General features: G+C 42.6%; 1 protein-coding gene across 2 annotated transcripts; it reads left to right on the forward strand.

The window, feature by feature from the left end:
* Positions 1–15,041: 15,041 nt before the first annotated feature.
* On the forward strand, positions 15,042–25,124 carry LOC147456863 (putative serine/threonine-protein kinase PBL11). Of its 2 annotated transcripts, XM_086511977.1 has the most exons (7): positions 15,042–15,407; positions 15,657–15,979; positions 16,213–16,348; positions 16,440–16,582; positions 16,682–16,805; positions 24,149–24,297; positions 24,386–25,124. In XM_086511977.1, exons 1-7 carry the CDS (start codon positions 15,329–15,331, stop codon positions 24,482–24,484), a joined length of 1,053 nt encoding a protein of 350 aa, XP_086368103.1. In that variant the 5' UTR covers positions 15,042–15,328; the 3' UTR covers positions 24,485–25,124. The 2 variants fall into 2 exon arrangements, with proteins under 2 accessions (XP_086368103.1, XP_086368102.1); XM_086511976.1 differs by having other exon boundaries at positions 15,044–15,407; positions 24,149–25,124.
* The last annotated feature ends 46,965 nt before the right edge of the window (positions 25,125–72,089 follow it).

Raw genomic sequence — 72,089 nt, forward strand, 5'->3', positions numbered from 1 at the left:
AGGAGTTATGGAGAAGCATTCCTGTTGTAGATGTCTCACTTGCAAAGGGGGGGAGAGAAGCCATTGTGAGGGGAATCCTTATGTGGACTATGCACAACTATCATGGGCTTGGAGTCCCTTCTCCTCTCTCTCTATCCCCCTCTCCCTTTAGTTTTCTCTCTCTCTCTCTCTAATGATATGATATGTATGCAGGGTTGTCCACATCCGGTCACAATGCATGTCCTACTTGCGGGCCATCATTGGTGACAGAGAGGCCTGATGCCTTGCGCAAGGTACCCCAAGGTCATAGCAAGCACAAGGCTCCAACAAATGGGAAGACACCTCTAAAGATCACGATGGCAAATTGGGCAACCATTTGGGAAGAGTACTACAACAACAATCCGGCTCCATGTCCTCCACCAAAAGGTACGTCAAGATATTCCATATTTTTAAGGCTTCCATATTAAAAGGACTTAAAAATACAACATCTCTTGGATCCCATGCACATATTCAAGAATGTAACCCAAACACTGTGGGACCACAGTATTGACAAAATGGACTCATTGGGTGCAAGTGAGGGAGGATTTGAGGATCTTGAAACGTCTCCCCGCCTCTGCTACTCCACGTTGTGCCTCCAATGGAAAGATTGTGCTTCCTTAAGCACCATAGATGCTAGACAAAGAATAATTAGACAAAGTGAAGGGTACAATTGCTTCTATTCGCACACCAACATGATACATGAGGTCGCTAAAGGGAGCTTTCACAAAAGAGAAGAAGGGTGGAAGTGTTCAATTGTATGGGTTGAAGTCCCATGATGATTGGCACAAGATGCTTCAGGTAATGTCCCTCTCCCTATTCTATCTATAGTTTGTGTGTATAAATTTCTCTCACTTCCCCTTCCCCTAATTTACATTGTAGTTTATTCTGCCGTTGGGACAAGAAAGTCACGGATGCTATTTTCAAACTTGGAGAGTTAGTAAGGTACACTGCAAGAGTGCACTCAACTAAACTTTTTTTATGTACACAATAATCTCAACTAGCACTTAGTGTATCCTTGTGTGTTTTCTTGCAAATTTGTGAGCTCCAAGGAAATTGAAATAGACGACATGATAATGGCCTCTACATGGTGGACTCTAGTGTGCATCACATGGGAAGTTTGACAATTTAGTTTTATCACGCAATTGTGAGGAGGTGAGTGATTACCTTGTTTATTCTTATTTGCTTGTAACATTAATTAAACCAATTCTACTCACTTTGAGCTGCTCTTCTATAGGTCATCTATATCCCAACAATCCACCAACCAAAACTTTGGTTCGTAATTCTTGTAACACCTAGGGGGGGAGAACCATTTTTTCATCTAATGAAGTGGAGACCATCTTCGACCCTCTTCCACCTCCTACTTTGGATGAGGTGGAGACAAAGGAGAGGGAGGTCGATGAATCAAGTCTAGCGGCGAAGTCGTAGCGATGGTGATGAGATGGAGGATGATGAATTCGAAGAGGATGAAGCCAACACATCTACAAATGACAATTCTGTTTCTCTTTATTGATTTAGGAGCCATGGGCTTAGAATTGGATGATGCTTCTTGTAGGGATCTTTTGGAAGATGATTCATAAACATTTTGCATACTTTAAGTTATGAAGATTTTTGGTCGTGTAATCCATTCATCTCTCTCTCCCCCCTCTTTCTCTCTGTAATTTTGTGAACATGCTCAATTATGTTAATCAAGTGACAGTGATTAGATTAGTTCTAACCAAGTAGTGTAATCCTAAATAGCTAACTATTGTTTCATAAAAAATTCAAAATAATATTCTTCAAATTTTTTTGAGAGGAGGGAAACATCAAAATTTGGGGGGGGGGGGGGGGGGGGGAGAGGATGTTTAAGCCAAAATTTGAAAGTTTAGGCGCTAAATCTTGCCACAAGAATAAACACGATAATAGTAGCGGCAATAACTGAGGTAAATACCGCGATAATAGTCGCAAAAATAATCGTGGTAATAATTTAAATACAACCCCCCCACCCCCACCCCCCTTCCCCCCTCCTCTCTCATCCCCCTCTAGCTGCATTTGGACCTTTCTCTACAAAACACGGTAAAAGACCACGGTAAACAATTAGAGATGATCATAGTGTCCCCTTTGCTTGCACAGAGAGAGAGAGAGAGAGAGAGAGAGAGTACTCCTTTGCCGAGGTTGAGTAAGAGAGAGAGTTTGCCATCAAGATTCCTCTCTTCCTCCTCGTATGTGAGAGAGAGAGAGAGAGAGAGAGAGAGAGAGAGAGAGAGAGAGAGAGAGAGAGAGAGAGAGAGAGAGAGAGAGAGAGAGGGCTTCTCTCCTTTTCCTACATTGTCTTATTCTCCTTGCCACACTTGCTTCCCACCTCCTTATCACATGCTATATCCCCTTTTCTTTGAATCCCAATACCCTATTTTTCCTCTTGCCCATCAGTCATGGCGCCATGATTGTGTGATAAGGCACGATGATGTGGCAATTATCAAGTCACGGTTGGCCGATTTCTATGCGAATGGAGCCGAATAGGGGCACCCTGGCCTATTGGAGAAGTTTTGCTTCTTGCTCGCCGTCATCAATGCATTGTAGCGGCAACTGTGAGTGCCTCTTCTCTTCTCCCTTGTGCTGCTTGCTGCCAACCTCCTACCTTCCACATTAAATCCCTAAGTTCTCCCCATTTTGAGCAGCCATTTTCCATCTCAAGTAAACACAATTGGCTTACATATCAACCAAGGTAATGCTAAAGCACAACATTTTTCTCCAATAGCCCCCCCCTACTGGTATTCTCATTCAATCAAAGCACTACCAAGCACGGCATCTTTCGACAATCACAATGTGATTTCTTTCACCCATAACAATGCCTTGTGAGGTCACTCACCTTGAAGATGCAAGCATAGATGAAAGAATTTCGAAGAAAAGCCTTCCATTCGCTTTCGGTTAAAACAAAGCTTCCTTACCACATCTATTTTGGGCATATCCCCACAACCAATGCGCTCCAAGAGATGAAATTCTGGACAAGATACTCCTCTGGCACTTATTGTCCTCTAAAGTACACCATGTTTGGCATGAATATTGACTAAGGCATTGCCAAAGCACTATATTTGGCTCGGTTATCGACCAAACCAGTGCCGAGCTCAACTTTATACCTACCAAAGCCTTGCCAAGCACAACACTTGGCATACATGTCAACTAAAGTATTGTCAGGCATCACATTTGGCTTGCATGTCAATTGAAGCATTGCCAATCATTGCCGAGTACCGCATCTTCTTCAATGCCACGAAGCTAGTCAATGATTAGCACACATATTGATCAAAGCTTTGCCATCCGCAACACCGACATGCAAATCAACCAAAGCATTTTCTCCTATAGCCTATGAACAAGTCGATAGCAAATGCCATTAGATTTCCTTGGGGCGGTGATAAAGTCAAAATCCCCATCTCATGTTCGTGTTTCCCCTTGTGAATGCAGAACATCACGACAACGTTGGTCTATGGGCATCCTGCAATTCCATCATGTGGAAGCCAAACCCAATAAACCCAAGAATTTTAAAACTAATAATTCATTTTTTGGGGTGGTGTGACTTGTGCAGAAAGCAAAATGCATGGGATGTTAGCTGTGGCTAGAAGCTACTTCCCTTGCTAACAATATGCAGCCCTAGTAAACCTGTGATGCATGAAACCATGTCATCTATGCCTCTCCTCATGCAAGTTCCCTTTATGACTGGTGTAGTCACATGCCCTCCAAAGAAATGTCATTCACCCCCTACTCAACCTGCATTGCTCGTCTAAACAACAAAATAAACAGTGTGGGCTTTGTGTGTCGCTCGCATTGCAATGACCATGTGCATGACAACAGATAGCGCTTCACCCACTAATGAGAGTGGGCTCCATGCATACCAGGGGGGGAGTTGGTGGCCCAAAACGAGGGCCGCACACTAGGACCACAACCAAATTTGTCTTTGAGCTGTGCATGCACATGGCTACCAAAAGGCTGCAAGTTATGTGAACCATACATGCAATCTCCACCAAAAAAACCCTGCCACTTACTCTTTTTTGAAGGAGTAAGAGCGAAAGTGCGACGCGAGAGAGAGTGCGAGAAGAAGAGCACGATGATATGGTGAACTCGCTCTACTGTAATGTGTAGAGCATAGTGAGTTCTTATTAGGTTTTTACAAAAGAATATGTGTACATACCTAGCGGCCCGCCCACTTACCTGGGCGACCACATTGGGCTTTATACCCCAACAACCTCCCACTTAAAGTCCAATGTGGTACTTTAAGTGTGAGAGAAGCTACTATACAAGCTAATATACAAGAGATGTAGAGAAGGGATGTACTACCCTACACCTAACTGCTTGCGAAAATGCGCAAAGCTCTCTGAGGGAAGTCCTTTTGTAAGTAGATCAGCAGGATTTTCTGTGGTGTGAACTTTGACAAGCTGAATTTGCTTATCCTCGAGCATTTCCCTGATGAAATGATACTTCACATCCACATGCGTTGTCTTTGAGTGATAAACTGGATTGCGAGCCAATTGTATAGCACTGTGACTATCACAATATAACACAGGCATCTCTTCTTTGATTCCCAAATCTGTTGCTAGTCGATTAAGCCAAATTGATTCTTTGCATGCCTCTGATGCTGCAACATATTCAACCTCTGTAGTAGACTGAGTAACACAATCTTGTAATCTAGAACGCCATGATACTGCTCCACCAGCCAATGTAAAGACATACCCTGACGTAGACCTTCGGTTGCATTAGGGAAAATTTGGACTCACAAAGGGGCCTTATAAGGAGTTTGACTTCCTCTCTCATGTCCAAAACGGGCGTGCGGTAAAATTTTTGCAAATCAACTCTAAACTTGGCGGAGATTTGGCTGTTAGAATGTACTCTTCAAGCCCTTTCTATTGATATATAGCATCCCACGAGATTCCTCATATTTTGAAAGATTCTATTTTTGATTCTCTAGATTCTAGACGGAGTTGTCACATCACAAGAGAATAAAAAATTAGAATCTTTCAAAATATGAGGAATCTCATGGCGTACTATATATCAATAGAAAGAGTTTGAAGAGTAGATTCTAACTGTCAAATCTCCGCCAAGTTTAGAGTTGATTTGTAAAAATTTTATTGCACTCCCGTTTTGGACATGAGAGAGGAAGTCAAACTCCTTATAAGGCCCCTTTGTGAGTCCAAATTTTCCCTAATGTCTAAGTCACCTGCATAATCTGAGTCTGTAAAACCCTTTACACTTAGCTCCTGACTCCCATAGCATATACGCATACTCTTTGTAGCTTTCACGTATCTCAATATTCCTTTCACTGCCTCCCAATGTTTCTTGCCTGGGTTTGACATGTATCGACTGTAGGGATTTCTAGGGTGGATACACACTAGAACCATTCAGTGCATGAAGACTAGTAAGAGAGAGAAAAATACACGTATGAGTAAATAGAGCTACATAGCTTAGATTATGAGAAAAATGGAAATTGGTTACAAGCATGAGAGGAGGTCCTCTTATGTAGGTTTGAGGTGGAGTTCTAGAGAGTTCTAGGTAGTGTTCTCGCACGGCTAAGTAGAGAGTGAGAGAAACATGTGTTTACCCTTCAATCTCCCTCTTAAACACATGCTTGAACTTCCTAAGGTTCACTTGCAAGAAGAAATGCAGTTCATGGTGGTTCTCAATGGATACAACACCTATGACCAACATTGATACAAAAGACTGGATACAAGATCAAGGTTCAAATGTGATGATGGTTCTCAATGGATACAACATCTATGATCTACATTGATACAACATGATGGTTCACAAAAGATTAAGACTTCAATACAAGGATCCAACATAGGAGTTGGGAAACTACAAAATGTTATCATATTCAAAGACTTTCAATGCGCCATGTTTGGAACTCCCTCTAGCATGTTTTTTATTAGAAGTAGAAGCAATAGAGATGGTTGGAGAAGAGGATGCGGAAGTAGAAGTAGATACGGGAGCAATAAAGTTGACTTGTTCACCTTCATCACAATAGTCGCCATCACTTTCATCATCATCACCACTATTTGTGTAGTGGAGATTGTTGAGAATGCTTTTACATCTTTGGTTGACGTTGGAGGTATTGTTAGTGTTGGGGACTCGAGTGTTGGTGTTGCAAAATTGAGGTGCATGCCCCGTTTTGCCACACTTGGTGCACTTCTTGACTTTGTAGCAATTGGGGGACAAATGGTTTGTCTTGCCACAATGCTTGCATGGAGAGGTGTGCTTGGTAGATGATACATAAAGTGCATTATTAGCAATTACCTCTTGATTTGTGTGCTTCTTTTCTTCTTCTTGAAGTGAATGTACTATGCTTTCAAGAGAAGGAATGGGCTCCTTTAGCACCGTTACAATATTATCATAATGCAATGGGAGTGATTTAAGTAATACGGCTATCTTATCTTCTTCTTCTATGTTGCATTGGATATATGAAAGTTGAGTGCAAATGCTCTTAAGCCTATTTACTAGGCTTAATAGGATCTCATCATTTTGCATAGTAAGCCCATATAATTGCATTTTTAGAGATATTTTTGAATGCTTTGATTTAGCACCAAAGGTTCTCTCTAAAATCTCCCATGCATCTCTAGAAGAGGTAGCTTGATCTAGATGGTGTATGATATCATCCGCTACACTAGTGAGGAGAATGCCCAATGCCTTTTCATCTTTAATTTGCAATTCCCTTTGTTGTGCACGAGTGAGTTGAGTTTCATCTTCCCCCTCTTTGGTGATTACATTCCATAAGCCCTTTCTCATTAGATAACCTTTCACCTTGACTTGCCATGTATGAAAACCTACACCATGAAACATGCATATGCCGTCTTTGCCCATGATGTGTGTGGCAATGAACTTGTAATGCAAGGGAGGTCCTATCAAGAGACTCTCTTGATGGTGTCTAACCCTTTACAACGAAGAAAATGGCAATGCGACAATGGAGAATGATAGCAAAGTTACCCGTCTTGAATGCCTTGTGTAGTGAGCTTGGTTTTTTTGAGTTGAAGCTCCCTCTTGATTTGAAGCTTCCTTGCCTTCTCGAGTGCTGAAAAATCTTTGCAAATCAGTCCTTCAATGGTGTATTTGCTCCTCAAATAGCTCCTTCCTTGATGTAGACTAGTTGCTAGTAGTAGAGAGCTTGCCGGAGGTGTTAAAAAACACCTTTCTTGATGAGCTATGGCCTCAAAACTCCAAGGTTGGCTTGCTGAAATTCCAGATCTGAAAATGAAAGTGACCTTGAGAATGGCTCGAGAAGGCTCAATGGAACAAGGCAAATAGCTAGTAATACTAGCTAGTCCGTTGCCAATGGCTTCCTAGTGCATATGAGGGCTTGGGAGGCAATGAATGACCTCAAGATTTAATGGAAAGCTTGCTGGTCCGCAACAGTACAGAAATTCCAGATTTGAGATTTCTTCAATGATGTAGCTCACGGATGCAAGAGATGGGGTAGCTAGCTAGTAGAGTGTGTAGAGAGGGTTGAGAGACAATGGAGAGGATGAAGTGCAGCAATGGAGAGCTTCTAGAACAGCCCACGAGCTGTTTTGAGGCTTATTCTCAGCCAAGGAAGAAGAGGTAAAGTGGGTGAAGAGAGAGAAAGAAAGGAGGCCACCTACTTACTTGACTAGTGGAGTCACTAAAGGTAGAGAGAGAGAGAGAGAGAAAGGAGGCCACCTACTCTTAGATCTAATGATGAGGATTTAGATTGGCCTTGATCCTATGGCTCTGATACCAGTTGTAGGGATTTCTAGGGTGGATACACAGTAGAACCATTCATTGCATGAAGACTAGTAAGAGAGAGAAAAATACACGTATGAGTAAATAGAGCTACATAGCTTAGATTATGAGAAAAATGGAAATTGGTTACAAGCATGAGAGGAGGTCCTCTTATGTAGGTTTGAGGTGGAGTTCTAGAGAGTTCTAGGTAGTGTTGTCGCACGGCTAAGTAGAGAGTGAGAGCAACATGTGTTTACCCTTCATCGACTTACTACTCCCACTGCAAATGCAATGTCTGGGCGAGTAGCAATCATTGCATACATCAAACTACCCACTGTAGACGCATATGGAATCTTATCCATTTCAGCATGTTCTTCCTCAGACACAGGACAATCTTGTTTGCTAAGTTTCACATATGGTGGCAATGGAACACTCAATGCCTTTCCTTTCTCCATATTGAAACGTTGCAAAACCTTGTCAATATACTCTGTTTGAGATTACCAAATCAACTTCTTTGATCTGTCTCTCTCAATGCGCATACCAAGTATATGACTTGCCTCACCCATGTCTTTCATGTCAAACGCTTTTGCCATCTTTGACTTCAAAGCTGAAATTTCTTCCAAGTGCTTGCTAGCAATCAACATGTCATCCACATACAAAATAAGGATCAGCCAACTGCCATCCTTAGCCTTCTTTGTATATAGACAGTGATCGAAATCACTACGTTTGTAGCCTTGAGAAAGCATAAACTTGTGGAACTTATGGTACCATGCCCTCGGTGATTGTTTTGAGCCATAAAGACTCTTTAACAACTGGCATACCAAATCTTCCTTGCCTTTCTCAACAAACCCTTCTGGCTACTGCATGTAAATTTACACGTCTAGATCACCATGCAAGAACGTTGTCTTGACATCCATTTGGTGCAACACCAAATCTAATATGGCAACCAATGCAAGAAGGCATCTCAATGTAGTCATCTTGACCACAGGAGAGAAGACTTCATCAAAGTCAATGCCTTGTTCTTGCTTAAAGCCCTTGGCAACAAGCCTTGCTTTGTACTTTGGCTGACTATCATGAGCGGTGATCTTATACCTATAAACCCATTTACAAGGTAGAGCCTTTTTGCCCTGTGGTAATTTAACTAGCTTCCATGTCTGGTTTCTATGTAGAGCTGTCATCTCTGACTGCATGGCCAATTGCCAATTCCCGGAGTCCTTCATTTGCACTGCTTCGTTATAACATGAAGGCTCATTGCAATCAGTCAACATGACATAGTTCATAGATGGAACAAACCGATCAGGAGGTCGCGTGATACGTGTAGATCTACGCAAAATAGGTGGCTCAGGCTCAGCCACAACCTGTGGTTCCAATCTATCCTGTCCTTGCTCCTCTTGAGCCCTGACATTTTGTCTTGCACGTGCAGGTCCATCTTCTTGGAAGACAACTCTTCTAATCTCCTCAACCCTCTCTGGTTTAGAGTGATATTTGGATTCATTAAAGTGAACATCATTGCTGCGGATAACCTTTCTGGATTTGGGATCCCATAGTCTGTACCCCATCTCACCAGAATTACCATAGCCTAGAAAGATGCACTTTCTACTCTTTGGCTCAAGTTTGTTCCTAAATTTCTTTGGAACGTGAGTATATGCCTCACAGCCAAAGACTCTGAGATGCTTGTATGAGGGCATTTTGCCTGACCATACCATCTATGGTACTGAATTCTTGTGCAAAACCTTGCTAGGAGATCTATTTATAAGATGAACAACTGTGGATACAGCTTTAGCCCAAAACCCATTTGGCAGCTGTGCATTAGACAACATACTTCTGACCTTCTCTTGTATGGTCCTATTCATCCTCTTAGCAACACCATTATGAGGAGGATTGTAAGGAGCAGTAAGTTCACGTTTTATACCTTTTGACTCACAAAAGTCCTGAAAGGCCTTTGAAACATACTCTCCACCATTGTCAGTGCGTAAGCATTTAAGCTTCTTGCCACTCTGATTCTCCACAAGTGTCACAAACGTTTTGAAAACAGTAAACGCTTCATCCTTGTGCTTGAGAAAGTAAACCCATACTTTCCTCGAGTAATCATCTATAAATGTCATAAAGTAAGAAGCTCCCCCTAGAGATAGGTTAGGCATAGGTCCACACAAATCACTATGAACAAGTTCCAATTGTGTATCTCTTCTATACTGCTTCTATGCTTATGTGGCTGCTGTGTTTGCTTACCATACAGACAATGTTCACAGAATTCAAAATCATTAAATGAAAAGCCAGGCGAATAACCAGAACGAGACAAGATTTCCATTCCCTTCTTGGACATATGTCCTAACCGGCTATGCCACAAAGAAATGTTCGGCTGCTCGGTTACATTGATTACATTTTTAGAGACATTGGATACGTAAATCATGTAAAGTCCTCCAGACTTTACTCCATGTGCTACTGTCACAGAACCCTTGGATATCTTCCACATGTTCTGTCCAAAAGTGGTGATGTAGCCAGCATCATCAAGTAAACCTGTGCTGATCAAACTCTTTGTAATTGCGGGAACATGTCTCACATTCTTCAGTGTGAAAGAAGAGCCATTCTGAAACTTCAATTGAACATCTCCAACACCTAAGATCTCACATGTCTGCCCATTGCCTAGCCGAACATGATCTTTAGTGGTCACATAAGAGGTAAACCACTCCTTGTTTGGAGACACATGAAGTGATGCCCCTGAGTCTATAATCCAGTCACTCAGTGCATTTCCATCAGATGCTGTAAGAAGAGCCGAGCCCATTGTATTCTTCAAGAAGTAGATGTCTCCTGACACTAGACTGTCATCCTCTGCAACAGTGTTTGTCACATTTATTTCTTGAATCTTCATTGAGGACTTGTTCTTCTCACCATGGTCTTCAGCTTTCTATTTGCCTTTTTATGCTTTCCATTCTCTGCAGTCTCTTTTCATGTGACCCTTCTTGCCACAATGGTAGCATTCTATGTCACTCTTGCCTTTAGCACTGCGGGACTTGCTACGAGACCGATTCCTCTTTCCACCTTTGTACTTTTCTTTGGTCCTTCCCCTGACAACTAAGGCTGTTCCTTTGCCTTTGTCCATTGTCTTTCTATTGGTTTCTTCAGTAAGCAGACTGCCTTCTACACCTGCTATGGTCAAACCATCTGGAGGTGCAGAATTACTCAAAGGTGTGCGAAAAGTGTCCCAACTTTCCGGCAATGTGATCAACAGGAACATAGCTCTAACAAGTTCATCAAACTTGACACCTTGAGCTGACAACTGAATGTAGATGGTGTTGAATTCATTCAGATGATTGGACATAGGTGTCCCTTCTTTCATCTTCAAGTCAACAAGCTTCTTAAGCGAGTATACCTGTGAAGCTGCACTCTGCTTCTCATAAAGATCACTCAGCTTTGTCCATGCTTCATAAGGCGACATCTCGTCTGCTACATTGAAGTAAACGCTTTCTGCCAAAGTCAACATAATGGTAGAAAGTGGCAATTCATCCATTTCGCTCCATTCATCTTCGTCCATATCTTGTGGTTTTATCCCCTTGAGCTTTATAGGTTTTATTTGCTTCTTTTGTACCAACACATGCCAAATCTGCTTCTTCCACAATGGGAAATAGGTTCCATCCAGCTTCTTGATATTGTAAAGAGCATTGTCCTGTGATCCAGCCATAGCTACGCTTCATAGTAGTTTACTTTCCTGGGAAAAATTCGGCAGAGTTTCCCCTGTAAACTGACCTCTGAACCAATATCAACCTGTCAAATGAACCAAGAAAGCTTCAGATTCTGCAGAAATTTCGGCAGAGTCTCCTTTGTAAGATGGCTCTGGTGTACTAAAAAACAGACCAAAAAACAGCTCAAAAACACTGTCTCTCTAACATTGTAAGATGCGGGTAAACATGTCCTGCACCTATACTGTCTCTCACTGTCCTATCCTCACTGTCCTGTCCTCACTGTCCTGTAACCATAGACTGCAACAATGCCTCAATGGCAGTAAAGCAAAGATGCAATCCCAACTGTCTAACTCACAGTCAATACATCCTAGCTGCCTATCTAAGGGTGCTCGAGGGATCGCTCCAAGACCTGTATCACCGAAAGGATCTCAACATTCGAGAATCCCCCAGCTCAATAAAACCTCACTCGACCCTCAACAAAGGCTGCAGTAAATCTGACAATACATAGACTTCCCACAAAGTCATACATCCACAAATTTCCCACTATATGCTGTAACCGCTGCGGCGGTTGTTTGCTGCGTGACTCACAGCCAGCAAACCCTCAACAGACATACATCATCTCTTACAATACATCTCATGTGGAAGTACCTGCAATGTCAGGATGAAATCTGGAATATCAAGCTACCTGATGAACTAGTGGATGTCGCCTACAGTCTGTGTGTAGATGCGTCCGTATCGTATGTGACACGCCTCCAAGAACTGTGAGCCGTCCTTCGTTGCGTAGACAGCCACAAATGAGCACTTTGGAAGTGCAGATATCCTCAGCACCTGCAGTCGTAGGCCGAAACCCCAAATTTGCAGAATCGGATCTGCACTCGCCGAGACCACGTAATTGAAAATGGCCTGCGCGGGACTTTGTCGAAGCCGAACGGTGGCCGAGATGACCTCAGAATGAAATTCTGAGAACACCAAGCCCTTCAGGCCTTCCTACAGGATTTGGGGCCGTGTCTTTGCCTGTCGAATTTCACTCCAATCTGAGCAGGTGACTCTGGCTACCTACAAATGCTGCCCCAAGCCTCGATCTGAGCTCTGATACCAATTGAAGGAGTACGAGCGGAAGTGCGACGCGAGAGAGAGTGCGAGAAGAAGAGCACGACGATATGGTGAACTCGCTCTACTGTAATGTGTAGAGCATAGTGAGTTTTTATTAGGTTTTTACAAAAGAATATGTGTACATACCTGGCGGCCCGCCCACTTACCTGGGCGACCACATTGGGCTTTATACCCCAACATTTTTCTCTCACACTCTTAGGGCAGCCACTTGCCCTTGTCGTCATGCAATAAACTCTTCACCAATTAAACTATGCCTTCCCAATACACTCAAACCCCAACTGCCATGCAGCTACCCCATAGTATTGTTCATCATGTTGTGCCATGAGAAGGCACCAATTTTTGTTAAAAACACCATTATTTTTGGCTAGTTCACCAATCTCGATCTGTCCTCCATACTTTCAACTTCTCCCATCCTTGCATGCACTAGGCACAACCATAGTTTCAACTTTGACTCGCAGCCATATCTTTTTAAAGACCAACAAGACACACACACTATTTTCATTTTTAGCATTAAGGAGTCTACACTAGAACGCACTCAGACACAAAGTTTTTTTTCTCTCACTTTTTGTGGTTCATGAATATACACTGAGGAAGTTCTTCCCTATCTCCCTTTCCCTGCTCATGCAACTCTACTCGCTGCTCTCTCTCACACTATTCATGCAAATTACTCCCTTCACTCATCACCTATGACAAAAACAGCTTATTAAACCTTTAGACTTGCATCAATCGAATAGCTTTTTCCTGAGCATCATTCTTTTTTGTGCCTTTCCCTATCTACAAGTAATTACATAAGGATTATCAAGCAGAGCATACAAAAAGATACATAGACGATGGGATCATCTTGATTACTCTTGTAGCTCTACCAAGAGGCCTTGCCAATGTCACATTGAAAGAAGAGGATAACACATATAGAATGGTGATGGTAGACTTGATCACTGAAACAGTAGTCGACACAATGGCCAAAATCACACAGAAGATGATGATGGAGTTTCAAGTAGTCATGATTGATTCAAGAGAAGGTATGAAGAGGAAATCATGATGGATATAGAAGGGATTATGGCCATAAAGATGGTGATCAAAGGACGCAGAAAAGCATGAAGATCGCATGGATAGACATGATGGATATGCTCAAAGTGATGACATTGATAAACACAACGACACACTCTCTCTCTTTTACTACTCTTAGATACACTCCCTTTTTGCTATTACACATGCTAATGCATAAATTGATTTGAGGCTATATTTAAAAAATATGAAATATGTGTGGTATTCATTATATAGTGACCATAGTAAGGACAACTCAAACACCATTCACATTGCCCAAGATTGACACCCTTCCACCTCACAAACATGCAATATCCAAGCAATTTTGAGTACCAAATAATGGTTTTGAACTTTTGACCCCATCAAGATGTAGCAAATTATGTAACAAAGAGATTGTTGGATGTTTGATGACTGCATCATCGTAGCCTTCTTATATATTTGATGGGCTTCTACCTACGTGAACGACAGAAGGCTAGAAAAGGCTTGCCCCTTGTTGAGTTTGACTACACCTAAGGTTTTTGATAGGAATCGGACCAAGCTTGGGAAGCATTGAAAAGTTTCAGTGTTGTAGTTTGACATGCCGATTAGGTTACAACATTTATCAAGGATAGGCAACCATGTAGGTTCTCCTTCCTTAGAGCCAAGTCGCACCCTGTGCTAGTGGAAGAGAGAATCTACCATATTCGAAGGCTTGTTGCATTTACGGAGCTCTACAATCATCCCACCAATCCCTTCAAAAATGAAGGGAATATGCTATTATTAAGAAGAAGAAGAACATAGCATTTGTTTCCCTAGACTTGGTCCAATGGAATTGCAAGAGGAGGGGGGAGGGGCACTCGACTATAAGTGATACAGGGAGATGGAGGGATCAATGGCTAAAAGTAGCCCCATGTGGAATCCGTGATTGAGCTCCAAAAAAGGAGGCCACAACCACGAGTTTCGACCCGCTACTCTGCCCTTTTGAAGGAACACATCTTAACCATCTCCACCGCGCCACTTCTTGCAAGTACTGTGACTTTAGAAGATTAAATGTCCTAGCCCCTGATTCTACACCCAGATCACTCACTTCCTCCCCAATCATTGATCCCTCAAGTCATCACCGTGTCACTTAGGGCAGAGTCGCACTAGCTATAGGAGGGGTAAAGAGGAGAACTCTGTCATTTGGTGGGCGAAAAGCAACCATCTCATGGAACAAAGGTGGAGAGAAATACACTCTTGCGCTTTTGTCCAAAATTATAACTTAATCTCTTAAAAAACAAAGGGGTTATCGCAAGATTAACAGCACTTCTAGGATCCTACAACCAAAATCAAATTTTCTAAAAATGGGTTTCTTCCTCCCTCCACTCCCCCTACTCCTCTGAGTGCGACTGCGCCTTGAGCAAATTGGGTGTGAAATGTTTTTATACATTTTTGTTTGGTGGACGAGTGGGGAAACACTATTAGAAGTTGGACTTTAGACTTGGACTTTCAAGACTTGAGGACCTGGCCTCCCCACCGGCTTTTGCTCATACGACTGTGCCCCCTTCTCTTATCTAATTTTCTTTCTCATCAGTGCAGACCAATTTCGTCTCTGCTTCGAATATCTGCGCAAATCGAGCTTTGTGGGCGATCTGGCGAACTTCATTGCAATAGAGCTCGAGCAATTTGTAAGCAGCAAACAGCGCCGAGACCGACCCCTCGGTTTGATTTTCCCTTACTCCGATCAACCTCCTACTTTACGATCTGCATAGCGGCCATTTTGTAGCACCTTTGTATTCTGAAAGCAGCGCATTGATCCCATGGGCAATGCCTGCTGTTGCTGTACAGATTCGGCTGCAAGTGACCCTGTTCACACTGGCACAACTAATTCCTATGCAGGTGCGGAAATTATGAGCTTGCGCGCACGCATGCACGCGCGCGCGCACACACACACACACACACACACACACACACACACACACACGTACACACAGTCTTTAACATGTCGAGGCATTTAGGTCAGGGTGCAGCAGCGCATGCTTTGTGAGCTGTCACATATAACTCTGTTGCACCTTGCTCTTATGCATGACACAAGTGATAATAGAAAGATTTGATTACGCAATCCAATTTTTGGAGCTGTGTGTCCAGGCACATCATCAAAGTTTACCAGTTTTTCTCAAGACAAATCAAGCCTCGAAATCTCCAATGGGTCCACCCCGTCAGGAACTACCCACAGGCCTCACTCTATAAGCACCAGCATAGCGTCGTTAAAGGCATTCTCTTACAATGATTTGAAAGCGGCCACACGAAATTTTCGACCGGAAAGTTTTCTAGGGGAGGGGGGATTTGGAATCGTGTATAAAGGCTACGTTGATGAGCACACACTAGTTCCTTCAAGGCCAGGACAAGGAATGGCCATAGCGATCAAGAAGCTTAAATTGGAGGGAGTGCAAGGTCATAGAGAATGGTTGGTAAGTTTTTGTCTCACTTTTTGTATGCTAGCTTATAGACATTGATTTATGAGAGATTATTTGTCTCTGAATGGATAAGGATGTTGTGGTTCCAAGGTTTTGTTTTCTCTAATGTCATGTGTTAGGCACAAACATGTATTTGAGAGAACTCTTAAAAGGTTCATGCAAGAATAGTCCTCTTGAGGAATTTATGACTGGTTTTGATTTTAGCATATCTTATGTCATCATTATAGGCAGAGGTGCACTATCTTGGTGCACTTCACCATCCAAATCTAGTGAAGCTAATTGGATTCTGTGCCGAGGACTGCAATCGCTTGCTTGTCTATGAGTACATGCCCCGTGGAAGTTTAGAAAACCATCTCTTCCGCAGTAAGTCATCAAATTATTTAGTTTTGAAGTGCCAAGATGTGGACAGTGCAATGGTAATATATTTTCTTTGTTTTGCCTGGATGATCATTAGAGGGAAGGCACATTGCAACTATGCCATGGGAGACACGGATGAGGATTGCTGTTGGCGCCGCCAAAGGTCTCGCTTTCCTACATGTAGCTGAACGACAAGTGATTTATCGAGATTTCAAGGCCTCCAACATTCTATTGGACAATGTGAGTGTCTGCTGAAAGTGTGGGCTTGAAAAATGGATATGGGAAAAAGTTGCTGTGCTATTTATGTCATGAATTAATATGGTTCTGTTGTTTTTTTAGCAATATAATGCAAAGCTGTCAGACTTCGGGCTTGCAAAAGATGGACCTATGGGGGATGACACACATGTCTCCACACGTATTATGGGGACATATGGCTATGCTGCTCCAGAGTATCTTGCAACGGGTGGGTTGAAGAATGATTGTAATATCATGCCTCTCTCTCTCTCTCTCTCTCTCTCTCTCTCTCTCTCTCTAAAAACAGAAGTACTCCTGGTATTGTAAACCCCTTGAAGATGTTTCAGGGAGGAAGCAGCAAGCCTCTCACATAGCAGATGTACAAGATTTAGAGGTATAACGGAGCCTGACGGCCATGAACAGGCCTACCACTCGATACAGTCGTGAGACTCAATGGCCAATGTTTGGATATATTTAACAAGCCGGGGGAAAAACCTCTCCTGTGTGTGAGAGAGAGAGAGAGAGGGGGGGGGGGGGGGGGGGGGGGGGAGGGGGCGCTTAAAGTTGCTAGATTTGGTGCTTCTTGAATCTTTACCTTGTGAAAAGTAGCAACATGAACGAGCTAAATTTTGACATCATCTGTCACAAGGATGTTGGGTGCAACGGAATTGAAATGGTGAAGATTTAGACTTTACACTTTCACAAATCTTTACTTCTTTCCTTGCTTGAATGTGTGCTACCTAGCATGGTTCCTTTTAGAGAGAGAATAAGAGAGGTAGATATGTGTAGAGGGTGAGAGAGAGAGAGAGAAAAGGAGAATGACACCCGATTGGGTCCCAATCAACCCTCTCAAGGGGCCCCAACACAGTTGTCGATGTGGTATTTGCTTTTGATTGCGCAAATTGAATGTACACATGCAATACCTCAAAACAAACTCCACTGACTCGAATGGGGAATGTCGTTGCGGTAACTCTTCAAGATGAAGCACCTCCGGGGCTGATTCGATGCACCTTTGGATCCATCTTGATGAGGGGTTGCCGATGGCCACCAAAGGGTAGATTTGGGGCTGATTTGCGCTCTCGATGTGAGAGGAATCAAGGGCTGAGAGCTGGCTGCAAAAACGTAGATTTGGCACGTAAAATGCATCAGATCTGTTGTAATCACTTTCGGTGAGGAATCGGATGGAAACAAAGAGAAAACGGCAAACTTTACACTTGTCAACACTTTTAGTACTTCAAAACAACTTGAAAAGAGAAAAAGAGAGACGACACAGCGGGGCGGAGTTCCAAGCCAAGACGCGTTGGCCCCAAAGACTTACGTCCCTTTCGGTATTTCTTTATTATTGATTTGCAGAGGTACAACTCCTAGTGGGTCGAGATCTTCGAGCTCTGTATCTAGATGCCTGAAAGAATGGCCCTAAGGGCACTTATAAAGAGTACATGGGTTACTAAAAGCAGAGCCCCAAAAAGATACCGTCCAAAAAGCACTTAATATCAAAAAGTATCTGTATCCTAAAAGCTCACGTAAATCTGCCCTGGCTGGCACCAGTGCAAAAAGTGGATATCCGTATAGCATGCCATGTCACCCTGTTCAGCTGAAACCGGTCCGTGGGGTGCAAGATTTTAGCTTTCACCCAAATCTTTACTTGATAAACTTTACTTGAACTTTACGACACGAACTTCATGTATAAACCTGTGATTGAAATTCAACACTTCAAAACAAAACACGGCATGGTAGCTAGAGCGCTACCAAGCAGACAACGACACCCTGTTGGCCCCAAAGATTGGCGCCCCTTTCGGTATTTCTTTATTCTTATTTCACTTGCAAAAAACCTGGAAACTTCTACAAGTTGTCCCACTTTTATCGGGTTGAAATTCCCCTAGTCTAATCCGGTTTCGGCAGCATAACTAGAGTAGAAGTCACCACGGACAAAATCCCAAAGTAAACAGTGACTTTCCACGCACTTTAGAGCACTTTACAAAACCTGATGAGAAATTACAGCACGTTGAAATCTCTATCGTTGGCCTCCAAAATGCACCAAAACACTTGTTCGGTGATTCCCTAGCTTTCTTGAAGCTCTTGGATCTGTAGGCATCAGAATTGGCCAAAACCCTAAACTTGCAAAAAATTACAGCAAGCTGTAATTCTCTGTTTTGCGCCAATTCGTGTGCCGATCACTCCTGTGGGTAGCCCTCAAGCTCTTGCACCTGTAGGGTCACTTGCTCTTTGAATTAGACTAGATTCCTCGCGGGAAATCTCTCTAATTTGTCTTGTACAAGCACCCACAACTTTCCAGAGGCTCCCCTAGCAATAACTTGTAGTTTAGGTGCGAAACCCTAAACCTATAGAAAAACACAGCAGGCAGTAATTTTCTGTTTCGCATCATTTTGAGCGAAGCAAACACGTTTATGTGTGTCTTAGAAGCTCCCGCACACAATGGGATAGTTCTCTTGTAAATCGGACGAGTTTTCACGCAAGAAAACTCTCCGTTTTCGCATTCCTTCGCGATGGAACTATGCATACCTGAAGGGGATTAGCAATTTGCTAATCCTGTTTTTGTACAGAAGGCTGTTGCCTTGGCAAACGCGCATAAAACCCTAGAACTGTATGATGAGCGCGGAGCGGTGTATGCAAGTGTTAGAGCACGTGAGGAAGTGCAGGGTGTGTACCTTGGAGAGGGGCGAGTGCAAACAGAGAGGAGGGCGCTAGCAGAACGAAGAGGGAGAGAGAGAGAGCGCTACTCGATAGATGGGGGAATAAGTGAGTGAGTTGAAATTAACTCACATTCCCTTTATTAAAATATATAGGACCAATTTAAAAGTTAGTGGCCAAGTTCAATGTGAACTTGGCCAAAGGTTAATAACCTTTAAAACTATACACAAAGGGGGCCATTTGGGCCTTTAACTCAACACTGTATATGGTAATCTGAGAAGCCCAACTAGTGGGGCATTACCATATGTGCAAAGGGGAGAGAGAGATGCATGAGAGCAAATCATCGTGCTACATAGAGCAAGGGAGAAGGCAAGCTTTTCATTAAAGCTGTGATCACTTGCACCCACTACTCACACACATTGTGTAGCACACTTATGAAGTCGAAGAATCAACCGACACTAAAAAATGGGCGCCCCCTCTTGGATGAGGCTTCTGGAAAGTGTGTTGGCTTGCATGCAGCTCCCTTACTACCAAGTGTCCATTTGACTCTCTTTGGTTTAATTTCCTAGTATCCACCAACTTATAAAGTCTTGCCGAGGGGCCTAAATGACATTGAACTAAGCCTAGCCAACCTTTTATTGCTCGGATTTTAGTGCCGGCTTGCCCGACCATCTCGTGGTGACTTGCCCTTCTTGACGGCGGGTGAAACTCTCGGCCAACGGTCGTTTCACACTGGCCATGCAATGTCCAGGCATTTGTGATTTTAACAAAGGGTCCCAAAAATTAAATAAAAATCAAGGGAAAGAAACCAACAAATATATATAGTGGTTGTCACAATCTCGTGACATCAGCACAAAACGCGGAATATTGTACAGTCTGCCACGTCAGTAGCGCAATGCAAAGTTCGGAAGGTTGTACAGCCTGCCACATGTCAGTTGCGTCAGGCTTTATTTTATCTCCATGGGATCCTTTAATTTTTTTGGACCCTTGGCATACTTTATAAGTTGTTACTCTTTAATTTCTTCATGTGTGACTTTCCTTTTTAATAGCTTTAATATCTACTTGTGTGACTTCCCTTTTTAATAACTTTAGGCCTCTTGGCAGGAACCAGAAGTTGGCTTCTCTTCTTTCATCTAGGTTTTAGGCCCCTCCAGCGGAATTTGTAAAACACAGTCAAGTAAGTTCTAAACCCTAAGGTGACTCAGATTCCCTAGTGATGCAATGCCAAATATAGAGAACTGTTCACGCACAGAGAATTCTGGCTATGACCAAGAGATTGACAAGGACCACCTTTTTAGGGAGAGTGAATCTGAGGCAAGCCAAACAAACACATTGAACCGATGCGTCTATGACCTTGACATAGAAACCTAATCCTAAAACCAATCACATATCGCCTTTTCAAATCAAAGCAATCGTCCTTGAATGCAGGTTACAAATACTCATACTTCTAACATTCATGCAGCTTGAAATCTAACAATTGATGATTCATTTATGCATTCTTTTGTCATGATGGCTGTGCACACATAAAAGCTAGCTGTAGACAGCTCTGGTGCGTTTGAAAATGTGTCTTATGATTTGTATCTTAGCCAATGCATGTATCCAAGATCTTAGCCAATGCCTATAAAAGGTCATTGGGTGGTGCGTGTACACACCCAAGATCATAATCTTAATCATAATCATAATCATAATTCGTACAAAGAATTCTCAATTCATCATCAATCTTTATTCGTAGTTTCTTTCCTCCAAATCATGATTTTTAGTTTGCCGTCGCTCCTTGAGTAACTTGATTACTGAAATTCAATACCGACTCTTTGTTCTTGTGCTTTAATTGGATGGTTCGTTTTCTTGCGTCAAAACCAGCATGAGAACCAAGGCATGAGAACATCACATCCTCCCAAATCCATAATGTAGAAGTCAACTGGATCTGTAAATGTCTGAACTTGTAGTCAAAGTGATGCAACCAACAGTGTTGATAATGTGTAGGTTCCATTAGCCATTTGTGTACCTTTGGCGTATTCTTCAATACCTAATTTTGTAGCTAATTCAGGGGAGATAAAGTTTTGCCTAGAGCCTAGGTCGAAAAGGATAAGGGCATCTTGATCTTTGACTCTTCCTATTGCTTTACATGGTTCATTGGATGTATCGACGTTAGTCCCAAGCAAAATGACCGTGAAGGCCACATTTATAACACCTTGCTTCTAAGTTTTGTTCAGTACTGTGCCATCATTTTAAGAGTCGTACGTCGAGTAGATGTGTCGGTCACTGTGCTAGTTTGCGGTTGTGGGGAATCTTGGATGGAGGATCGAGGATTTGGGTTTCTCTTGTGGGCAGGAGTGGTTATGTCAGTGAACACCATTTCTTTCTTCATAATGTGATATCCTACTCTTGCAATTTGTACACAAATAGCAAGAGCTTTCAAAATTTTTAATTTTACACGTTGAAATTTTTTGCAGAAGCCCTAATTTTTTGCTGAAAACTCTAATTTTCCAAAATTTTCAGAATTGAAATTTGTTTGCGTGAATGCTAGAGCTTGTCGAGAGGATCAACTTTGTCTTCTGTTGGATATCCAATTTTTCAACCGTTGAAGAGATTTTTAGAGGCCTTTGCAACAAAGAAAAGCGTCAAAAAACATGTTTTTAGAAGCTGTATCTTCTTTTCCTTGTTCTCTTGTCATGTCTTCTTCATCCCACTCCATAGCTTTTATGTGTAGGTTGACGTAGGATCAGTTTCTCTTGAAAAAGTGAAAAAAATTTAATGACTCCTGTAGAATCCCTCTATTCTCCATCCATGTCGACAGGATCATTCTCCGGTTTGCAGAGGGCAAGTGTTCTTGGTTCTTTATGGCTTATGCTCCCTAAGACAGAGCTTGCGTGATGGACCAGGGTTGGGAGTGCCCAGTAAGCCCGAGGCAGGGACACAAACATTCTTTTATAGAAAATTTCAGAAAAATTTGGAAGCGCCAATATGATATGTTTGCTCTTTGAAAGGACTGGTATGCTTTCAGAAAAGCACATGATTGGAGCTCTTATACCACTGTAATCACTTTCGGCGAGGAATCGGCCGGAAACACAAAAGAAAATTGCAAACTACACACTTGTCAACACTTTTAGTACTTCAAAGTTCAAAACAACTTGAAAAAAGAGATGACACGGCGCGGGAGAGTTCCGAGCCAAGACAGGTTGGCCCCAAATACTTGCCCCCCATTCGGTATTTCCTTATTATCGATCTGCAAAAGTACAACTCTCATCAGGTCGAGATTTTCGAGCTCTACGTCTAGATGCTTGAAAGAATGGCCCTGGGGGGCACTTATATGGGTTGCTAAAAGTAGAGCCCCAAAAAGCTACTGTCCAAAAAGCACTTAATATCAAAAAGTATCTGCCCTTGTTGCTAGCAACACAAAAAGCGGATATCCGTACAGCACAGTTACACGGAACGGGAACGGGGCCTTCGGAAGGGGGCCCGGGGGGGGGGGGGGGGGGGGTAGCTAAACAGGAACAGGAGGCCAGAACGGTAAACCGAAAATAATTCATGGGGGGGCGTGTTCTTGACTCCTGAGAGCTTGAGGCTTGAGGGAGAGGGTTTGGATTATATAGGAGAGGATGGGAAGGATACCCCCCTTTCCCTCCCTTAAAAAAAAAAAGAACCAGATTTTTTAGAACTGCCGTTCCGGATCCGCGTTCCACCGGTTCTGGGGTCCGTTTCACCTGGCTTCCGTTTTTGCATAGGGACGGAATGACGTTCCGTTTACGTCTCCGTTTCGAGGGAGCTCGACACTCGGAAGGCGTTCCAAGAACGAGAGGGCCCCGTTCCGTTAGTTCCTTGTGACACTGCTACAACATGCCACGTCACACTGTTTAGCACAAAATGTGGAATGTTGTAGTCTGCCACATCAGCAGCGCAGCGCAAAGTTCGGAAATCCGTGCAGCCTGCCACATGTCAATTGTGCCAATGGAGGTGGATTGGCCTAATGGAGGTGGATTAAACAATCCCCTATCCTATGCTTTTGGATACAATAGACAAAAATCCTGTTTCAGTATCATTTGACCTTCATATTGTGTCTCTGAGAGTTTATGTACGGGCGTATGTGTACCTGAACTACACTCGCGCATGCACCCAGACACGCATGCACGGGTGCCTGAGTATGCACACACAACCGTCGAAGTCCAGGGGAGGGGGGCTGCACATCTGAACTGTACACTTACTGGCGATTAAACTCCATAATTTTTTGCCTGAGCCGCTGGATAATCGACACATCAGCAGGCGTAACGTATTTTTTGAAAGCCAATGATTGGCATGCACATCAGCCCCCGTAATCTCCAATGTCAATTTCACTGCGCGTAATTTCCCAGCACGTCGCTTTCAGTGCGCGGAATGTGTTCGCACGTCACTGTCTGGCCTCCCTCGCCCTGGACCTTTGACGGCCGGGAATGGTCCCCTGCTGACCATTCCCTACACCATAACAAACGCAAAGGAAAGTATCAAAGATCAGAAAAGGAAAGAACAAACATAAACAGAAAATAGAAGGGAAAGAAGAAAAAGAAAAAGGGAAAGGGTGTGTTACCGTACATCATCAATGATCAGCTGCTGAAGGCGCCATCCAGCTGATACCGCTCTCTCTCTCTCTCTCTCTCTCTCTCTCTCTCTCTCCCTCCATTGAAATTGGACTTAAAAATTATTCTCTCTTATGTTTCACTCTATAGGAACCTACCATAAATTTATCATTCTTCTATACGGGTTATGCATCATGCTGGTTAGGAAGATTTTATGTCGGGAAATGTAGACTTGCACTTATGGCTGTGTGAACGCAGATGTTGGGATGGATATGGCTGCGAGTGTTCAAGTGGGTGCTGAAGTGCAAGCCTTTTGGCACTAGGCATGCATTGCAGGCCACTACATTCTAACACGTGCATGTGTGTGTAGGTCACCTGTCCGCAAGAAGCGATGTATACAGCTTTGGAGTTGTGTTACTAGAGATCCTCACCGGTCTCAAGACAGTGGATAACAATCGGCCATCAGGGGAGGAGAAGCTAGTAGATTGGGCTAAGCCATGTCTGGATAACAAAAGGCAGGTACTGCGTATAGTGGATGAGAGACTGCAGGGCCAATTCTCAAGCAAAGCAGTGTTTAAAGTTGCGCAATTGGCTCTTCGATGTCTAGATGAAGTCGCAAAATCGAGGCCCTCCATGGAAGAGATCGTGGATTCCCTTGAACAGTTGCCGAGTGCTAGGGAGGGGACGGTGTAAAATCCATGGGTGATCCTTGGTTCACATGTATCACACTAGCTCATTAGCCACACTTGGTTCAAACGTGTGGATCATGAAAGCAGGCAAGAAGCATGTTGTGTACTGGTTGCTAATGGGAGGATGAGTTGTGATTGGCGAGTATGAGGCCTTGTTCAGAGAGTAATTTTGAAGCATTATGCACTGACACGCTTGGAGTGGAGATGGAAGCACCGATAAAAGCTCTTAGATCATGCTGCCAAGCATAAATATATCGGCAGTTATTTTGAAGCTATTGGATGCTTTGACACAGGCATGCTCATCTTCTGTTGGACCTGTAAATTGCTTTTGGAAGCTTCGACAATTTGTGCAGTATCCATACATCCCTTGAAAGCAACAAGCTTGGCTGGCTCTCAAAGCCTCTGTAGAGCGTGCTGCTTGGGATCATTTTTCCAGAAGGAGTGGTCATATCTGTATGAGGCCTGAAAATGTTGTTTTTGTGTAAAAAGTAAATGATCTTCACATATTGTGGAGAGTTTGTTTAGGAGCTTTGAATGCTTAAGACTCTTGAGTAGCTATCCTCCAACCGGTTGATCACACTGGATGGATATTCATATGTATATAATGTCATGCAGGATTGCTACATGTATTTGCTCAAAGCTTGATGTTTTGCATAATATCAGCACATGAAGTGTGCTATGTCTATCCTTGCTTGGATGCACGTTCATCTGTTCCTGTAGGTATATACACCAGCCCGGAGTTAATCAAGGGTCGGTGAGAGATAATCATGCTCTTCATCTGGTTATACCTCTACAGGATGCAGCACAAGACATGCTAAATCAGACATACAGCCTTCCTGTATGGCAGATATAGAACCATGTTCAACTTACCCATTGCTTTTTTTTTTTCCCCTAGTTTTAATGGTTTGAATAACTATGCCTGTCTCATTGTCGCACACACAGTTAGCTGGCATAGCACTAGCAATGCCATTGTCTTATGGAGCCATTTCAAGGTATTTTGCCATAAACCTTGTTTAAGCTTGCGGAGGATTATCCTGCGGGTTGGGAGACATTCGTTTGGATAGAGCATCAAGAGAACTACCGGTCACGTGCACCAGTCACATGCACAAAGTTTGCGGGCATAACACTGGCAATGTAGCAGTCTTATGGAGTCATTTGAAGGTCTTTTGCAAAAAAGCTTGTTTAAGCTTGTGGAGGGTTGTCCTATGGATTAGGTGTATGGTCACGAATGTGTTTCACCACTTGATAGAATGCCTCACTCACTGGAGCTCATGGTGGCCATGCTTTCAGCACATCAGGAGTATTGGTTGTTAGATGGTACCCTTCTCTAATCCTCTTTGCTTCTCTCGGCATAGAAGTGTGGAGTCGAGTCTTGCTTTGAGGTTTTGCATTCATTTACAGTCTAAAGCAAATACCACACCGGGAGAGGTGTGGGGTGCCCTTGAGAGGGTTTGTTAGGACCCCATGGGTGTGCCTCCCTCTCTCTCTCTCTCTCTCTCTCACACACACACACACACACACACACACACAGGACAAGGGTCCTAGGTAGGGCTTGGGCAAGGGGCTATGAGCTCATGTGACATGCATAATTTAGGCCTCCCTTCGAGGTGGAAGCCCTTCTTCCCATGGCTCCGCTCTCTCCCCTTTCTCCCCAACCAGCCTCAGTACTTGCATGCATGCTTCTTGTTAGACCGACTTCTCCCCTCCTTACCATAACTTGCGAGAGAGAGAGAAAAAGCTCCGAGTGCTGATACCAACGTAAGGACAGTGGGGGTAATGGCCTACTAATTTCCACCCAACCTACGTTTATAAAGCCTTCTATACAAGCCCGGCCTTTCGTTGCAGCTGTGGCTGAGCGGCCAAGCATGAGCAGCATTTTTCGTTTCTGCATATGGGCGCCAGAAGGCCCACCTAAGCTTGCACGCTCTCTTCACCATCGCCAAGGGTAAGCTTCGTTTCAAGCATAGTGTTAAGTGGGCGCCCTATTTTGGGCACCTTCCCCTGTTAAGTGATTCGCCCCATACAAGGGTTCGTAGCTTTGTGGACAGTACCATGCAGCATGCGAGGGGTATGCAAGGGGTCCCATGGTTTCAAGGGCTTCAACCTCTCAACATATGAGCCATACCATATTGAGCAAGAGGAAAACAAGGCTATGAGCATAGGACTGATCGCAAACAAGTTTCGACAAACAACGTGAAATTTTGAAGTAAAAAGGAGCGCATTTATTTTGCCGATTTATTTAAGGGTCGGATCCAACATGATGAGCATGGCTGGGTGTGGCTGGCTACTAAGAGCCATCGAGCGTAATCTAAGCCATGCCAAAGAGTTGTCGCCAACTAAGGGACCAACTACATTAGGTAACCTGCAGAGGCTAAGTATCTTGACACAAGGGTGTCTATTTGCACAACATGCATGTTTGTTGGTTCATTTGCACAATGTGCCCTATGACAAAAAGTTTATTTTATGCAAGCCATGCTAAAGAGCATGTTCTCTTCAAAGGATGCTCATAAAGGCATGTTTGATAGGTGAACAACAAGGATCCTTTAGGCAAGGCGTGTGCATTAAGTGGCTATAGATTTCATTAAAATTTTGCCCATGTAAAAGCCATGCAAGACGTGCATCTTGGATGGGTGTGACTCCACATAAGGAGATTTCTTTCTCGCTTCCATTACAACGTAGGACACTCTTAAGAACATCATCGAACACATATTGGTCAATAAATTGTTAGATGATCGAGCATTCACAACGATGCATAAGTATGCTGGTTTTTATGTTATGACTCTTTTGCACGAGGGTGCTCATGGAAATCTGCATACAAATGCGTGACAGATTTTTGGTGGCATTTATGTCGCCCGATATCAATTTTCTATGTTGTGGATAGTTTCTTCAGGGAATTTATTTTGCCTTTATGGATGAACATTGATTCAATTATGGTCGTGTCTCATCATTCTTATATTCGGTAAGCAGGATTATGAACTGGAGCAAATCGATAAGGTGGCATCTATTTTGCTCATTCCTTATCATTCTATAGCTAAACATTCTGCTGCTATACTCTGTGAGATACATGCAAATACATACCAAATATTTTGACATACATGGTGATTTATGTTAAGGACAAGGATCCTAGAATAAGGTTTCAAGTTGTTATGATGACAATGCTATGGACAAGGGTCCTACGATTAACTCCAAGTTTTAGATGAACGAAGGTTCTTGATTTATGCAAAGACAAGCATAGCTACAAAGGTAGCAACCAAGTGAACGTATAACAATTTTATGTTTTCCAAAATCATAAAAGCAAGTTAGGATTACAAAGATTCCATGACTACAAGGGCATATATCTTTTCTATGGCATTTGTCATCCATCACAAGGGTGAATAATATGGTTCAAGAACTCATGGAGTTTGGTTTAGCCATGCGTATACTAAATCTCTTTTTCACAAAGCAGACCAACATGGATGGTTGAGGTATTGAGATCAATTTGAGACAAATTTTTCATGTGGAGTGTATGAGTTCTCATGGACTATGACACTGGTGCCTTTTTTTCACATGATGGGTCCTACATTGCTGCTCACGCTACGAGCATTATGATTATATGTTTACATCTTCTCAATCAACATGGCTATTTGTGGAAACTATGCTTTTATGATATTTAAAAAATTCTTGGACAACTAGAAGGACATACCTCAAGAAAGTTAGACTTAGGAGAACATTAGTGTGGTTAAGAAACAAATTTTCACTTTTTTTTTGAGGACAAAAACTTTTCTCTAAGGGATAGTGTGAGGACAAGGGTCCTAAGCAGGGTCTGCGCAAGGGGATATGAGTCCACATGACATGCATAATTCAAGGGGTTGTATAGAAGGCTATATAATGAGCGCAATTTGGGTGGAGATCAGCAAGCCATTACCCCTCTATCCTTACACACTCTCTCTATAACATAGCTCCATCTTGTTAGAGTTCAGTTTCTTGTCCGGTGGTAGCTCCGGTATCTCCCATGAGCAGATTAAGGAGTGAGGGTTGTTTTGTGGCTGTGCTCGGCCGTACTTGAGGTAGATGTACCTGTACTTGGCGATGCACTTCACTATGTTTCTCACTTGGTAGGCTTTCATGAGGTGGGACCCACGTTCCTAGAATTTTCTTGGGTCAAAATCTCGAGTCTTCAGCAGTTCTGCTACTAAATATGTGTCCCATGTCACTTTCAATGAGTTTACATATTTATTAGCATTTTTAGCCATTTATTGGAATCGTGGGGTTTTCTGGTTGGGAAGAGCAAACTTCTAGTTTGCCTATATAGGTAGCCCTCCCCCCTCCCCCCTTGTACTTTTGGCATGTTGTTCAGTGCAGAGATCCAAATTTTGGGGCATTCTCTCTCTCTCTCTCTCTCTCTCTAGCGTTTTGTGAGTTTGCGGCTATATTCTCTCTCTAGCGTTTTCTATCACCATCATCGATTCCTCTCCTCGAGCGTTGGAAAGTGGCATGCTCTAATCCCCAGAGTCTTACATTGGTATCAGGGCTCAGGGGAGGAGGGAGAAGGGCAGCAAGGCATGCATCTCTCTCTCTCTCTCTCTCTCTCTCTCTCTCTCTCTCATGAGTTTCCATGCGGGCTTGGGCCGGCATGGCCCCTTGGGTCGAGGAAAAAGGATCGACAGGTAAGTGACCGTGGGCAGCAACCCTTGGAAAAGGTAGAAAGGCGAGGTCGACCTGCACCAAGCCGCGTGCAGAGGGGCTCGCTGAGGTCGCGCTCACCTGCTATGCATTTCACGTCGTGGGCGCACAAGCCAGGGAGTTTCAAAGCGGTCACAAACTCTCACTCTTTTGTTGCGTTGCAGCCGTCGCCATAGCTCTTTTAGAGATCCTTTTGATACCCAAGCACCATGAGGCCTTAGGGAAAAATAGTTGAACCAAGGGAGGGTGGTCACATCCCCCCCCCCCCCCCCCCCCCCCCCCCCCCCTTCCTTTTCACCCCTTCAACCTCTCTCATTGTGAGAAAAGTACAACATCCACAACAAGGGTGAATTCGACGAAGGTTGCTGAATCCAACAAAGTAATTCAACGGTTGCTGAATCTCTGAGATTGAAGCAATCCGGTTGCCGTGGACATTCGAATATCATGTTCGAAAAACATGGAAGCTTGCACACATGGTGTGTATCTCGCATGCAAGAGGCATACCATCTTCGCCACATCTTTGACTAAGAGATCATGGTAAAACCATCTACAAGAAATCCAAGGTTCGGCAAAGCATCGAACTTTGGAGATTAAATTTGGATGTGAGAGCTGATGATTTGGCTTCAAGAGATGAGGCTCATTAATTGAAGATGACAATCTTCCCAATCAGAGATTTGAATTAGTCATGAACTTTTAAGATCTCAACGATAGAAAGCAATCGTCGACAAGCAGAAGCTCCAAATCTTCACGACAATGAGGTATGCATATTTTTTGCACTTTCCTTGTCTACTTAGTTTCAATTATGGAGTTGTCATTTGTTATGATAGAGCAAGGCTCACTTGGCCTCCAAGATGGTGTTTTGGTCGTTGAGCAAGGCTCACTAATTACATCTAAACGATTACATTCAGTACAACACTCAACAGTTGGCCCTTGATACTTTTTATCATGCATGGCATGTGCATATCTATAAGGGCAATGTCAAAAGCAAGGCTTCTTTTTTCATGCTTATGGTATAATACCTACCCACAGTTTGGAGTATGCTGTGAGCATATCGATTTTAGGAAGCTTTACCATTGTATGGCATGACCATTCAATAAGTGCCACTATTAGGCAAAGGTGCTCGGCATGGCCAACCATGGGTTTCTCTATTTGCGCGTTTTGGATTTGCATTTTTGCTAGGACATGGTTCCTAGGCGAAGTGTTCCAGAATGTCCATCGATCAAGAAAACCCTATATGATCAAGGACATCAATAATCAAGCCAAGCAGAGTACGAGTTACATACCTTGCCAATATTTTCTGCTTTTCAATACGATGTACAATTCGACAAGACCGATTCTTTGCGAATGCTCGACAAGGTTGACTTTCTTTTTGTACGACATCTGTTGGTTGGCAAGAGTATCTGTTAGCTATGAGCACAAGAGCTCCACGGGTACTTATGTTAAGCAAGGCTTCAATTTCGACATGTGGCATCGAGATTTTTAAAGTTTGGAATATGCTATTTGCATATGAACTTGGGGAAACTTACCAAGGTGTCTGTTGGTTTTTACGTACCAAGAGGGCGTATATGGCTTATACAATGACTCAGTCAAGCAATAGATATGGCTATGAGCCAGATTCGAGTGAGTTTTTTACTTAATGTTTAGGGTTTCAAATTCTTCTTGTTTTTTTTAATTTTAACCTTCATTTTGCAAAAGATTTCTTGTTGTGCAAAGCAAAGTGCTTTGAAAGAATCCACAAGAAGCAAGGCTTCTAACCCGTATCCAGGTATTGCCCATTGATTTGAGATCAAGGGCAATGGCACACATGTTTGGAATTTTGGCAATTAGGATATAAGTTTACATTTTGTGTAGGATAACGTTGAACTGTGATGTATCCAAGCATCTGTAGATTGTGCATGGCACTTCCTGTTTTGGCTCACTTTGTTGGGACCGCCATTCTAGCCAAGGGCTTACTGCTTTATTTCTCTACTTTGCATGCATGGCGTACCAGTACGGTGGAGTCAATTCCACGTCATCATTTCTTACACTTCCGCTATAACAGCAACCGCTATGTCAAGGATACAATCGAATATTGAATGTTTAAAACCATTTAATCAAACTAACTTCATTCAAGGGAAAAGCACCAAAAATAAGTCAATCTGATACAGTTCACGATCACTGCCAAGGGTAGGTGGGTCAAGCTCTGACGGGGAATATTTTTTGGTGAGCATTTTTCAGCAAGCGCTCTTTTCGAATCCAACAAGGAGATTCCAAGAAGATTCTTTTCCTCTCTCCTCAACTTTATTTTCTCTCCTAAGCCTTCGTCGCCCCCCCCCCCCCCCCCCCCCCCCTCCCCTCTTCATACTTTCTTTTCCTTGGCAAACACACCTCGATCAAACATTGTCGTCACCATCGTTGTTGCTCATTTTTTTCTCTTTCCTTATCCTCCGTCGGCCTCGGCCTCTCTTTCTCTCTCTCATAGATTTTTTTCCTTGGTGAATACACGTCAATCAAGGATCTTCATCACCATTGATCTCGCTCCTTTTCTCTCGTTCTCTCTCTCTCTCTCTCTCTCTCTCTCTCTCTCTCTCTCTCTCTCTCAGTTTTTTTCCCTTGGCAAACAAACCTCGATCAAACATTATCGTCACCATCGCTTTTTGCTACTCTCTCTCTCTCTCTCTCTCTCTCTCTCTCTCTCCTCCGTTGTCCCTGACCTCTCTCATCTCTCTCATAGATTTTTGCTTGATTTAATATCCATTACTTTCTTATTGATGTGACACCTCAACAACCTCATACCCTATCACACAATCTCTCTCTCTCTCTCTCTCTCTCTCTCTCTATGTCACACACAAAGAGAAGTATACACCAAAATCAATTTACACAAGTATTAATGCTAACAAAAAGAGAGACAAAATGATATATAAGCCAAGATAATCCAAAACATCTTCACCAAAGATTCAACACCTATCCAATCCATGTCAACTTAGTCAGCTTCAATACATAGCAGAAAATCTGTCACAAAATTGTACAATCGTGGGGATTTACTCTAAGTTTGGATATGTGCATTCACGGCTAAGAGCATTGCAGACATCTACTTTGCTTAGCACGGGTTGATGCATGAACATGTTTTCTTTTTGGCTCAATCCAAGCACTCTCAAGTAAATGAAGTACAAGTGCTTACAAGCCAATAAGTTTTTTTCTTGGCCACCCTGTCAGTGAAATTAGGGCATGTGCAGTAGGGCTCATCCTTTATGTGCACCTCATACAACCCCACATGTCCGTCTAATGCGTGATGCTCAACGTGTATTTATCTTTAATCACCTTAGCCTTTAAACAAAGAGCCATACCAATTTTCTTAGCTGCCTCCTCTTAGCTACCTCCTCTGAAATGGAAGTCCAAAATTTGATTCTTATGCCATTTCTTAGTATTGAACCACTGCTACCTGCTTTTGTTGAAGCGGAAGAGGAATCACCTTCACCCCTAGAAGGACTGCGCATTGTTGTTGCACTCTCTCGATCTTTTCCAACTGTCTCCACTTGAAATCCTCCTTCAAGCAGTACCTTTACTACATGCCACGATATTTTTTCCACGTCTTTTTTCACCAATGGGGTGCCACTACATGCTACACGATTGCCTAGAGGGGTTCTTCTGATTTCCCACATAGCTTCATTGACCTTTCGTTCCAAAACACAAAACTTGTCTTCTCTTTGGAATTCTGCTAACCGTGAATTTTCCATGAAAATGATCTTCCTTGGCCTTCTGTGTGTTGTGAAGGGGATCGGGGAGCACCACAGACGGAGAGTGTGTGAGAGAGAAGGAGACACACACGATGTGGGTGGGGAGACTCCAAAGAGTGAGCTGCCCCCTATACACTTATGCTATGTATAAGGTATACAAGTCAGTGGGTGCCCAGACTCTGGGCGGCCGGGCAAGGCACATGCGCCTATACCCCAACAACCTCCCACTTAAAGGCGACTGTGCCTTTAAGCAAGGAAACCTAGTCTAAAGACTACAAAAGGTGAGAGAAAACCGCTCTCAACAGATGCCCAATGGCTGGCTGTGATCGTGTGCATCCGGCTATCCTGCTCCCGTGTAAGTCCATACACCACCAGACGTACCGCACACGTACTGCAAGTATGTACGCAATACCTGCATATCTCCCTCGTGCACTATGCCATCATCAGTCAACAAACGACTGACAATCCCAACTGCATATGCTCCCACTGCAGCTGCGATATCCGGTCTCAAGATCAGCATCTCATACATGAGACCACCGAATGCCGATGCAATGCTAGCGGGCCCTGCTAGCTCTACGGAGCATGCATCAACATATATGTCCCTGGCAATAGGCATCTCTGACTGACAAGGCGTGTCAGCCACATGCATCTCCTGACTGTCCGCAAAAGACGCATCAACCTGTCGTGCAACCTCAGAGCAAACCAGCTGCTCTAGGTGTCTGCTGGAAGACATATCCTGCACAACTATATCCCCATGCTCACTGTCGAGCATAGAAAGGAATGACTGCATAATCGCTGACATCTCAGCCTCCTCTGCAATCATCCACTGCAAACATGACCACTCAATCTGCTGTGACTCAGGAGAGCTCCCATGCTCTAACTCCGTATGCATAGACTCTTGCACAACCTCCTCCTGTCGCGACTCACTAGAGCAAGACCGCTCTACCTGTCTATCCTGCATAGAAGTATCTCGCACAACTGACTCTCTGCTTTGCTCAGTCACTAGCAAAGCATGCATGTCTGACTCTGTCACCTCTCTGTGTGACTGCTCAAGTCGTGCCCCAACTGTGTGCACAACGAGCTCACTACTCTGCACTCCATGCAAAGTACCCTGCAACCCATGAGCAAAAGAGACTCGCCTGCTCTCTCGCTCTCTACCTGGCTGCATGATCACAGAGACAACACCGTCTCTCGCGTGATCCACATGCAATGGGTAACCTGTACCACTCCTGGCACTTCTCGCAATCACTAGCGAACCCAAATGCATCACAAAATCTCGCTCTCGTAGCGAAATCTGACATCCACAATCTCTAAGCTGACCAATCGAGATTAAACTCACTGTCAAATCTGGTACATAGCGCACATGTCGTAACAAGTAAGATGCACCACTCGGTAATGACAGTCTCACATCTCTTGCACCTGCTATCGCATGCACCGATCCATCGGTCAAACGTACACTGCCAAGCATCCCACTAGAATAGCTACAAAACCATGCACGATGCGGCGTGACATGAAACATAGCATCTGCGTCTAGCAACCATTGCGAAGGGAGTGCACTATCCACATGTATAGCATCTCGTGCATAGCTCGAGGTAAAAGTGACATCCCCGTCACTAGTATACTCCGACACTACATGTGCCTCAACTGTCAAAGCAACTGAGTCCATGGCATCACTACATACATCTCTGAGACTGCCATGTCTCCTACGATGTCGCATACGACGAAAACAGCGTCGTCTAACGTGTCCAGAATGACCACAATACCAACATGTCACCTGTCGGCGTACTCGTGAATGTACATGTCTCACACGAGTCCGTGATGACTCATATCTATCATACATTTCATGTAATCTGCACCAAAGTGCTCTCGAAGTAGTCTCATACATAACAAGAGCATATACAGATTCCGCAAGGTGCAAAGAGAGTGTAGATAGTGCCATCTCCTCTAGCTCCTGCCACTGATCGTCAGACATGTTTGAAGGTCTACCTGCATCACCACTCAATGGTCGATGCAACCCTCGCTGTGTCAATGCATCAAGCATACAATCTCTCCATGCCGCAAAGTCTGACCCATCAAACACGCGCATCTGTGAGAGGTCACAATCTGATCGATCACTTGTCTCTGCCATGAGCACAAGTAGCAAGCTAGATAGCAAAACCACCTCACCAACAACACCTGGAAACTGTCTACAAATATGGCCAGAAACACAATGTAAAACCTGTGAGACACACTCCAAAATAGAGCTCCCGCAATGTCAATACAAGCCTCGCATGCTCTAGTATCACACTGCAATCTGTGAGCTAATCACCAAGCCCACACTGTGCGGTATCGATGCATACACACACACAAATCTCCCACCTGCAAAGAACACCGCATGCAAATGCTAAGTGCAACCTGCAATCTCTACCTAGATCGCATAAATGATACGCATAAAACTCCTGGGAAAATTTCGCCAGAGTTTCGACGTACAATGGCTATCAACACAAAATAACCATTGTCCTGCAAGCTCAATACAATGAGCAATCAATGCGCATCAAACTACACTCAACATACATGCATAAGCTCTGCAAAACTATGGCAAACAATGCTCGAGATCACAAGACTCTCCCACCTGAGAGCAAACCACTGTCTCAAGCAAAGAAAGATACACAACTCCTCACTCTTGCGAGAGTGGATACAAAAAACACAAAACCGTGTCCAAACTGACAAAACCTGTCAAAGTGAGAGTAAACACTCGATCACAAACTATGGCGAGAATCTGGGAAAAATCCGACAGAATTTCCCCTGAAAACTGAGCAAAAAACTCAAGTACAATCTCTACCATAAACCATAACACTACTCAATGCCAATGAGTAGAAATGCCAAAATGTCTCCACATTTTCACATACAATGGCAATCCGCACTCAACGTACATCAACGGAGTGACTGCGGATAAGCAAACGCCAAAAGATTTGCAATCCAGAAACTTGATCAATGCGAAAACAATGCTCTCAAGAGAGCTTACCGGCACTTGAAAGTGCTCACCAAAATGCATATATAATGGGCATCAACCATGCGCCATAACCATATGCAAACCATCCGCAAAGACCATGAATCCAAGCACAAAATCACTGCCAAAGTATCAGGTGAAAACCAGTGAAAGAAGCTCCACCTGTGTGCTCCAAAAAAACTGCGTCTCTCAAGAGACCGCTTCGGTGGTGTGTAAACGCCTCCATACTTCGTTGCCCAAGTCTACCAAAAAACCCTCAAACCACAAGCTTAACACAAGCTGCAATTGCATCTTTAGCTCAGAATTTATGCACTCAACATCAAGCATCTCCCGTGCTTCCAAAAGTGCATCAAACTCGCACACAATGCGACAACAGAAAATCTGGAATTTCTGTATACAGTCAGTCTGAGCTGAATATCAGCAAAACGGTGAGGAATTTGCAAAAAGTTTCTTCTGCAAAGTTGTAGACCACGTCGAAACGGATGGGCAACGAGGACAGAATTCTCAGATCTGCATTCTACAAGGAGAAAAACGAATCTGAAAACAGTGCTGCTGCGCACACAGTTTTAGGGCAGCACCTTCACTTACACACAATCTTCCACACTCCTTTCTGAGCTTCCACAAGAGCATACATCACTCTCAACTGAGCTCACAAGCTCCTATTGCATTCTCACAAAGCTTCCAAGTTTTCTTAATCTCTCTACCGTCGAGAGCGAGCGAGCTATCGCCTCGAAGCTCTCAAAGCCGTCGTGCTCTCCGCGGTCACCATAGCTCTGATACCAATTGAAGGGGATCGGGGAGCACCACAGACGGAGAGTATGAGAGAGAGAAGGAGACACACACGATGTGGGTGGGGAGACTCCAAAGAGTGAGCAGCCCCCTATACACTTATGCTATGTATAAGGTATACAAGTCAGTGGGCGCCCAGACTCTGGGCGGCCGGGCAAGGCACAGGCGCCTATACCCCAACATGTTGCGCGGTCATGTGTTTTTGCATTGTACTCTGGTCTATGTGTTGATTCATCCTCAACATCAATCACAATCAATGGCCCTCGCTTTTACCAAATGGTTTCTTTGCTCCTTCAAGCGGAGTGCGAGCCTTATACATGGCCGTTCTAGATGTAGCCTTATTTACTACTCTTATCAACTCTTTCCTTGAGTCACTCTAGTAAAGGACCCTTTCCAATTTGTTTACCTTGAGGGTAAGAAACCGCCTTCGTACTTTGTAGTATTGCATTCTCCATATCCGAAGTACATGCGTCATACAATGATATTTTTTTTTTGAACCCTTCACTTGGAAGACAGCTCCCATACTTAAGTCGGCCAAGTTGGTTCTTGGAGTGTTTGCCCCATCCACACTTCCCTCTACTGTTGTCATGATGCTCCCTCAATGTACAATATGCATCTCCCACCAACTCAACCAAGGGTCCATTGCAGGAATGTTTTTATCCATGCAATTTTCATTGCATCACCATTGTCAAAGGAGACGAGACTCTGTTGTTGCAGGTGCCTCTCTAAAGGGGACGAAACGCCACTTGTCGCACATGTTTTTGCCAGTTTATTGAGATGAAGAGACAATGTAGTTTGTTGTGTACCCTACGATGCTTTGGTTTCAGTGAAAAAGACAAGATCTCTCTTGATGTTGTAGAACATTGTCTTTCCTACCATTGAACACGTTGCGAACTGCATTCCAATTGGCTTGAGCTTTGTTGGCCATGAATCAGTGGAAATCGGCTCTCTCATATCCATGCCCCTCATAACTTCATTCATGCACTGCCAAAAAAGAATTTGTGCTTCCATGTCTTCCTCTTTCATCTCACAAGTTGCAATAGTGAGAAGATCTTGCATACTACAACATAAGACATTCATATTAGTATACATATTGTTACTTGTTTCTTAAGATACATCAATCTTGAGAAATACGCGCCTAAAACAACACACCTTGGATTGTAAACGTGGCATGCCATGGTGACCCAATCCGCCACTCGGTGAGTGTGATCAAATTGCACCCAAGCGTGCTAAAGATCTCCACGTCCACTTCATTGCATTCGATTAACCAAATCCAATCTAGATGCAGTACCAACTGTGGACATCTTAAACACAAAGCACCTCTTCCCTTCCCCTCCTTGCCCGAGAAACCTGCTTCTATGAAAAAAATCATATGTGAAATCCCTTTTTAGCCGCAGCAAGGAGTCCTCACCGAAGGTCTCCTTTGTTGGCCCAATTCTTATTACTGCCACAGACTTTCGAAACCTGTATTATAGAGTCAAGTTACTTTGGAATAATATGCACAAACAAGAGAAACAAGGAATCATCGTCCTCCCCACTAAGCGACCCATTGCTTCAACAACATTCAGGAATTCTTGCTCACCAAGTACATGGCTAGAGCCCCCCTCTTGCATCAAAGTTGTTGCCACAATTTCCTTTGTCACACACATTTGTACCTTTCCTGCACCTGCATTTCTATCTACACTAAGAACTCGTGCAACCATTTCTTGGTTTTATCGGTGAGCCCTTTCGACGTAACATCCCTCATATCATGTCGGTGAATTCCTTGATATACCGTCAATCTGCTCATGCTTTCATCCCTTGGCATGACATAATATACAAAGCAATCACATGTACGCAAACAAATGGGTGGTTGTCCGCAATAGTGGAAAGTAAGCTTGCCCCCTAGTCCGTTGCAAAACTCGCCCATGCAAGATAATTTTAGCATACTTCCATTGAAATGTGTTGTGCTTGATTTTCCATAAATAACCAATTTGGGACAACTTTCATTAAGATACTTTAGGGCACCTGCACACTGACTTGCGGCACACTCCAGGAAATACAATGTTCGAAGTTTGTGGTCTAGTCCAGTGGTGTGGATCATACTTATGCTCCATAGCATCCATTGGTTGGACCTTTCCTAAGGTCGGTGGAAATCAAACACCATGTTTCCATTGTTCCACACATGGTTTGCTCTCAAATGTGAGAGTGATATTTGCTACAAGTTTCCTCACAAGTGGGAGGATACGATGTATGCCTTATGTGGTTTGATGCTCAGGGAGACTAATGTGATTGCATTTGAGCTCGGCAATGTATGCCTCGAGCATGTTTTTTGGCAGTCACAGGTAGAGCAGATATTTGTGTACTAGATTTGCAGGTCTTTGCAATGATGTATGCAAAGTGTGGAGATTGGTGCATGCATTTGGAGTGCGGTTTGATGCGCTTTGGTTGCTCATGGTTTTGAGCGTGTAGTCAGTTTGGTTACTGGTTTTGTGGCCGTTTTACCGACGAAACTCTGGCGAAATTTTCCCAGGAGTTTTATGCGCATCATTTATGCTATCTAGGCAGAGATTGCGGGTTGCACTCAGCATTTGCGTGCGGTGTTCTCTGTAGGTGGGAGATTTGTGCGTGTGTATGCATCGATACCGCACAGTGTGGTCTTGGTGATTAGCTCATGGTTTGACAGGCGTACAATTATCTTGGCACACTCACAGGAGTGAGTATTGTGATGTATGCTTGTGTGGCTACGAGCTAGGTAGCCAGATTCGAGCACTAATGGCTTGAGGTTTTTCAGCAGGTTTCAGCTACAGGTTTACAGGCAGGTTTGAGGGCTTATTTGGGCGCTGAATTTTCAGCCATTGTTTCCTCTTTGCAGGTGTCCATGTATGGCTCAGATGTAGGCTGATTTGGGACACATTTGTGACTTGTTTATGCAGCTGTTTAAGAGCTGAATTTTGGGGCTGTTTTGGGACTGATTTGCAGCCATATCTTACAGCCATATTTGCAGACTTTTGTTGATGCGATTCGAGCCAGTTTAGGGCTGATTTGGTTGACATTTGCTACTCATTGTTGGTTGCTCTTTTGCGAGAATTATGACTGATTTTTCATTTGACTTCCAACGTTATGGTCTGACACAGTTTGATGGTGCAGATTTTGTTGCTTGGAAGGAGCATATGCTTGTTGCATTAGCGGATTTGGGGCAGGATAAACCCTTGCGTGGTTTATCGGCGAAGCCCAAGTCTATGCGTGATGATGATTGGCAGGATCTTGATGAGTTAGCCATGTCTACGATTTGTTTGATCTGGTTGAGTCTGTTGACTGGCAGGTCTCGAGGGAGACTACAACTCATGCTTTATGGCAGAGTTTACATGCTATGTACGCGACATCCATGTCTACTGGGGAGTCTAGTCCCATTTCTATGTCCATGGGAGAGATTGGTCCCACACGCAAGTCTCGACGGCATAGAGACTTGACATGTTGGCATTGTGGACATAGAGGGCACATTAGGCGTCGATGTTTCAGGCGTTTGAGACAACGGAGGCGACAAATGCGTGATGCAGATTTGGGCACGACAGATGCTAGTGAGATCAGTACGGTGGTTACTGAGTATGCTTGTGACGGCGATGTCACATTTACATCTAGCTTGTCTTCAGACGATCTTATGTCTACGGATTGCATATCGGATTGCACATTGTCTTCACATTGGTTACTAGATTCAGATGCTACTTTCCATGTCACGTCGCATCGTGAGTGGTTTAGCACGTTTTCTAGTGGGAGACTTGGTTGTGTGCACATGGCTGATGGTGTTGTGTATGACATTGAGGGTGCAGGAGACGTATGTTTGTCCTTGCCCAGTGGTATGAGATTTACCCTGCGTCATGTGCGTTATGTGCCAGATCTGAGACAGGATTTGATCTCAGTCAGACAGTTACGGGATAGTGGATGTCGGGTATCGCTGCTTGAGCGATCTTTTGCGTTGCATTTGGGTTCGCTAGTGATTGCGAGAGGTGCTAGAGTTGGCACATGGTACCCATTGCACGTAGTACTGGTGCGAGATGGTCGAGTCTCAATCTTGTTACAGCCATGCAGAGAGTGAGAGACCCGGACAATCTCTTTTGCTCATGGGTTGCAGGGTGCTTTGCATGGAGTGCAGAGTAGTGAGATCGTTGTGCACACAATTGGGGCACGACTTGAGCAGTCACATAGAGAGGTGACAGAGTCAGACATGCATGCTTTGCTAGTGACTGAGTAAAGCAGAGAGTCAGTTGTGCGAGATACTCCTATGCAGGATAGACAGGTAGAGCAGTCTTGCTCTAGTGAGTCACGACAGGAGGACGTTGTGCAAGAGTCTATGCATAGGGAGTGCTCTGATACCAATTGAAGGGGATTGGGGAGCACCACAGACGGAGAGTGAGAGAGAGAAGGAGATACACGACACACAGATATGGGTGGGGAGACTCAAAGAGTGAGCAGCCCCCTATACACTTATGCTATGTATAAGGTATACAAGTCAGTGGGCGCCCAGACTCTGGGCGGTCGGGCAAGGCACACGTGCCTATACCCCAACATGAAATTTGTAGATAGAGATTTGTCCACAACATAAAACTCCTCTCCCAAGTGATTGCTTGTTTTCTCTAGTGGCACTGTCAGCTCTTCACTCCCAACCATGACAATTGTATGTTGAGCAGTAAATGTTTGTGGAGCAACATGCTCTTGTAGATATTCCAACCCAAAAATAATCTTCCCATTGGTAAAGGAAAAATCTCTTTCAAAAGAAGGGTTTGCAGAAATCTGATATGGTTACTTTGTTGTCGCCTCTTAGCACCTATCAAACATGTTTTTGAAGAATGTTGCAGGTTGCAGCTTGTGCATAGTGATGTTTGTGGGCTGATGCAAACTCTGCCCTTGGGCATTTACCTTTACTTTGTGACTTTCATTAATGATTACTCCAAGCATGCATGGGTGAATCTGCTTAAGGCGAAGTCCGAAGTGTTTTTGTGCTTCAAGCAATTTTTGGCTATGGCTAAAAATGTCTTAAAATGTACTATGGGCACTCTCCGTTCCGATCAAGATAGGGAGTATATGTCTCATGAAATTTATTCATTTTTGGCTAGTCGTGGGATAAAACACCAATGTATAGTTTTACGTACACCTCAACAAAATGGTGTTGCTAAGAGGAAAAACAGGTCCCTTACGGAAGTGGCAAGATGTATGGTCAAAAGTTAAGCTTTACCACATTCCTTTTAGCGTGAGGCTATTATGTCTGCCACTGTACTTAATAGGTGTACTATGAAAGCTTTGTAGTCTATGACTCCATATGAAGCATGGCATGATAGAAAGCCTTCTATTGGACACATGCATGTTTCTGGTTGTTTAGCATATGCTTTGGTGCCACAAACGCAGCACATAAAATTGGATGATAAGGCTATCAAACGTATTTTGTTTGGTTGTATTGCTGAAAGCAAAGGTTACAGGTTGTATCATCCACAAACAAAGCGTATCTTGGTCTCACGGGATGTTGTGTTAGTGGAAGATCTTGTTCAACCCTTGCTATCATGTACTAGAGATAGTAATGTAAGCTCATAGGACATTTATGACACTTTGTTGCAGTGGTGGAATTTCTAATGTAAATTACAATGAGGCAAATACACAGCCTATGGGGGTTTTTGAAAATGTTGCAGATCACCCTATTACTGATGAAAATGTACATGATATACTTGATGGAGGAAAGGGCTGAGAATGAGCAGACTAGAGGTATGCCTAAATGGTTGATGCATACTTTGTGTCACAACAAATTGGATGCACCTTTGTCTAGTCGTACTTGTTTAGGTTCTTGCCATGCATCTTATGCATCAGATTGTTATTCTTTGGTTGCGTCTAGTTTATGTGATGTTGAGGAACCTCTGTCTTTTAATGAAGCACATAATTCAAAAAATTGGATGGCTGCCATGCAATCAAAATATGATGCACTTATAGAAAGTGACACATGGAATTTATGTGATTTGCCTCGTGGCAAAAAGGCCATTGGTACATAGTGGGTTTACAAGTTGAAACGCAAGCCGGATGGTGAGATTGATCACTGTAAGGCTCGACTTGTTGCAAAGGGTTATGCACAACAAAAAGGCATAGATTATGAAGAGACTTTTGCTCTCACTTTTTGTATGACTACTGTGCATTTTCTATGTGTATTGGCAACTCATTTTGGTTGGGATGTACATCAGTCAAACATTGTTACTTCTTTCTTGAATGGTGACATACTTGAGGAATTTTATGTAACACAGCCTCACGGTTTTTTCATTGAAGGGCATGAAGATAAAGTGTGAAAATGTAAGAAAGCTTTCTATGGGATGAACCAATTTCCTCATGCTTGGTATGAGAAGACTGACACTCATTTGGTCAAATGAGGCTTTCATAAGAATCCAACAGAAAGCACATTGTATGTAAAGCGTGAGGGTGATGTACTTCTCATTGTGGATGATTTGATGATCACTGGCAACTCATTTTGGTTGGGATGTACATCAGTCAAACATTGTTACTTCTTTCTTGAATGGTGACATACTTGAGGAATTTTATGTTACGTAGCCTCACGGTTTTGTCATTGAAGGGCACGAAGATAAAGTGTGAAAATGTAAGTAAGCTTTGTATGGGATGAAGCAATTTCCTCATGCTTGGTATGAGAAGAGTGACACTCATTTGGTCAAATGAGGCTTTCATAAGAATCCAACAGAAAGCACATTGTATGTAAAGCGTGAGGGTGATGTACTTCTCATTGTGGTTCTTTATGTGGATGATTTGATGATCACTGGACCAAATGAGAGACATATTGCTGAATTTAAGGCTGATTTGAATGCTACTTTCAAGATGAAAGATTTGGGATTGTTGCATCATTACTTGGGTTATAGTTTAGACAAGTTACATAGAGACATTGCTATGTAAGTTTGGACTTTAGGATTGCAAACCTATTGCCACTCCCATGGAAGCATGTTTGAAATTGAGTTTTCATGATGCTAGTGATCCTGTCGATGTCACTCTTTACCAAACTACTCTTGATTGCCTTATTTATGTATACAACACGAGGCCGGATATTGAGTTTGCAGTCTCATAGGTCAACAAATTTATGCATAGCCCAGGGTCTAAGCATTGACAAGTTGTCAAGAGGATTTTTTGCTACTTAAGTGAACTTTACATCTTGGCTTGTTTTATCCCAAGGGGGAATCAAATTTACATGCTTTTTTGGACTCAGATTGGGCTGGTTGCTTTGACATGCGAGTGTCCACGAGTGGTTATTTTTCATGCTCGGTAGTTCATGCATATCATGGTTGAGCAAGAAGAAACCTAGTGTGGCCACTTCCAGTTGTGAGGTTGAGTACAGGGCACTCTTCACAGCTATGGTTGAGTGTGTATGGCTCAGACGCCTTATGTCATAAAAAATAATATCTAATACTCCCAAATGATTTTCTCATGTTAAACTAATCATTTAATATGGGGAAGTACCAAGGGAGTAAAAGCTAAAATATTGGTAAGGTTGCCAGACCGGTCTCTGTCAGGGATCCAAAGGAGGGAAAGTATGGATCCAAAGGGGGACAACCTACAAAAGAGCAACGTGCTTCAATGGGGCTTAAAAGACCGAAGGTTCAGCTCCATTAAGACTTCCATAGGCTAAGGTTCCAAAAATTAAATCTTTTATCCAATAGCCAAAGCAAGCGGAAACTGGATGGTCATGGGAAGACTAAAAAGTCTTCCAACATCCCTAAGAAGGAGGGGGCGAGCCCATATTGTAGGGGATGAGAGAGAAAAACACACACACACACACACACACACACACACACACACTCCAAGGCTCCCCCTTTACACAAAGGGAATACTGGACACATGTCAAGCTCCTAGGCCAGTTGCCCCCAACCTCCCCTCAAATCCTATTGGATAGCCATAGAGATGGACCAATGAGAATTAGGCTAGAGTAAATTTATGCTTGACAAAAGAACCAATAGAAATTAAGCTTCCTAAAAGACTATTGGGCAGTCTACCAAGGGGTCCAATGAGCATCCAGCAGCCCAATGGCTTGCGTGATTCCTATAGGCCAGAAGACAAAAAGGTCCAATGAGAGTTTAGATGAGTTATCAAATACTCAAAGCTCTCACAAATGGGAAAGGGGAAACTTGTCAAAAGGCTATCAACTATGCTTCTAATTTGTGATTCGCTAAGCTTTACAAGAGCCAATGGGAGGCCAACATGAGCATTTAGCAAGAGGGGTCGACCAAGATGAGAGAGGGGGCTGCATTTTACTCTTAACACAATGCTACACACACACACACACACACACACACACACACACACACACACACACACACACACACACACACACACACACACACACACACACACACACACACACACACACACACACACACACACACACACACAACTCGTGTGTGCAAGAAGAACTCCATCTCCTTCTCCAAGCATTGAGAAGTAGAGGTCTACACCAACAAACTCTTGGCTTTGGAATGCAAATCCAACCAAGAGCCAAGATTCAATGGCATGCTCATCTCCTCTACCATGCTAATTACTAAGCTAAGCTATGCTATTAGAGTGATTATGTGAGGAGAATACTTATTTATTGTAAGATACCTCTTCTTCCTCTCAATCTATCCTCATTCCCTACTAGCTCTCACCATTTTTGAAGGTGTGTGAGGCCTTGGGACTGAGGCTAGGGACACTAGGTGTGATTTTCAAGCATAATTTGGTGCATGAAGCTTCCATATTCATTGCACCAACAAGTTTTGTCAAGGAACACAAGAATTGTATTGTACAAAAGTCTCCTTTGATGGGAGAAGCTATAATACAAAGCCTTTATGGAGGAGGGACCGGCTCCATGTAAATCGGGTCCTGAATTGCTGTCAATTGTTGTATTTCTCTCTCTTTTCAAGTATTGTCAATGCCAAATTAGCTAGGTGTAAATTGCTATGTTGCTTTCTCAATTAAGTACTCTCTCTATGCTCATTAGGAACTTGTTCTTAATGAAATGCTCACTATGTTATGAATTTCCGCTACACACAAGTTATTAGTGCTTTAAATGTTCCATTGGTATTAGAGCTATTTGCTTTATTTTCTTGCTCGAGAAGAGAGGTCCTCAAGCTTGCTACAAATGGTTGGTGTTATTAATTGCTAAAGAGTAAGTGGAATAGGGATTTTTCATCCTTGAAGCATGCCTGCTTTATGAAGTTAACGGGGACACCATCGAGAGCTATGGAGTTAATAATGGAGTCCTACGGGGCTTGCTTATGGCTTAACCATTATTGAGCTATTAGAAGCTTAACACAGGAACCAGTGCTCTCTTGGCTTTGTTGAACCCTCTCTTCTATTCCTTGCAATTAATAACATTCAAGCCACGGGTATAGATGCTTGAGTGCTTATCTTTGAAGGTAAAGAGGAGTAGAAACTATGGCTTGAAGTGCCAAAGTACAAGTAAAAGTTTACACCTAAAATTTGCTAGTATGGCACACCCATGGTATTCTCCAAACTCCCCACCAAGAAGAGAGAGTACCTAGGAAGCCTCCTAGTGAGTACCTAGGAAGCCTCCTAGTGAGACTTCCAAAAGAGGATTCTCTCTGATAAGGGAAGAAGAAGAGGATCCATACGAAGGGCTCAAAAATCTACTACTCCATGATGCATCTCCTTCCCAAAGGAGAACCCAAGTTTCAACGATAGAGCCCCTCCAAAAGAACGAGAAAGAAGTGAGTCTCCTGCCACTTTGGTGGAGATGGCTCCACGAAGATGGCGAGCAAAATTCTCTACAACACCCCCTAAATAGAGAAGACCATCGCATACTTCTCTACACCATAATTCAAAGAGGGATGAGAGAAAACAGAGAAGAAAAAGGCGAGAAAGAGGTCACCCTCTTCTTCATACTCTTCTTCTTCTGAAGAAAGTGATGGTGCAGACAAGGAGCAACAAGAGAAGAAAAAGGCGAGAAATAGGTCACCCTCTTCTCCATCCTCCTCATACTCTTCCGCTTCTGAATAAAGTGATGGTGCAAATCTTGAACCACCTAAGAAGAGGCCATAGGAAATCCTATGCCGCCTTGAAGAGGTTGTCCAAGCTCAAAAATTTCAAAGAGGGAGGAAAGAACATCTCTTTCCTTACCTACGATGGCACTTTTGGTGCTAATGCTAAGGAGTTGGGTAGTACCATACCTCTTGTACATAAGCAAGCTTTCAATAAGTCAATAAAGAGCTCTATTTTCGTGTACATGATTTTTGTTAAAGATCTTCAAAATGAACCTAATGCTTTAGCAAAAGAAAATATTAATAATCAAAAGGAATTAGAGTTATCCAATTTCATCAAGGGGTTCCAAGATGTTTTTATTGACGATATCCCTTGTGAACTATCTCCCAAACGAGGCAATGACGACCATGCAATTGAACTTCTTCCAGGAAGTTCATTACCTAATAAACCTCCTTATACAGTTTCCCAAGCTCAACAAGACGAGATTATGCGGCAAGTGTATGAGTAGGTTAGAAAGGCATGGTTAGGCCTAGCTCATCTCCATTTTGTTCACCTGTGTTATTAGTGCAAAAGAAAGACGGCACATATCATATGTGTGTCGACTATAGAGCACTTAATAGGATCACTATCAAAAATAGGTTTCCCGTTCCACGGGTAAAAGACCTATTCGATAAGCTACAAGGGTCAACCTACTTCAGTAGGATTGACCTAAAAAGTGGCTACCATCAAATAAGGATAGTTGATCAAGACATTGTAAAAACCGCATTTCGCACTACGTTTGGTCTTTACGAGTACATTGTCATGCCTTTTGGCTTGACCAATGCACCAGCCACATTTAACCGCTTGATGAAGAAGCTATTTAGGCCTCACTGATTTATTGGAGTGTTCTTTGATGATATAATCATCTACTCCAATTCACTAGACGAACACAAGCAACACCTCCAGGTAATATTTCAAGTTTTATGAGAGAATAAACTTTATATTAATAGAAAGAAAAGTGAGGTTTCCTCACAAGAGATTCAGTATTTGGGTCACATTATCTCTCAAGATGGCATCCAAATGGATCCATCAAAGCTAGAGGTAATAAAATGATGGCATAATCCAAGAAATCTACATGAACTAAGAAGCATTATAGGTATGTGTGCATACTATAGACGCTTCATAGAAAAGTTCTCACAAATCACGGGACTATTACATGGCCTAACAAAGAAAAACATTAGGTATATATGGTCCACCAAGGAGAACAATGCTTTCAAAAAGCTTAAAAAGAAGCTTATCTCTCAACTTGTGCTTACACTGCCGGATCTCTCAAAGCCATTTGAGGTCCAATGCGATGCTTGTGGTGATTGCCTTGGAGCTGTGTTTCTCCAAGAAGGGCACGCCATAGCCTATGAAAGTCGAAGGCTCGACTCTGTTGAGCAAGCTCTAGGCATATATGAGAGGGAAATCTTAGTAGTTCTACATGCTCTAGACTCGTGAAAGCACTATTTATTGGGGACTCCTTTCATTCTGCGGCGGACGGATCACCAAAGCCTTAAGTAGTTCATGACGTAGACCAAGCTCTCTGACAAACAAATGAGGTGGGAAAATTTCCTTTCACAATTTCATTTTCATATTGCTCACATTGCTGGCAAGCATAATCAAGTAGCCGATGCACTCTCAAGACGATCGAGAGTGAATACGGTTTCCATAGCAACTCACAATGATCTATCTTCTATGATAGATGAGTACGGTATTGATCTCAATTTTAGAGATGTGATTTCAGCCCTTGCACTAGGGAAGAACGAAGAACCATTTACCCTACAAGATGGTTATCTTCTATATGGAAATAGACTATGCATTATTAACTCACTACATGAGAAAGTAATGTATGAATCTCATGCTCCTCCTTATGCGGGGCATAGAGGGATCCAGTCTACCCTAAAAGGGATAGAAACATATTTCTATTGGCCTGCCATGAAAGCAAACATACAAGAGTATGTTTCAAAATGTGTGGTATGCCAAAAGACGAAGTTTGATAGAGGGAAGCAACCTGGATTGCTTCAACCTTTGCCAATCCCTAATTCACCATGGGAGAGCATATCCATGGATTTAATCTTTGGATTCTCCAAGTCTATCCATGGGAATACATGAATATGGACGATAGTAGACTGGTTTAGTAAACAAGCACATTTCATACTTGTCAAAAAGACTATCAAAGCCCATCAAATGGCAACCCTCTTTATATCACAAATCTTCAAGTACCAAAGCTTGCCAATGTCCATAGCGGATAGAGATCCTAGAAAGACCAGTAATTTTTGGAAGGGTCTCTTTGAGAATTTAGGTACAAGACTAAACTTCTCTTTGGTCTATCATCCCCAAACGGATGGCCAAAGTGAAATAGCTAACCTAACCATTCTTGATCTACTAAAATCTTATTTCATAGAAGTAAATAAAAAATCCCAATGGGAGAAGTACGTACCGTTAGTGTAGTATGCTTACAATAACATTGTAAATACTTCCACGGGAAAAGCACCTTTTGAGGTAATTGAGGGAAGATCAAAAAGTCCCTTGCTACTTAAGGTACACGGGAAGATCTTCGCTGCAGATGAATATAGCCGATACCTGCAAGAATCTTTCCAAAAGATTAAGGATGCTATATCCATGTCTCAGCAAAGGCAAAAGGCTACTGCTGATAAGCACAGAAGATCTCTAGGCTTTAAACAAAATGATTGGGTCTTGCTTAAGTTTCCCAAGGCTTGATTGAGGCACACAACGGGCAAGAATCCTACGGACACCAAAAGTACTATTCTAAGTTAGAAAAAAGGTACTATGGTCCCTTCCAAATTCTTAGACCAATCAATGAGATGGCCTATCAACTCAAGTTGCCCAGCCATTGGCTCATACACAATGCTTTCCACGTGAGTCTACTAAAGCCTTACAAAGGAGAGCCACCTCAAGAAGCAATTATTGAAGACCACCGAAGATCGAGGACCAAGAAGAGGTGCTGCAACCCGAGTCCATTCTCCGACACGAAGACAAGGTATTACAAGGCGATAAGACTATTTGATGATATCTTATCAAGTTGAAAAATTATCCTTTTGAAGATGCTAGATGGATGCAAGGCATACAATCAAAGGATAACCTAAACCTTGTCAATACTTACAATGATTCCCTAGAGTAAGCAAATGTAAATATGTATAAATGAACAAATTTTTGTCTTATAAGTCTCTCTTTTTCTTTATTGTGCACAAATTTTAATAAGTATGCATGCTTAGGATCATGTTTGTGGAGACGACGTCTCCCGAACACCAAGTAGAGCTTGTCACTTTACTATGGAAGATTGATACAGACTAATGTGCACACATGCTTGCGGTAGCTAACGCTCTCAAGCACCAAATGGACTAGTCATCCATTCTGGGATGGTGTCGTAGGGTAAAATAGGGGTCCTCTACCCGCTAGCAAAAGGACTCATGACTAGGCTTTATCTTCTCTACCTCATAGTCGAGGATAACTATGATTTCAAGAGAGAGATAATCTCATAAAAACTAATATCTATTACTCCCAAATGATTTTCTCATGTTAAACTGATCATTTAATATGGGGAAGTACCAGGGGAGTAAAAGCTAGAATATTGGTAAGGCTGCCAGACCGGTCTCTGTCAGGGATCCAAAGGAGGGAAAATAGGGATCCAAAGAGGGAAAACCTGGAAAAGGCCAATGTGCTTCAATGGGGCTTAAAATACCTAAGGTTCAGCTCCATTAAGACTTCCATAGGCTAAGGTTCCAAAAATTAAATCTTTTATCCAATGGCCAAAGCAAGGGGAAATTAGATGGTCATGGGAAGACTAAAAATTCTTCCCACATCCCTAGGAAGGAGGGGGCGAGCCCATATTGTAGGGGATGAGAGAGAAACACACACACACACACACACACACACACACACACACACACACACACACACACACACACACACACACACACACACACACACACACACACACACACACACACACACTACAAGGCTCCCCCTTTACACAAAGGGAATACTGGACACATATCAAGCTCCTAGGCTAGTTTCCCCCAACCTCCCCTCAAATCCTATTGGATGGCCTTAGAGGTGGACCAATGAGAATTAGGCTAGAGTAGATTTAGTCTAATTAATTTAAAAATGCTTGATAAAAGAACCAATAGAAATTAAGCTGCGTAGAAGACTATAGGACAGTCTACCAAGGGGTCCAATGAGCGTCCAACAGCCCAATGGCTTGCCTGATTCCTATTGGCCAGAAGATAAAAAGGTCCAATGAGAGTTTAGATGAATTATTTAAATACCTAACGCTCTCACAAAAGGGAAAAGGGGGACACTTGTCAAAAGGCTATCAACTATGCTTCTAATTTGTGATTGGCTAAGCTTTAAAGGAGCCAATGGGAGGCCAGCATGAGCATTAGCAAGAGGGGTTGTTGGATCCCACATTAGGAAAATTTTGAACTCATTTTTGGGCCTTTTAAGAGTGCCACATCATCAAAGTTGTACAAAAGAAAGCAACCCGGTAGACCCCTCTAAATATTGCTTAGAACCCCATGATATGACCTATCATTGGAAAGTTCTTGAAAAATGGATTCTAAAGAGCCAAGGTCCGAAAAGTTTGGATGACTTCTATGAAAGTTATGCCATTTTTTTTCAATCAGCCAGGTTTTGTTATCGTTATGGTAATCTAAAATCACCTTTTTCTAGATCTACATGAAGGCAATGTCCGATACATGCATGGTATATATCAATAGATAGCATTTGAAGAGTAGATTCTAAATATCCAACCTCCGAAAAGTTTGGATGTTATTTGCAGAAAATTTACTGATCCCCACTTTTTGAAAGCTATGCCACATCAACAATTCTTACAAGGCCCATTTTTGAGTCCAAACTTTTCCCAATGAACAGTTGTATAAAGCCCCTTTGTAATGACTATCAAATTCCCTTTGTAATGCCAATGATCTACAATCTTTATCCAATTGTCTGGATTATGTATAGATTTATTAGGTAGCCGGGACGCAATGCGTTTTCACTTTGTAATTATGATGAGTAGAACTCAATTAAAACCCCATGTATATTTTGAGCTAAGGTGACTAAAGTATAAAGGTCACCTTAGAACCATTTTTAAATAATATTTGAATAATTAATCCTGTGTAGTACGAGTCTGAGAGAGAGAGAGAGAGAGAGAGAGAGAGAGAGAGAGAGAGAGAGAGAGAGAGAGAGAGAGAGAGAGAGATCTTATCCTCTTCGCTACGCGCATCTCCCTCACCGGATTCATGAAGCGACCACACCATCGTGGTAGACTCTTCGAGAGCTACTCGCCCACGCCTCGCATTCGCATCTTCGAGCTGTTCACGAGCGATCTTCCCACGAGCTTGTTTTGCTTGTAAGTAGCACAAACGGTGCTTGGGGGATTCACCATGGAAAACTTACCGCACCACGTAAGTGCAGGGGAGGGGGGTTTTTTTACAAGTTACATAAGTGTATAAGTTAGGGGTAGGCCCCAAATAATTTATGTCCTAAGCTTAAAAATAAGGGAGGGGGTATCATATTTAGGGGGGAGGGGGGAAGTGAGAAAAGGGGAAAATGAAAGTAATTTTTTGTGTTTGAAAATCATGGCTTCCCAAAAGAGTCTTCCCTCAAACTTATGAGTCAATAGCTACCAAGACACATGCAACAACGAACACTGCTTTGTATCAATTGCTTGTTTTGTTATTATAGTTCATTTGTTGAGGGATGAAAGCTATAAAGAGTTCGTATAGATGAAAATTTACATGAAGAACCTAACGCAACTTTATAACCATGTTTTTTGAGTAATTTAGATGGGTCAAAATGGACGAATAGCTAGAGTGCAGGCTGAACGGGCACATAGTTTGAAAGTCAAACTAAGACACATTGAGGGTACATCTAGTTATGAACAAAAGTGGTTCCTTAGTACATTGTCAATCACTATGCTACACGCTCTTTGACTAGTTTTACTCAGTTGGATCATGTGAGACTTAAATTTTATATGTAAGATAGGGGTATGATAGTTTTCTGCATTGACTTTCGTATAAGCGTAGAAAGGGGGCTCATATTCCCTAATATGAGTCGTATATAAGGGTTTATCAAAGTTGTCCACTCGTAGGTGGAATCCCGTTTTGTATATAGAGTGAATCCCCAGGGAAACGGTGTCTGTTTTCAACAATCAAGTATTTTATGGAGCGAGGGCGAGATTAGCTACGCATAGATATTCATAGACTTAGGTTTTGCACACTTTTAGGTTATGACATGTGAGTCTATCGCGACTATATTTGAGGTAGCCAGGGTTATAATCCGGTGAGATTGGACTTATAGGTAAGTGTATCCTAGTGAGGGGATGGTGCCTAGCAAGTTTGAAGCGATTCCAAGTTCATTTGATGTGTAAACGGTGTTATGAGTGTTTAGGGATAGAGTGGGTTGGAGTTAACAAGGATTAGTGATTGATGCATCATAGAAGTGCGTATGTGTAGGTTGGTCTCAGCCTCACAAGCTAACGAGATTGCCTCCGTGCACCTACGGGTTAGTCGTGTCACTGGATGACAAGTATGTTGTCTGTGTCTTGCTTGTGAGCATGAACAGGGGAGTAGTTAGCCCTAAAACACTGGCGCCGTTGCCGCGGACACAAGACCTTTAGTAGGGAGATCTACGTCACTCGTGTGATGGTTAGCTTACTTTAGTTTTGACTAGAGAGAGCTTAAATTTTTAGAGAAGATCCAGGAGAGGATATCCTGAGGTCTAGTGGATAGCCAGGAAGCCTGTGACTTGCCGAGGGTTTACGACTAGTTAGAGTTAGTTAGGTAGGATAAGGTGGAGTTAGGATTTATGGGTTTGAGTTCTAAGCGATGTTTGTGTGCGAATAGTATAGAAAATGCTGTAAAAACGCAAAACAAACAAAGAGAAGAAACAACGAGGCTGTTTGCTTGCCTTGAAAGCAAAACCCACATCATCCACTCTTCAAGGGTGTGAATAGTGTAGGCATTTGGATTTGTGATCCAGCGCTTGAAAAAACGCTAAAATTGTGACAAAAGCAACCAAAAGAAACAAGGGAATGCCAAAAGAAAACACCAGGTAAACGTAAAGAGGCCAAGAAGAGATATAACCACTAGCCTTGGGTAAGCTGATTGTGTCATGTTGTACAATTGTTGTTCACAAGTTTCAGTTTGAATTGTCAAATCAAATTTGCATCATTTTAGTGCATTTGAGCTGTGAAATTGCCATAGAAGAGCAAAATTGACAAGTGCTTGGGTCTAAGGTCAAAAGGAGTCCAAATTGCATGAAACTTAAGGGATAGTCTTTTGATAGCATAAGGGACCCATCTGGCTGAAAATAATAGGAAAATTACTTCTCAGATAGCCTCGGTGAGTCTATCGCGATAGACTCAGGTTTTTGAGCTGTGGACCTCATCTTGCAAAACACTCCTAGGGTTAGCTTGAGCTTGACTTAAATAGCACACAAACAAAATTTCAAGGTGTTTGGATCACTAAAAGTGAGTCTAAGACCCAGACAAAGAATCAGGCTCTGACAAACACTAAAATTGGTCTAAAACCGAGACCAAGTGTCCAAATTTCATGAAACTTGAGGAATAGACTCAAGAGAGTAAGGGGAACCCAAGGGTGAAGTCACAATTTTGATTTGAGCCAAATTGCAGAATCTGTCAGTCTATCGCGATAGACTCATGATCTGTTGATTTTGGCATCTTTTGAAAATTGTGACTACACAGCAGGGATAAGCTCTTCACCTAGATCCCAACCATCATTTCAAATCTGAAATTTGACTACCAGAAGACCCTGAGACATCCAGTGGGGAGAAAACGCAAAATTGCTCAGAGTGACCAGTGTCATAGAAAATTGATATTTGTTGTACATAATTGAAAAATTTATTCAACGGTTCAAAGACAACCCTTGTGAACATACTAACCATACATGTGTAGATTCCAGAAGGAGATCATCACATAGCCGCACATGCAGGAGAAGTCCAGGTAAGCTTTAAGTTTGCAATACAACTTTGAGTCTATTATGTATTTAAGGTCAGGAGCCTTTTTTAAGTCAGGAGCTAAAAGTGTCAAAAGTCAAGTAAGCACCACGTCCACTGAGGAGAGTGTAACTCAGGCAAGGCTAGATCCATTAGCACCGATCATTGAGGAGGGTGGTGATACTGACACTTCATCAGATAAGTCCTTCTTCATGATGGGGACTCAACAGCCACGAGGTTTCTCCGGTGAAGGACCAATGCTAGGAGGAAGTACCTCCCAAAACCCTTTGAACGATGCCAAGATCACTATAATCTTTTTAGAAGGAACAAACTCTAGGGGAGCCCTAGTTTATTCTGACTATCGAGGACGCAAGTGTATTTGTATAGAAGAAAGACCGTCTGAGAGACTAGAGATAATTCAAGTCTATGATGATGGAGATAGATTCCGACATGAAAAGGGGAACCACTATCTGATAGTTAGCAACCCTAAGGATTACAACATATAAGGAGAAAATGTGGCAAAAGGAAAAATGGTCTCAAAAACTCAAGAACCGCCTCCAAAAATTGATCGACCTGGAGCTCTTTTTATGTATGATAAAAAAACAACCAGGGTTTCTACTTATAATGAGAATGTGGGAATTTACAAGCATGAGAGCGAGGGAGTAGTTTCTTATTTTCGATGTAAAGAACCCTACCCAAATGAATTAAGCAAAGACAAGGTTCTTTACTTATTCTCTTAAGAAATTGCTATGGGGAAGGATATCATTTTTGTTGACAGGTACAGGCGAGAATACAAATGAATCCTCCCAGAGGAGGGAGAAAAGGCAACAGGTCCAGAAACATCAACATATGCCCCCAAAGAAGTACCAAGGTCCACCTATACCCCTAGCAAGTCAACAAATCCATTTTCAGAAGAGTACGAGACAAGATCACATTCTAACCGACAACAGACGTTCAACTACCATAACCAACAAGCAACCCAACCATCATTGCATGAATGGATTCAACAAAGTGCGACATTAGAACAAAACCAAAACAGAGATGGTTATCGAGCTGCAAGAGGGCTAAGAGATTTACAAGAACCACCACTCTATTCACAATATTAAGGCGAGAGTAAGCCAAAAACTCAAGAGTCCGCACAGCCTAGAAGACAACGCATAGAACGAGTTCGAAGAGATGAACCACCTCTTGCAAAAACCATAAGAAACTATGGCTTAGGGGCACCTCTGGGAGTGGAACCCTCCCACTACCGAAGGCAAGAGGAGGTATATCGAGTAGGACGAGGAGAACCAATGATGAGATTTGTAGACCATCATAGAATTAGACCTTCTCAGGTGAAAAAATGGATAAACAAGAAATACACGGAAAACAGAGACCCTAGGGATCATGTAGAAGCCTTTGTGCGTGTAATTAGAGCTGAAGAAGTGTTGAACTTCCCTACTCAATTTGCAGGGTTTGGGCTTACTCTAGAGGAGGATGCCGCTACTTGGTTTGACTCTGTGGAGCGTAGAGATTTTAAGTCTATGGAGGAGGCTTTTGACGAGTTTATTGAGGAATTCTCACAAAGGGGGATAGCTCATAATACAATATCACAAATCCATAAATTCAAACAAAAAGAAGGGGAATCTGTGCGAAAAGCAGCCTTACGACTAAAAAGATATGTGAAGTTCTGTCCTGTGGAAGAATTGCGAACTCAGTCCAGACTTATGCTTATATTTATTCAAGGACTAAGGAACGCAGATCTCCAGAAGGACTTACATATGAAGAGGAGCACGACGTTAAATGAGTTAACTAAGGAAGCTCTTTACCTTGTAGACAATTGTGCGGTCTACAAGGAGGGTGAATTCAAGGATCTTGATGACGATTCATCCTCACAACAAAGTGGAAGCAAGTCCGCTAAGACAACACCGAAAGGATAAGTAGCTGTAAGCCAGGAGCAGCTTGTAGAGGAAGTGCTAAAAAAATTTAATATGTATGCCAAGCCTCAGGCTAAGCAGCCGAAGTGGTATGAAATTGAAAAAAAATGGACAAACCATGTGACGGAGGAATGTTATTATAACAAGGGATATGTGAGAGAGCGACCATATGCTCCCCAAGTTCAGGCAGCATCTCCTCAACTTCCACCGATGCCTAGGTACCAAGCAGGCAACCTACCCGGACCTGTAGGTGTTGAAAGACCACAACCAGTATTGGAGCAACAACCACCCCTACTAGGAGTAAGACCGGTAGGCATAAGATACATACCAACGGTAAACGAACCAGAAGAGAAGGCTTTGGTACCTATGCATGGATATTATAATGATTCCAATGGATATGCAAAAAATCCTATCTATTATACACCGGAAGAACCCCCAACGCCAGAACCTTGGAGCATGATTGGAAGTACATGACCACTAACAGCTGCACAAGCAGCAGGAGAAGGAAAATACAGCTTGGATGAACGAACACTGTTGTTCATAGCCAACGGAGGCATGGGCGGGCAGAGGCATGCATACCAACAAAGAGGATCTCAAGGAGCACCTCAACAGCCTAAGGGACCCTGCTACAAGTGTGGTGGAGACCATTCGCTAAGAGACTGTCCTCATGATGAAATCATTAGAGTCAGTGGATATTGCACTGAGTGTGGAATTACTCATTTGATTCCTGATTGCCCTAAGAACCCTAGCAAAGGAGCAAAAACTACTTTGAACATGCTGGAAGCAGTGCCTTCCAGTGGAGGGTCTGAAAACGAGATAGTAATACCTATTCAGGCAGTGACACGAGCATAAGCTCAAAGAATGACAAACGAATCCATAATTGAAGAGCCAAAGACCGATGCCCCAAGTGCAGAAATGAAAAATCATAGAAGCACTTGGAAAGCTAGAAAGGCACGTATGAAAGCCAAGAGAGAACGAGAGCAAACAACTCTATCCGAGGAGTTAAAACACGTAAAGGATAGATTAGAGCGGTTAGAGGATCTAACTAGTTTAAGCTCACCCACTGCGGCAACAATAGGGCCTAAGGAAGTAAAGGAACCCCGAAGTGCAGGATCAGGAGGATCAGTGCTGGTAGAAAAAGTAAATGAGCAGCTGGATGCACTTTTAAAAGCATACGAAGCCAGACTAAAAAACAACCAAACCCAAGAGCAAAGATGGATGACTTATCCATATGCGGAAATAGAAAAACAGAGGTTGGAAATGTGTCGAAAGATGATTGAAACAACCCAATCCTTGATAGAAAATCCGCTTGGTAAACCTGCAAGTTGGCACGAGGTACCAACACCAACCCCTATCAAACCAACTCTAGAGAAACAAGTAGACACGAAGGAGAGACTAACGACTGCCTCTGAGTCTAGGAGAGAACCTATCATAGTGCCAAATACAATAGATGAGACAATTGATGGTTTCCAGCCTAAAAAATTGGTAGAAATGGGTAAGGATTGTAACAGTTTAGATGACCTGTGGAAGAAAATCCGGGAAGCAAATGAAGCTAACAGGGTGAACCACCAAATAAATAGCACGAGAAAGGTGAAAAATGAGATCTTACCTCCCATTGAAGAGTTTGAGGCAAGTTCACAAATGAACTTTGATATGCATTCACACGGGGGAGACTAGGGTTCAATTAGTTCGGGGCACAGCCAACCAGACTCGCTAAAAACTCTACCCTCATACCTAGAGGAGTATGAAGATAAGTCTGAGGTGAGAGAAATCCCATCTCAAAGACTTTCTTCGAACAGAGTGATGGATTCACAAGGGTTGATTGAGTTATTGTCCACCCTTGTGGCATGCACAATCACGTTAGCCGAACTCCTGAGGTTACGACCAAACATGTGGACCACCGTAGGCAAATGCTTAGAAAAATTTGGAGTAAAAGACTCTACCTCGAAGCTTCAATAAGGGATCAGAGAATTGGACAAGCCTCAATTAAACACTAGGCCTGTACCTTTAAATAAGGTTGGAGAATATTGCAAGGGAGAAGGTGGCAATACCACACTACCAGTAGAATTTCAAGGAGTAGTATCCAAAGCTATTCTTGACAGTGGAGCAGGAGTCGCTATTGCCACCAAAGAAATCTGGAAAAAATGGGGAAAGACGTCTTTGAGAGCTACTAGAATGAAATTGCAACTGGCAGATGGGTTCATGGAAAAGCCTCTAGGACTTGTAGAAAAAGTAATTGTCACCTCTTGTGGAATCGAGTATGAGCATACATTTGCAATAGTTGATTTCGACAAAAAGAACAATTACGAGATCATTTTGGGAAGACCATTCATGAGACAATTAAAGATGGTCCAAGATTGCAGTTACGACCACATATACCTCATACGTGGGGAGACTACAACCAAAATATACCTAAAAGACCATAGTTACAAGGATGTGAACCAGACACCAGTGGAAGAGTTTGATTTAGCTGCATTGGCAGGGTCCGAACTCCCATCATGGTTAGGGTAGAAAAAAGAGCTATGGATGTGCGGAGCTTCACATTGTGGGAGCTTAAAGAGAGAGGAATGCATCTTAGAAAGAGCTGTGGAGGACAAGGATTACATTCCTGAACCTTTTCCTGAAGATGCCTTGGAACCTCTGGAATGGGAACACATACTAGCAACATTGGATGTCTGTACCATTACAGGTAGACCAACGACAAAATTTTGCGATAAGGATGGCTATGATGTGCTACCCTATTACATGGTAAGCTTTATACCAGCACGAGACGAGAATGTAGACTCACCAGAACAAGAAGAGTTTTATGACTCCTCTGAGCATATGGAATTAAGTCACGATAAAGATAACGAGTGTTCAGACAGCTCAAGCGAGCATGGGGAGACAACCGCGATCAAGTTTTATGATTTTGCAAATCAACATCCTAGACACCAGGAACGCTATAGAAAAAAAAGAGCAGAAAACAAAATTAGAGAGAACCTAATGCCCAGGATAAAAGATAAAACTCACTATCTAATGGTTGTCAAGGCAGAGGATTGTGTAAAAGACCAAATATCCGGAAGATTCTCAAGAGTTCGAAGGGAAAGGACACATGAGGAAATAAAACAAGCACGGAAGACTAAAACAAAAACAAAATCAAGAAAATCTCAACAATCAAAACAGGAAAAGACCAAAGGTCCAGAGTGGATCAAAATGGAGCGTAAAAAGAAATACCAAGAACAAAACGGTCGTTACGAGAGGTATGGACTACTGAAGAAGAAAGTAAAGGGAAGGAGGATTCAAAAAAAGGGAACATGAATGTACCATCCCATTATCGAAAATTCACTATCCAAGATAGAAAAATCATAATGACACCACTAGTAAGGGAAAGAATAAACCAGGAATCTTATGATGGGCCGGAAAATGCAAAACGGATAGACCTCTCTGCACCAGGCGAAGAGCCTCAGCCTGTCTATATAGCAAATAATTTAGAGCCTGAAGAAGAAGAAAGGCTAACACAACTTCTCAAGAAGTATAAAGATGTGTTTGCATAATCCTACAAAGACCTCAAAGGAGTTGATCCATCGATATGCCAACATACAATTCCTTTGAAATCAGATGCCAAACCTAGCAAACAGCGCCCTTACAAATATAATGACACATTCGGTAAACTAATCAAAGAAGAGATTGACAAGCTGATGGATGTTGAATTCATCTATGAAATCGAGCATACAGATTGGGTGTCACCCATTGTGGTTGTGCCCCAAAAGAACGGAAAGCTGCGTGTGTGTGTGAACCTCAAAAAAGTGAACGCTGCCACAATAAGGGATAATTTTTCCTTGCCAATCACAGACATGTGCTTGAGAGGGCGGCTGGAAAACGGGCTTATTCCTTTTTAGATGGGTTTTCGGGGAATAACCAATTGGCAATTGCAATAGAGGATCAACACAAAACAGCATTTGCCACAGAGTGGGGAATATATGTGTATAGAGTTATGCCTTTTGGCCTAACCAATGCCCCAGCTACCTTCCAAAGGTTAATGACTCATGCGTTCAAAGAATACCTGAGAATATTCTTAGAAATATATATGGATGATCTCTGTGTCCACTCTCTTATACGAGAAGAACATATTGACCATTTACAAAAGGTATTTGAGAAGTGCAGAACATATCGAATCTGTCTCAACCCGGAAAAGTGCATTTTTATGGTAAGACAAGGCCGAATCTTAGGACATATTGTCTCAAGAAATGGCATAACCACTGACCTAGACAAAATTAGAGTCATAGTAGACTTGCCCAAGCCTACTAATGCCAAACAAGTACAATCCTTCATAGGACACTGTGGATATTATCGAAGATTCATATATATGTATGCGATAATTGCACAACCACTATATCGCTTATTAGTTAGTTTCGACTGGACTGAGGAGTGTGAAACTTCATTCCAAAAGCTTAAGGAAAACCTTGTATCATCACCTGTACTTAAAGCACCGGATTGGGAAAAGATATTCCATGTTCACATTGATGCATCTGCATATGCAATTGGGAGTATTCTGGCTCAACTTGGAGACGAAACAATGGATTTCCCAGTTTGTTATGCAAGCTGACAGATAAATAGTGCAGAAAAGAACAACATCACCATGGAAAGAGAGGGATTAGGAATGATTTATGCTGTAAAGAAATTTCGGCATTACTTGCTTGCAAACAAATTTGTGTTCTTCACAGATCATCAAGCTCTTTTGTATCTAGTAAATAAACCATGTAATACTGGGAGAATTGTACGCTAGTTTATTATATTGCCAGAGTTTGACTTCACAGTGGTAGTAAAAAAGGGTAAAACTCATCTACGGGCGGATCATCTTTCAAGGCTAAAAAACGGGGAAGATCCTGAAGGAGTAGACGATGACATACCTGATGCTTATCTTTTCAATATTGAAATGATACCCAAATGGTCTCAGGAAATTGTTAGTATTCTTTCCTTTGGAAGAAGATTTGATAACAAGGAGGACAAATCCAAACAACAAACATTTCAACAAACAAAAAACTTTCAGTTGACTGCAGGACGACTGTACCATCTAGGCTCGGACCAAATTCTACGATTATGTATAAATGCAGAGGAATTCGAGAGTTGTCTTGAAGAAGCACACATCCAGGATTGTGCATTTCATTTTTCAACAATGAAAACACACAAAAGATTGAAACACTTAGGAGTTTATTGGCCAACTATGTATGGTGACACACATGCTTATGTTAACAATTGTCCTATATGTAGTGCCAAACGACCGGTGGATCACGCGACATTGTTTCAGGTAAACATTGCACCTGCATGGAGTAAATATATCATTGATTTCTTAACAACAAGGACATTTCCTAAAAACATAACAAAAGCGCGAAAAAGGGCTGTAGAGTTGGAGGCTCGAAACTTTAATTTAATTGGAAATTAACTCTACAAGAGAGAAAAGGACAATCAACTTAGAATTTGTGCAAGTGAAAGTGAATACCTGCTGATTCTAGAGCACGCACATGGAGGAATAAGTGGAGGCCATTTTTCAGGTGATAAGACGGCAAAAATTGTCTTAACCGCGACAGGAATGTGGTGGCCTACATTGGATATGGATGTTGAGGAGTTTGTAAAGCGTTGTGACACATGTCAGCGTACTAAGGTGCCGATAAAGAGAGATGAGATGCCACTACGGCCAATGATGGGAGCACGGGCATTTGCAAAATGGGGAATTGATTTTGTGGGACCTATTTCACCCCCTGCATATCGCACCCATACCCAATATATCATTGTGGCTATGGACTATCTCACAAAATGGGCTAAAGCCAAAGCAACACAAAAAGCAGACGCAAGAACCACTGCATAATTTTTGTATGAGAATGTCTTTGTACGATACGGATTACTAATAGAAATTGTCAGTGATCGAGGAACACATTTTCTTAATGAAGTCATTGAATATCTGCTAGAGGAATCATGGTCATACATAGAAAATCTGCTCCATATCATCCACAGGCAAATGGACAAGCCGAGGCCACAAATAAAACACTATGCACTGTTTTGACTAAAATTGTATCGGAGTCAGGGACAGAATGGGATCAACATTTACACTCAACACTATGGGCATACAGGGTAGCTTACAAAACATCAATTGGAACCACACCATACAACATGGTGTTTGGTCTAAACGCTATATTATCCATAGAGTTTTTAGTTCTAACTCTACGAGTAGCGAAACGCTTAGAATGGACAGGGCATGAGCTCTCTTCAAGAATAGATGATCTTGAAAAGCTAAATGAAATTCGACTGAGAGCTGTAGCTTCGATCTATGCTAAAAAGAGAAGACAAAAAGAGTTTTTTGACAAGCATGTGCGTACAAAAGAGTTGAAAACAGGTGATTATGTACTTGTTTACACTTTGAAGCAACATGCCAAAAACATAAAAAGTGAGGGATGGGACCCTTTGTGATTAGTGACTTATCACAAAGAGGAGCTGTCAAACTTGCTACATTGGCAGGAGAAGAAATGCCAAATTGGATTAGTGGGTGTCGGTTAAAAAAGTATCATTTACCACTAACACAGGATATGCTTCAACAAATCCATCATAAAAAACAACGGATGAAGGAGAAACAGATGGTACGAGAAGAAGCACAAGCAGAGGCAAATGAACGCATTGCAAAAAGAAGGCTTCTACAACAACAACAACAAAGTGGATCACCATTGCGAATAAATGCTATTTGATTAACGAATTTTGGTGAAGACACAATGGAACCAATAATTGCAGTCAAAGTGGGTAGCAATCAAGTTGAATCGATGGCATTGCTTGATTCCGGAGCTCAAGCAAATATGATCTCTTACAAATTATATAAACAGCTCAAGCTCAAAGATCAACTACATCCTACTCAACAAGCCCTGGAAAGTAGTACATCACATTCGATAGGAACATTGGGCTGGACAATATTGCATGTACAAATACATCAATATGTTTACCCCCACAAGTTTTATGTGGTTGAGGATGCGAGCACACTACACCCCATGTTGTTGGGACAACCTTGGTAGAAAGAGTATAATGTGCAGATCCATTGGAATTCGGATACAATCAAAATTCAGCATGCACAAGAACAACAGGTGGTAGCCTTTGCTCAAACAACCCGGAAGGACCATATAATAGCACCATGATCACTGGATAAAGAACAAAAAGGATGGGTGCCAATAAATCACAACACGATACCCATGGAGAACAACCAAGGAACTGCCAACCATGTTCACTATAAAAATAAGACAACACAGACAACTGTGAATAGATCAAGGTTAGCCACACACGAAAAAAAAGTATGGGTACGGAAGGATAGAGGCGACCTGGCATACAAACCACAATACAACACCAGAAGTCAACAAAAGAACATAGTTAAACCAACAACCAAGGGAATAAAAAAGATATGGATCTCGAAGAGTATGCTCAGTAACCACTTAAATGCGACTCGCATTTGGATCCCCAAACCAAAGCAACAGGAACTCCCTTCAGTACAAGCAACACCAGCATGCAGACACTCACTACGTAGAAAACCGGCAAACCGATCTATGTGGGTGATGATCAGCAGAACAACAATGTCGACCAAGGACGACCAAGGACAAAGCAATAAACCTACAAACGCATCCAAAATAAAGTTACAAATGGCAAGCAAAAGAGAAAAAGATGACGGCCAATTCAACCATGATAATTCTGTCCACGGAGTCCACGGCCATATCGACAGTAGCGGCAACCCAAGTAACTTTTGCAAAGAAGACGATCAAACAAAGAGCTATAGAGTTACAAATTTTACTTGCAAAGAAAATACGACAACCAAATCAACAACAAACAGGAAACCTCGATGTCGAATGCCAATAAGCATCTTGCTTATTCCCTCTCCTCGCACAGCATTAATTTTTCCATGCATTGACTGAGTATGCATTAAATAGGGCCACACAAGGCCGCACATTAGCACAATTTTTAACCCATGCATAACACATACCGTTGACGATACCCTGTCGTCCGGGAGGACGCCGACCAGGAGGGGGGGAGACATTCCAAATGCGGACTCACATCATATATTAGAGGGCAATGTTTGTGATTGATTTTTCAACCAATTTTGCGTTTTATTGTGTGATTTTTGGGAAAAGAATATGCCCTCGTAATTAATCATAATTGGGGACCAAATGATCATATATGAGCCCCTAGGGATGTGTATATACTGTAAAGCGAGTCAAAACTGGCCAAAAACCGTCGAAAAACAGCAAAAAATAGGCCAAGGTTGACGATTGAGAGCGAGAATGTACATAGACAAGAGAAGAGTGAGCTACATAGTGTTAGTATATTTAGTGGTATTTTTCTAGGTTAGGTTTGCTATTTTTGGGTTGATTTGGGATTTATTTGCTCAATTTGAGCTATTTTTCTAGCAAAAAATAAAGAAACAAATCCATAATCCATATGGAAACGCAACAGAAGAGATGCGTGATCAGAGCAAGGTAAAGAAGACACACAAAAAAATGGAGTGCGAAGGTGACAGTGCAAAACTGGCCACCGTCATGACGGGACATGCAAAAGGAGAAATCTGCAAAAATTGGTGGAACTGAAGCAAACGAGGTCCAAATCAAAAAATTTGCGAACCTAAACCGCATCTCGCGAAAAGTTATGGCCACAGGTAAAAGATGGGAAAATTTCATGTCGGAGCCTCGATAACATATAGGGAAGATAGGCTAGAAAACTCTCATTTGTGTCATTTCACCTTCCGAGAGAGAGAGCTTCCTATAGCATCCGAGACTTCCAGGAGTTCATCCATCACGCACGGAATTTCGACCTACACCAGATATGAGAGGTATGCTTGTCAACACTGACACTAAGTGTTGTTTACTTCAGTTAGGCACAAAACCTTGCTAGAGTCACCATCCCAACCTGTGCACACACACTGTCACATGACTGATAGGGAGACCTAGAGGCCACCAAATAACACCAAAATTGAAAGTCACAATGCCTATAGCTTAGGGAACAAACCTATGACCCTGGATAGCGCAGAGGAAGCCACCCAGAAAACCCTAATTTCATAGGGCCTGTAGAAGTGTAGCTGACCCCAAGTGAGCGGAAAAGAGCCAATTACACAGGTAGCAAGCCAATGACTGTTGAAAGGTGAACCTTTCAACAACGCTTCCACAAAGATTCCATGAATATCCCTCAAAGATTCTCTAAAGATTCCAAATAAAGATGCTGATGAAGTGATAAAGACGAAGATGGATGCTGTAATGTGAAGATACAAGCTCATGGACATCATCAAATATCCCGTTATTATCATTTTGAGCCATTTTGTAATGTTTACGGGAACTTCATATTTTAAGTCAGCAATTGTATTGAGGCCACAGATGTTTGTTGGATGAGCAAAGCCAGCTCACGGTGTTGTAATTAAGCTCTATAGAAGCCTAGGGACAAATAAGGTCATTTTGGTCGGACATTAGGTTTTCTAAGGCTTAGTATATAAGCCAAAACCTAAAGCTTTGTAAAGGGACTTCTAATAAATCTGATCTTCTGTGTCGTTGGGAGACTGCGAGAGAGTGAGAGAGAGTGTGTGTGTGCTACAAGAGCTACGGTGGTCGGAATCGCAAACGGAGAGCAGCAGTGCATTGCCCACGAGGAGAGCTACGCGTTGATGCTTACATCACGCGTGTTCGTCTGTGTTTTGGCAGATTCACCGGCGAGATACTTTTGGAGTTTGGGTGAGTAACTGTTGTCCATTTTTGCATTTCAGCATATCCACACGATCAGAGCGAGTAGAGCTACACATTAGGCACTATAGTTTTCGGAAATGTCGACCTGCAAAACCGGCCAGACATCCTACGCGTTTTCTGCACGGAGGGTATTGGGTAGGTTTTTTTGGTCACGGACCTTAGGGAGAGTGGCCTATTGGTGTTGATAGTATATCCCTCAAGTTTTGTAATGTTCCGAGAACGTCTAATGGGCTTTTGGCTTGCGGTAGCATCATAGGAGACTCTCACATTCATAGAACCGATGGCATGTAGATTTGATATCTCTGTAGGAAGTAGTCACTAGTCGGTCGAGTAGAGGTTGACACCCTTTGCTTGCTTCCACGCGCCTGCGGGTTGAGCTTCGTCCTCACTTGACATTATATGTTAGGTGAGTTCTCGCTATGCTGACGTCCGTCACGGCGTATCCGTCCAACATTGGCGCCGCTGCCGGGGACGAGGGCCCTAAGTAGGTGACCGAGACTAGTCCTTGAGGATAGAGGTCCCTCTGGCTTGCGAGAGTATATTCATTCTTTTAGATAGGATCGGAGAGTGGTGGACTCTTTTGGTCTTAGAGGGAGTCTAGGGAGAGTGTGTCTGGCCTAGATCCTTCGTCTTAGGTAGTATTAGGTAGTAGTTGGTTGTGGTGTAGAGAGTAGGAGTTGGAGTGGTAGATGTGGTGGTAGGTTGACTTGAGAGTCCGTGTGAGGCTAGGAAGCAACCAAGACATCAAAATCACCATCTCACATTGATGAGTAGGAGTAGGGTAAGTAGGATATCTTGATTGCTGATCTAGAGTACTTTATGCATGTCTTATTTGCTGTTAGGCTCATCAGAAAAGTGGAAAACGCTAAGTAGGAAAGACGGTAAATTGTGTTTGGAAGCTAATTTGAAGTCCAAAAGTTTCTGTGATTATTGCTGAGAGCTTTAGAGAGCATAGGGAATACTACTGCCAGAAAAAAATTGCATTTTAAGACAGTAGACATCCTACGCGTAGGATGTCTCCAGGGCACTTTTGGCAGGGAATTTGGGAAAACTGAGGTTACCAGTGGGTTCAGAGGGTAGGTTTTACCCTAGTAACATATTGACTTGAGTGTTTTTCCCTATTTTTGTTGACCAAAAGACAAAAGGCGAAGTCAGAAAACGTAAAATTTCAGAAAAGGCTTAAAATGAGTGATTTTTGCATGTTTTTGCAATTGTGAAGCATACTTGCACTTGCTGAGAGCCTAAGGAAGCATCAGGGACACTTCAGTCTGAAAAAATCAGCAGTAGACATCCTACGCGTAGGATGTCTACAGGGTGATTTGGTGGAAATTTTGAAATTCTGAGTTGACCAGTGTGTTCAGAAGGTAGGTTTTACCTTATTTTCACCTGGAAAGTGGAAATTTGACCAAATTTTGACAGATCAAAGCCAAAAGACGAGAAGTGCCAGACATCCTACCCAAATTGTGCCCAAGGCATAATTTTTGAGACCAAACCATAGGATGACTCCATAGGCATGTTCTAAATGTTGTATTGAGTGCATGTGATAAATTTCATCTCATTTGGGTCAGTGAAAGGAAGATTGAGCGGACTTTAGCACTTTTGACTGAAAAAGGCAAGGATAGCTAGTTTTGGGGTCTTTTGACATCCAAATTAAAATCTAAGCATACCACTGGGTTACTGACATCAAGGGGAAGCTGTGGGACAATTGGGGTCAAACATGCCAAAAAGACATCCTACGCGTAGGATGTCTTCTGTGTGATTTTGGACTCTAAACAAAATTCTGAGCATACCACAGTGATCAGCACCTTACGGAGAGTCCGTGGTTCAAATTTGGGGCAATTCTGAGCAGTTAGACATCCTACGCGTAGGATGTCTAAGGCATGATTTAGAGGCCAAATTCAAACTGTGACCATACCATGCTGTCATATAGCCTTAGATAAGCCTCCTAGGCAAATTTGGCCAAATTTGGAGTTGATTTGACTTAGGAATTCATCAGAACAGACATCAGGCTTCTGGAGCAGATTCTTGATCATTTGACCAACCTATAGGTGTCAGAATCAAGAAGTAAAAATAGCTGTGAGCTTAGCACATCAAGGGGAAGCTACAATGCAAGTTTGAGCTGAAACAGAGTAAAAAGACATCCTACGCATAGGATGTCTCCTAGGTCGTAAAGTGGTCAAAATTCTACTTTGGCCATATAGGAGGTTCTAAGTGTCAAGGATTCCAGAACTTTTTTCAAAAGTGAATTTGGACCTTGTTTGACCTATTTACCAAGCAAAGACAAGAATTGTCAGACATCCTACTCTTGGAGTGCACTAGAAGCTCTTGCAGCCTAAATCTTGACCTATTGGCATCCAAATTAAATTTTGAGTATACCATTGGGTTGCTGAGGACTAGGAGAATCTTGGGATCAAGTTTGGACAAAATCTGAGTAGTTAGACCTCCTACGCGTAGGATGTCTCTAGCTTGATTTAGGACTCCAAACCAACCTATGAGTACACCACTGTGATCAGCACATCAAGGAGAAGCTGGGGTGAAAATTTCAAGTCATTCTGAGGAAAAAGACATCCTACGCGTAGGGTGTCTCAAGGCCATTTTTAGGTCCAAATGAAATTCTGAGCATACCATTGTGTTGCTGGACTTAAGGGGAGTCTCTTGACCAAATTTTGTTAAATTCTGAGCATATAGACATCCTACGCGTAGGATGTCTCTAGGCCCGTTTTAGGGTCCAACTGTAATTTTGATCATACAGGAGTGTTCACAGTGTCACAGAGATCCCAAATCTTCTTTTAAAATTGAATTTGGATTCATTTTGACCATTCTAAACTGCAATTCACTATTTTGGCCATAACTTTCACAAACGGTATCAGATTGGAAAAACTTTTATATCAAAACGTAGCTTGAGAGTGACACTACAGATCTTAGAGCAGAACTTGAACTAAATGTATGCCTATGGCAACCGTTTAGTTCAACTTTGAAAAGAACGTCGTTTAAGGCCTCAAAATGCATCTGTAAGTCAGGGGTGTTTAAAACCGACAATTCGAAAGAATTGTGAGGAAACAGTCACGGTTTTTGATGACTGCTAAGTTAGCAGATTGAAATTATCTTTTGGGAAAACCATTGGTCACCCGCGGAAAGGTGGAAAAGTTAACTACGGCCTAGTGTACGTCCATACACAAATCTCGTAGTAGTAAGACCATACACAAGGACTCTTGATTTTGCAACAACAGTCGCAAGTTTTGGAGAACTTTAACACAAGATTTTTGCTAGCAAATCTTTGCGACTTGTGCATAATTCTCTTGTGCTAGCTTAAGTTTAGTTCAGCTAAAAGCGAACTTGAAAGTCACTTCCGAGCTCACGGAACAAGTGTGGCCGTCAAAGGTACATCAAGAATTTTTGCATTCATTGTGAAATTTTTTTTCCAGCTAAATAGAATTTTGTAGATCGTGTGCTAAAGTGAATACAAGTTAGCTCGACTCAAGAATCGCTAAAAAGGGAGCAGTCGTTGCAGTATAGTGGTAAGTTGCATAACTTATCACAGTGCTTCCACTAGATCGAGGCCTTCTAAAAAGCTCTAGGCAAAGCAAGCAGCCAGACAAGACAATATCAGCCCTGGCAAGCAAGGGAGCTAAGAAGTTCAAGCAGTGCAAGCCAAGCCCAGTTCATAACACTCAGAGATTAAGGCATCCACAAAAGCTGAAGGAACTCAAGCAAAAAAGATCGACACAAGGGTGCTAATAATTTTTATTAGCATTGAGGCAAGCAATTAGAGCTATCACTGAACAGGTACAACAAGGGAGTCAAGACAAAAGAAATGGCATATCAAAGGAATCAGACCAGTCAGGAAGAAGCTTCAAGTACATCCACAGATATTACAAGAGAGCAAATTCGGATCTATCTGATTGGATACTACAAAGGACTGCCATGCTATGAGGATGTCAATCGGAATTTGTACATCAAGACAAAGAAAGATACAGAGGAAACTCGGACATCTCAATATGTGGAATTTGAAACAGCGAAGAATGTACTACACTCACATCCAAATTTCATGGAAGACTGTCTGGGATCAATTTACATGAGGCACGGAAAATACATCGACAATGAGATAGAAATGTTGTACAAGGATCAACTTACAGAACTCTACGCATATCCTCCAAGTATTTTTCTGCACAAAGCACAAGATGGAAAATAGAAATTTGGTACCCTCTATGGAGATGAAGACAATCGATACTACAGGGCTGTCACAAGTCATGAAGTTCCTGTAGAAAACAATCATTACTTTACAGCAGAAGCGTTTGGCTCAAGAGGAGAAGACTACATGTCTAAAGGTGGTAATGTATACCATCTCGTCATGGGTTTACCTCTAACTACGCACCTGGAAGAATTGACACCTATGACTGTCACTACACAAATGAGTGACACACCACATGACACACAACAAGGCACAACACAAGACACCACATGGAAAGACACGACACAAGTCTCGTGCACCGCACCAGCACAAGACAAAGCTCAAACACACCAAATTGCACAAACAGGGAATACGCCAGAAGTATCACCTATGAAGATAGCACAACTTCAAAAAGAACTAGCTCGGTCTCAAGAGCTACTTAACAAAGCACAAGAAGTCATATCATCAGGCATTGAATAGATGCTAATATCAGATATGGAACACTCTCGGATGGGGGGAGTTCAAACTCAACAAAGAGACCCTATATCTTCAAGAGTGGGATTAAGAAGTCCAGTTTTACAAGAAGCAGTGTCCTTTTCAGGAGTCCAAGTGGAATTTCAAGAAGCATTGGAAGATGCCGAGCCGGAGGAGAGACCACTAGAAATTCACAATGCCCAATATAAAAGGTCAGGTCAAGATGTCATTGTGGTCGACAAATACGATAGGCACTATGAAATAACCGATGTGACAAATATGGATGATTTTAGCAATTGTGGGCAACCCGTAAGTCACATACTTGGACCCCGTCCAAAAGCACCATCAAGGGAAACGGAAAACAAAGATTCGGTTCAATCTTCACCCTCGGTGCAGAACTCGCCAAAATCAACTTGGAAACATAGCCCTAAGGCTATGCAGAAGCCCCACGTCAAAGACCATATACTAATGGAAGAATTAGCATCACAACTGCTCGAAAGCATGGATAGTGATTTGATCTTGTATGCAAGCAATAATGGAAGCTATTTTCAGCTTCTCAAGGACAAGAAGATGAAGGATAAAGAGACAAAGTCAGTGGATACACCTAAGTCAGTCGTAATCTACAGGTTCATGCATGCAAAGAAGAGGTCATATTTGTATCTATATACCACAGGAAACCATTATCAGCAGTATTATGGAAAGCTGCCTCATCCAAAGGGTGCACATGTTGAGATAACAACATATTGCGACCAATGTGCCATTGGTCATTTAGTGAAGGACTCCCAGTAAAGCTCTACATGGAAAAGAAGAAGCAACAAGCCAAAAGCAAAGTTCAGACAGTGACAACAAGGGAACGGAAGAAAGAATCCCCAACAAGATCTCCGAAAAAGAAGCAGATCTTGTTGCAGAGCACAAAAGATAGGCTCAAGACACAGTTGCTTGAAGTCAAGGGTGTCAACGACATTATCTGGGTAGACCATGGTTACGTGCAGTGGGAGCTGTTCAAGATTGGCGACATGGTACGATTAGCCTCTATGGAAAGACAGGTACCAAGAAGCTTTATAATATGGACACAAGGAAACGATTAGAGGAGCTTTATGAAGATGAGGATGAGTCTAGTGATGAAGACTCTTCCACGGTGACAGATGAGGACAGTGATAGCACTACCAGCAGTGATGAGGATGCTGAT

Source organism: Adiantum capillus-veneris, chromosome 5 (genome assembly GCF_014529385.1).
Source record: "Adiantum capillus-veneris isolate H3 chromosome 5, ASM1452938v2, whole genome shotgun sequence".
NCBI lineage: Eukaryota > Viridiplantae > Streptophyta > Polypodiopsida > Polypodiales > Pteridaceae > Adiantum > Adiantum capillus-veneris.

Coding starts and splice junctions, on each gene's coding strand:
- LOC147456863 (XM_086511976.1), top strand. CDS start 15,329: ATGGGCAATGCCTGCTGTTGCTGTACAGATTCGGCTGCAAGTGACCCT. Junction 15,980..16,212: donor AAGGTCATAGAGAATGGTTG/GTAAGTTTTTGT, acceptor TCATCATTATAG/GCAGAGGTGCACTATCTTGG. Junction 16,806..24,148: donor TCCAGAGTATCTTGCAACGG/GTGGGTTGAAGA, acceptor ATGTGTGTGTAG/GTCACCTGTCCGCAAGAAGC.